The sequence below is a fragment of the Dasypus novemcinctus genome, chromosome 18 (genome assembly GCF_030445035.2).
Source record: "Dasypus novemcinctus isolate mDasNov1 chromosome 18, mDasNov1.1.hap2, whole genome shotgun sequence".
Taxonomy (NCBI): domain Eukaryota; kingdom Metazoa; phylum Chordata; class Mammalia; order Cingulata; family Dasypodidae; genus Dasypus; species Dasypus novemcinctus.
The window spans coordinates 81,639,073-81,711,161 of NC_080690.1; the positions used below are offsets into that span (position 1 = coordinate 81,639,073).

At 41.1% G+C, this 72,089-nt stretch overlaps 1 long non-coding RNA gene and 1 pseudogene across 2 annotated transcripts; one reads left to right on the top strand and one right to left on the bottom strand.

Moving 5' to 3' along the window:
* Positions 1 to 19,537: 19,537 nt before the first annotated feature.
* On the bottom strand, positions 19,538 to 22,537 carry LOC101429887 (mitogen-activated protein kinase 6 pseudogene; annotated as a pseudogene).
* A 25,063-nt stretch (positions 22,538 to 47,600) lies between these two features.
* Positions 47,601 to 52,303, top strand: LOC101429448 (uncharacterized). 2 transcript variants are annotated; one of them, XR_009181681.2, is made up of 3 exons: positions 47,601 to 47,685; positions 50,052 to 50,232; positions 51,939 to 52,303. It is a non-coding gene; the product is annotated as an uncharacterized lncRNA (long non-coding RNA). The 2 variants fall into 2 exon arrangements; XR_001119454.4 differs by lacking the exon at positions 47,601 to 47,685 and adding an exon at positions 49,090 to 49,185.
* Positions 52,304 to 72,089: the final 19,786 nt, after the last annotated feature.

A 72,089-nucleotide genomic window follows, 5' to 3' on the forward strand; every position in this document is an offset into this window, starting at 1 on the left:
ATTGGACTGGGGTCTGATAATCAGGTCAAAATAATCATGCTCAGGAGCCTCCATTTGGTCATATCCCTTCCAAAAGAAGGAGGCTGGGTTTAGGGTATGGGCTGGTGTCAATACCAAGTCATTTTTTTCCATTAGGATAGCTTCATACTTCAGAATTCGGCAGTCAGTCAACCACCTTCCTGCTTTCTGAAACAGAACAGTTCTGACCTGATGAGGGGTGCTAATGACTAAGGCTCCCCCAAAAGTCAGCTTCCTGCTCCCTTCTACTAGGAGAGCAGTTGCTGCCACAGCTTGAATGCAGCCCGGCCATCCCCTGGAGTCAGGATCCAAAATCTTGAAACAGATGGCTAAAGACCTCCTTTGACGTCTCCAGATCTGGGTCAGAATCCCCAAGGCTGTCCCTTTATCACTGTTAACAAACAGCTGAAAAGGCTTCTGAAGGGAAGAGAGGACCAGAACAGGAGTTTGCACCAATGCCTGTTTGTGCCCCTCTAAAGCCTCTCTCTCCCTGAGAGCTTACACCTTCAGTGTTAAAGGGTTGCTGAAGGACCAAGGTCATGGTCACTCTTTTGTAACTGCTCCCTGCTGGTTAGGGGCAGTAGGCCTTACCTGACAAGGTGTCAATCCCTCCTGCTATTCTATTGTGGTTGGAGGAAGATGATTATGGCAACCTGGGTGAAACTGGCTCACATTCCAGTATGGCTAACAAGATGGAGGAAATAAACTTTATTAGCATTTGGAGGACATAGGGTATCATTGAAAGGATGCTGGACCACAAAATTAGAAAAGGCCAGGTGCCTAAAGCCTGCAACCTCTCAAAGTTGCTGGGCTTTATTTTTCAGGTTTTCATCAGAAACTGGTTTCCCAGTCCTGGGTGAGGAAAGGTTACCCATAGCCTATCTTGAAAGGTTTAAGCTAAAGTGGATCCCAGCCACCTCATTTACTGCTTCCTTCCTGGTGGGAAAATGCTTAGCCCTGGCAGGATGACATGTGGGTTTGCCAGTCCTCCCCAGGATATGAGTGGGGCATGTTTTAGAATAAGGGCTAGGAGGGAGACTTGGATTAAACATGTTCATTAACTACTTAGGAAATGAAGTCTACCAGGACCGTTGACCATGTTCAATATCCCTATGCATATGATCTAGAAAATATATCACCATAATCATCAAGCATATATGTAGAATAGGAGAGATATAAGTACAGTACTTAACACCAATCAATGCACTAATGAATGCATAAGTTACTTTTTGAGTTGCAATTAATAGATCTAAGCTCTAGGTTTGCAACACCATACAAGTTGCCGCTACATGGGAGCAGGCCATGACACCAATTACATTTATGTTCTACTCACAGCACTGTGGTAATTACTGTTCCACTTTGTATGTCCTTCCCACAGCCAATATGCTGCACCACCTTTGACCCTGGAGAGTAGCTTCAAAGGTTGGCCCCAGTATTCCACTGGCCTGGTGCATAGCATAATTCAGAACCATGGAGATTTTTACATATACATCTTCACTATGATGACATTAAGTAACAAGTATTTTACTTCAGCAATATACAAGCCCAATGGAATCAAGATTATCTTCCTTTACCACCACATTAATATGCAGATTGAGGTGGCCTCTGACAGTTTTTCCTGTTATGAAGCTTCTTTTTGATATTAAAATCAATTCAGTGTCTGTTTAATAATAATGTACTGGAATTAGCCATTCAAATATTTTGGTTTAAACATTGCTTCTACAAACTTCTTATAACTATCCATAACCACATACTTGCTTCACCTTGACAAACTCTGCCTTCACAAAATGCATTCCCTTACTTAATGCTCCCTTCTACAATACCTTCTACAACTTGTCATATGCATTCAAGTTTTGTCCTACATATTCCATCCTGATTTTTTGAAAGCCAGCTATCTTATCTTAGGAAAAATCACATTCTTTTAAACAAAATTATGCCTTTCAATATCTACTTAGGTTTCATATTCCTCATTCTCTTCTGTGAAAAAAAGAATAAACCATTTATCCCAATTTAGATTTCCACTTTCTCCACCTCAATATTACAATTTCTTCAATTACTAGTCTCAATAGTTTTATAGTAGAATATCAGTATGTTTTTTAATGTTTTTAATATAACAGTCTTTATGATCTATTAACTTTAATTTAAAAAGTGTTAAAAATTAGATTTCCTTACTTTATTAATATAAGTTCCTTTTGTAAATTTTTAGCCATTTGAATAGAGCTCTTTTAAGAATTTTCATTGTCCATTTAATATTACCACCCAGAATTTTCATTGTCCATTTAATATTACCACCCAGAGAAATTAAAATATACACTGAATAAACAGAAAAGCACAAGAATAATTATGAAAGCAAGGTTGGCACAGAGCCAATCCTCATCTGCCCCAAATTTTGGCCAGATCATTCCCTATCCCTTAGTCTAATCATTATTTGTCCAAAGCTCCAACAGTTTTGAGATTAAAGTAATAATCCAGTGTCCAAATTTCAGCATGTAAAGAAAAATACCCTTAAAATCTATGAAAATCTTTTTCTAAATTATGATTAAAACCAAACAATTACAATACATTCTCCAGAGCCTGAGTCAGGATGCTTTTGAGGTTCAGAAATTGAACATATTATGAAAACAAAGAACTTTTAACCTATGGAGGAAAAGATAGAAGGAAATAGTTCTTACATCAGCTATCATTATTTTAATTTTATTCTACTTAGGGCACTGTTCCTAGTTTTATATGGATACTAATAAAATAAGGTAATATCAGTGTGTTAAATCTTTAAGATGATGAAAATTGTAAGTTTTTGGTTAAACTAGTACAAACTTTTAAAAACAATTGTTTTGTAGAGTGTGTGTAGGTCAGTGTTTCAGCACCTGCTTTGCATGTACAAGGTCCCAGTTTCAATCCCCAGTACCTCCTAAAAATTTAATTATTTTGCCAAAATTGAAATGACTAGTTCTTCACAGAACAGAATGATGGATATAAGGCAAGACTTAAAGTGGTATGATTCTTGTAACATTTATGTAACCTAAGTATCTTTTTTCAAATGTATGTATATTTTAAAAAGGGATAAGAAAGAAGAAGGTTTCTGAAAGCTTGTTTAAGAGAGTGTGTTTTGTCCCAAGATAAGATGGCTGGTTTTCATAAAATCAGTGTGGAAATATGTAGGACAAGCTTGAATGGATATGGAAGTTTGTAGAAGAGTTAGTGGAAGTAAATTTCATTTGCTGCTGACGTTAATTCAATAAGCTTATTTAATGGTGAAATTTACCTTGAGATGAATTAACTGTTCTACATGGTTAAGGATGGTTATGGGAAGTTTGTAAAAGGATTTTCCAAACTGAAAGATTTCAGTGTAAATGACTGATTCCAGGAAACCATTAAGTAGAAACCTAGGAGTTGATGTTAATATGATAAAGTAACTTACAGCAGAAAAAACTGTCAAGTGCCACCTCAATCTGTGATAATCTATACTAATGAAGATCTCTTTACCAAATGATGTACTTTCAGTTAAAGTAACACAATTTTTTAAATTGCTGTTCTGTTTGGAGTGGAAAGATATAAAATTCCTTTTGAGAGCATAGATGTATTTATAAAGAATGAAGAATCTGAGTCTTATCAAAGTGGCTTCATCAAATCCTTATTGTTTAAGAAAAAATACACAGCAACTGCTCCTTTGGAAGTTAAGTCTTTTCCTAACTATTTTACTAACTTACCTGTCACTGTGATAAATCAAGGCCTGTTTAAATATAATGTTCAGACCTGACAACATTTAATATTTTAATAAAATCTTTAAGTATATCTTAAACTGCAAACTGTTAGAAAACAATTTGTCCTTTCACCTTGGAAAAAGTCAGGTGCTAAAATATATACACTTGCTGTGTGTAAAAACTCAGATTACATTTATCACTTTCTTTTGCTGGCTATGTTCTATTTGTCCTTTTTCTTTAAACAGGGTAAAGTAACCAAAGATACAGATAATGTTCAGTAAAATAAAATAGATAAACAAATTTCTAAGAGATTGTCATGTCACATGCTACACTTAACCTAATTTTATTCATGCTTGCCTTAGAACAGGCATATATCATTCAGTAAAAACATACAGTAGAAACAAAATGTCTTATCATGTACAACTTTTAATCTACAATAATGATATACTTAAGTACTTACATGCACACAAACTGACATTATAATTTTTTAAAAAATAATCACAATTAAGACTTCTAGGAGCATTTTATAATAAATTACTTTCCAATTTTTGTTGGTAGATAGATCAAGCACCTCTGAAATACAAGTCCTTATACATAGTGAGCAATTTGCTTAAAATGAGCACTTAAGTAAATTAAGCATGTTGACAGCCTTAGAATAAACTGACATTATATATTCAGCTAGGTAGGCAACGTACCATAGTGCCAAATGGAAAAAGTGTGTTTGCAAATAAATTTCCAAAACTAAGTTAACTTTCTATAATTAAACCCAGAAAATATACTGATTTGCTAAAATAAATAAGATGTGATGTATTAACACTTCACTATAAAGAATGCATACCAGAACATTTATAAATAGTGACTGAATCTTAAGAATAGTTTACTATAATAAATGCTGGCTAAATAGAAGTGCATATTGTGGAGCACTATTGGTGGTATATGTTTTGCCACACACTTTTGTTACCTTGAGGTAGAAAACATATGTGCACCAAATTCAGCTTTCATTTTCAGTTGCTGCTGGTACTGTTACCAGATTCTCTCTAGGTTTTTGGCTATGCTGCAGAAATGAATTTCAAGAGCATGCCGGATGAGTTAGGCCAGTAATTTATTCAGATAGGGAGGGAAGAGAAACGGGAGAATATAACAGAATATAACAAAGCAGGGGACCCAGGTAGTGTGGAAGGAGATGAAAAGGGATGAAGAGGGCTAATTTACAAGCTATAATTCCCCATTATAGGTTATAAGTTCCCAGGCTTACTTGTGTGGCCACATGGCAGAGGAAAAATGGTGACAGAAGCATACAGAGGGCAGGACAGGTCCACAGGCAAAAGAAGAAGGCAAGAGACAAACTAAAGCCTCATGGTTTGCTTTAAAATTGCTAATTATTGACCCGACCCACTGATCAGTTGAACCAAGACCTGAGGGAGGGAGTGGGAATGAAAAGGGACAAAAGACACAAAGAATGGAGACAAGACAGGATTCTGATCAAGTCTCATTTATTGAGGGTCAATCAGGGGTATTTATAGACAGTGATGAATGAGGTTTCGCATCACAGATCTGATTGGTCCACGTCACGAAGTCTTTTCGCGGACATTTCAAAACAACTGTCTGAGTAGCATGAGGATAGAAACTTAATTACTACAACGAGGGTGGGGAAACAGAAACTTAACCGGGTTAGTATCTAAAAATTAGCACTTAGCAACAAGATTGCCAATACAACACCAGTGCCAGAGGCAGCTTCCCACAGGTCCCCTTTTTCTTTAATATTTTTAGCAGAAAAGGAAGACTGACAAGACAGCCCATTCTGGGGGGACTGTGCCTGTCTTAGGTCAGGGCTGGCAAACAGACAATCGCATTAGACCTTACCCATCATTGAGAATTGTGGCAGTGAAAGGCCACGTCTCTGTCTTAGGTGGTTGTTATCGTGAGAATGCCTTGCCCAGTTGCCCATCATTGACTAACCAGTCCAGCACCTCAGAAGATACTGATGAGATATTCATGTTCTGGGATCCATTTGCAAGTAGTGATCAGACCCCTCGTCATAGTCGGCCATGTCCAGTCTGTGATAATGGCCCTGGATGGGCTGCATTTTTATGGCATCCAGTTGTTGCTTTAAAAAGGCCATAATCTTGTTAAAGAGAATAGGTCCTAGTGATAGAAGTATTAGTAAGCCAAGCAGAGGTCCCAAGAAAGGGAGTAGATAGGGCAATAGTCCATTCATCCCACTCCACAGGGGGTTGTCAGCCAGCTCCTTTCTTCTCTTTTCCAGATCTTCTTGAAGCTTCTTAACCTTATCTCAAACAATGCTAGATTTATTAGCGTAAAAACAACACCTTTCCTGTAAGGCCAAGCATATCCCACTGTGCTCTGCCATAAGGAGGTTTAGCCCTCTCCTTTTCTGCAATACTACTTCAGCTAAAGAATCCAATTGATCTTGGATATCTTGTATAGTGCTAGATAAGGCTTGGACATCATCAATCAATTGCTTAGATAGCTTTGTGTTTTGATTAATGGATATCCCCAAACCTGCTGTTCCAGTGGCTAAAGCTCCAGAGATGCCTAATGTCACTAAAAGTGGAACAAATTGAATGGCCCTCTTAGAGCGACCAGCAATAAAGTCCATCCTCAGAATAGGCACAGGTTCAGTTCCCCCCACAATGTCTACATCTGGGAAAAGAATGGCAAGGGTACATGTCCCTGTCCAATTAGAGGGCAAGAAGGTGAATGCGAGGTTATTGCCACAAATGAATACTGTGCCATTACTGGCACAAAGAGCATCAGAGATATTGAGAGTCATGTTGCATTGGGCAAAGGCAATATGTCCTAAATGAAGTTCATGACTATTATTGATCGATGGAGAATGGAGGCAGAAAACAGCATATGCATCAGTGAAAATGGGTTGTACCCTAATGGGTGGGATGATAGCGCAGGTTTGATTACTAAGGTAAGATCTATTACCTGCAGGTAGCACTAAGGGTACTGAGTTTCCTGTATGTAAACACAGCCAGCAGTCTTGTGCAGTGTCGGGTTGGGACTCATTGAGCAATTTATAGGCAGCCATAAGGATTTCAAAAGTCTGAGCATCTATATTTACACTCTCAGTCTTTGGTAAGGCTAAAGGGTGATATTCAAGTTGAGGGAATGAATTCCTAATAATTTCCTCTATTCTTTCTTGGATAATCACCTGCCGGGCCTGATCTTGTGGACCTCCTCTGTCTGAAACATGAACCAGAGGAATTTTATTCCAGCAAACAGTGTTTCCCATGGCACCGAGACAGCCAGCTTCTACTAAATGATTACTCTGTAAAGGGTTAGGATTCATGCCCCAGTCTCCTCCAGCATTGCCAGATTTGGTACGAGCTAATTTGGCAGTATAATAGGTCTTATTGTTTTTGGTGCACGATTGTACCTCAATATAACAGCTGCTGTGCATGGATGGGTATATACATTCACAGTGGCAGGGTTCAGGGTGACCACCTATGGAGGGAATTACTCTAGATAGGTTTTGGTAGACCCACTCCTGTTCCCCATAACCTCCGGCATGACTAGTCGGGGCCTGCAAATAAGCCATCTTATTATTACTGCACTGCACAGACTGTGTATACATATTGGGTACCGTGATAACCTGACCTCCTTTACACTCACAAGGTTTACCATATAAGCTTTCCAATAGCACTTGTCTACTGGGGCATGGTCCAAACCCCCCTTGGACAGTACTCAGGAGGCAGCTTAGTATCCAGATTTTCAGGCATATGGTGGATGGGTTATACACAGCAGGCAATAGCGAGAAGAAGGCAAATATACATTACGAAGAAAGTAAGTAGAAGGGATCTGTCCAGCATGGTCCAGTCACTCAGAGTGCCGGCATATAACAGAAGGGCTCTGATGATGGTGATGAAGCTGCATAGAAGGATTCCAGGGGGGCTGCACAGCTGCATTGGTTTTAGTGTTGGTTACTTTCCTGCAAGAAAACAGTATTCATCTCAGGGAGAGTCCTCTACCCTGGATAGATTGTTATTATCCATTTGTTTAACCAATTGTTCCGGCAGCCACCTGGCTGCATCTAGTTCTTTTGAATAGATGCAAACTGATCCTCTGCCCCATATTAGGATGGGATCGGGTCCATGCCAGGTATTATCCATTGGGTCTTTCCACAGAACTGTGGCATGGTTAGTGCCGGGGTTAGAGTGCCAGAAGCACTCAGCTGCAGGGTGTCCCTTTTGGTCTAAGCTTAAAAAATTTAATGAAAAGAGAGTGGGATAATAGATTTTGGGGGGATCCTCTGACAGGATACCACTCCCCCTTTTTTATTTTTTCGATGGTAATTTTTAGAGACAGATGCTCTCTTTCAACTATACCTTGCCCTTGGGGGTTATATGGCATGCCTGTGATGTGTTTTATGCCTAAATGCTGGCAAAATGTGGTGAATACATGGCCAGTATATCTGGGGCCATTATTTGTCTTTATCTGTTGTGGGGTTCCTAATACTGACATGGCAGTTAACACATGTGCGATAACGTTTTTCCCTGCTTCCCCTGTTTGTGGGGTGGTGAAGATAAAGCTGCTAAAGGTATCAACTGTAATGTGCACATATTTCAGATTACCAAATTCAGGAATATGAGTTACGTCCATTTGCCAGAGGGCATTAGGTATCAGACTGCAGGGGTTTACTCCTAAATGAGGTGTAGGTAAAAGGGTTACACAGGAAGGGCATCCTTTAACAATTTGGCGAGCTTCTTCTCAGGTAATTCTGAACATAAGCCTTAAAGTATATGCATTAATATGATGTAACTGGTGGGCTTTAACAGCTTTGTTAAGGTTATTCGAGTTGTCATGCATGCCCTGGTTAACATAGCACAGTAGAGTGGCCTGATCAGCTAAATGGTTTCCTTGGGTGAGAGGACCCAGAAGATTGGAATGAGCTCTGAGGTGACCAATAAAAAAGGGGTGATTCCTTTTATGAATAAGAGAATAAGAGGGGTGAACAAAATAGCCGCCTCCGAGACGTTTTTTATTTGAGCGGCTGTTTCAAGTAAAGGGACTGACTGAGCTATATAAGCTCTATCTGTGAAGAGGTTAAAAGAGGCACTTCAGAATGCAGAGAACACAGCTATGACAGCTTGTACTTCTGTAAGCTGTGCGGATTTTGAATGAGTTTGAAACTGGACATTTTTGTCATTAAAGACGTAAGCAGCCATTCCCGAGGAGGACCCGTCAGTAAATACTAACATGGCATTAGTAATGGGTTGCATAGATGTTCTTGTAGGGAATACAAAATCATGGGTACTTAAAAAATGAAGAAGCTTGTCAGTGGGGTAATGGTTGTCTATTTGCCCTGAATATGACGAACAGGCGATGGGCCAACAGTCAGTGGTTTGGAAAAGCCAATCGACCTGGTGCTTAGTATACGGCTGGATAATAGTATCAGGTTCTTTGCCAAAGTAGCATTTACTTTGATCCCTACTTAGCATAATAATGTCTGCAATCGCCTGATAATAGGGGTAGATTATTTTGGCAGGCGATGCGTGTAGGTGAACCCACATTATGGGAGCAGCTTGCCAGAACACTGCAGTGGGTGTTAAAAAGTTTGACATATGACTAGAAGCAGGGGCTGATCATAGTTTATGGCAGTGACGAATTGCAATTGAATAGCCTGTTCCACTATTTTGAGGGCTTGATATCCATCTGGGGTAATATTTCTTGGGGAGTTAGGGTTGGGATCTCCCTGTAGGATGTTAAATAACGGTTTTAGATCTCCCATAGTTAATTTTAAATATGGGCGGAGCCACTTTATGTCTCCCAGGAGCTTTTGAAAATCATTAAGGGTTTTAAATTTATCTAGTCTAAGCTCTACCTTTTTTTTAATTAAAATTATTTATTTTTAAAAATTACATTAAAAAAATATGAGGTCCCAATCAACCCCACCACCCCCACCCCCTACTCCCCCCACAGCAACACTCTCTCCCATCATCGTGACACATCCATTGCACCCGGTAAGTACATCTCTGAACATCACTGCACCCCGTAGTCAATGGTCCACATCATAGCCCACACTCTCCCACGTTCCATCCAGTGGGCCCTGGGGGGATCTACAAAGTCCCGTAATTGTCCGTGAAGCACAACCCAGGACAACTCTACGTCCCGAAAATGCCTCCACATCTCATCTCTTCCTCCCATTCCCCAAACCCAGCAGCCACCATGGCTACCATTCCCACACCCATTCCACATTTTCTCTGTGGACATTGGATTGATTGTGTCCATTGCACATCTATGTCAAGTGGGGGCTTAGATTCCACATGGATACTGGATGCACTCCTCCTGCTTTCAGTTGTAGACACTCTAGGCTCCATGGTGTGGTGGTTGACCTTCTTCAACTCCATGTTAGCTGAGTGGGGTAAGTCCAATAAATCAAAGTGTAGGAGCTGAAGTCTGTTGAGGCTCTGGGCCTGGGTGTCATATTATCAGTCCAGAGATTCAAATCCCCTAAATATATCTTAAACCCCACCACCAACTACAATTCCAATAAAGTAGCATGCAAATCTTGTGAGACGAGATCCCCTCTGAGTCCAATTCCATCATGCAGAAACACCAGCTCCAAAGAAGGGCGATCTGCCATGGCAGTGAGCCCCATCTGCCATGACCATAGAACCCGTGGGTCTCTTTATCCCTCAAAAGAACCAATACCTGGGGTTGTATCTACTTTATCTGTTTCTTAGACTCTGCTCAGTTGTGCATAAGGGCATTCCTTCTGACAACCTCCAGACTCTTTTTTAGAGACTCATAGCCTTATAATCTCATTTCTCCTTTCCATTTCCCCCTTACATTAGGACAAACAGCATTTTGAAGTCATGTTATTATATGTAGACAGGGATATTCTGCTGATCCGCATTGAACCTTTAATTCAAGGTCATTTTCTAGTTGCATCTTCAGCTGGTATGTGGTAGTGATCTCTCGGTGCCAGGGAGGCTCATCCTTGGGTGTCATGTCCCACGCTGGGGGAATGCACTGCATCTACATGCTGAGTTTGGCTGTGAGAGTGGCCACATTTGAGTAACATGAAGGCTGTCAGGAGGAAACTCCCAGGCACAGTGCTACTCTAGGCCTTGTTCTTATTGCAGGTGTATAGGCTCAAAAGCATAGCCATTAGTATCAGGAGCCCACTGTTGGGCTCTCCTTCCTTCCTGGTTCTTGCCATTGCACCTGGGGGACTGCCGCTGCTCCCCCAGGGTCCACAACAGTGACCCCCCGGCCAGGGGCCCAGTACCCCCCCAGCTGTTATTTTTAATTGTTTCCACTATGAGTATATCTAGACATTACTATATACCCTGGGCATATGCCCTGTATAACTCCCTGTCAACCATATATATCCTGTCAACAACATCCTATATCAGTATTCCTCCACTGCCATTGTTGAACCCGTCTGTGATCCAAAACTTCCTGTAAAGTGAATCCCAACATAATGTCAGCTTCACAAGAGTCTTAGATCACCGAAATTCATATATACAATATATAGTACTTCCCCAGATCCACCTTAAAACCTTTTCCCTTCCACAGCGATAATCTTTTAGCTTATTCATATCATATTTCCTGAAACTGATGTACAGATTCCAAGACAATTGTTTTCAAACAAGGTGACATCTGTGCTTACTATGTGGTCCATACTTTAGGTTGTACAGTTTTCTAAATTTTTTAGTTATCCTATGTTTTGCCTTATGGTTTACATTATTAGTCTGTCATCCCCTATATGTTTTTGGTGTAATATTAGATGTTTTATATTCATCCTCGTGTACTCTCACAGAACTCCTCTCTTGCCCCCATATTTACCTTGATTCCATCCATTCCACATCCATTTTCCCCTCCCCTTGGGGCCCACAACGCCAGCCAATCTCCATTTCCCGAGAAGCCATGTCCAGAGATACTTGCAGCAGTATTCAGGACCTGACTTTCTCAACTGCCCTAATGCCCTGGGAGCCATCCTTTCTCATGAGAGATACAGTTCTCTCTATTTGACGGCATTAGTCCTCCCCAGGATGTGGGTCCACCCCAACTCTCACTTCTTGGGTCTCTTCCCAATGGTACAACCCACCTTGGCAAAATGAGCCTTCAGCTATTCCCCCGGAGTCCGGCCCGCATCAGACCATACCCCCTGAGCATCCTAAACAGGTAACTCTCCTACTTATACTTTGATACGATTTTCTCAACATTTTGTTCTCAACGAACACCTGACACTCTCCCATGTTCGTATGTTGCCCCTCCCTCCCCCCAACTTTTGGACAATATTACCCCTCTGCCCATCCCCAGCCCCCCTCAAACCCACAAAGCCCCACCCAAAGGCAACCCCTTGCCCCCATTTTGTCCCTTCTTTGTGCTCATACTTACCATCAGCTCATCACAGATTCCACCCCTGCAGACGTTAACTCACATCCTTCCTCCACCCCCCGATTTCCTGTAAGCCTGTTTTCCAGACTCTAACTCTCTGAGGCAGTTTGCTTATTTCATATCATTGAGATCATGTAGTATTTATCCTTCAATGCCTGGGTTGCTTCACTCAACATAAGATTCTCAAGGTTCATCCATGTTATCACGTGTGATTGTAGTGTATTTGTTCTTACAGCCGAGTAGTATTCCATTGTGTGTATATACCACATTTTATTGATCCACTCATCTGTTGATGGGCATTTGGATTGATTCCAACTTTTGGCAATAGTGAACAATGCTGCTATGAACATTGGTGTACATATATCGGTTTGTGTCCTTGTTTTCAGTTCTGTTGGGTATATACCCAGCAGTGGTATTGCTGGGTCATATGGCAAATCTATGGTTAGTTTTTTGAGAAACTGCCAAACTGTCCTCCAGAATGTTTGGATCCTTCTGCATTCCCACCAGCAGTGGATGAGTGTTCCTCTTTCTTCACATCCTCTCCAGCATTTGTATTCTTCTGTTTTTTTCATAGCTGCCAATCTTATGGGAGTAAGATGGTATCTCATTGTAGTTTTGATTTGGATTTCCCTGATAGCTAGAGATTTGGAGCATTTTTTCATGTGCTCTTTAGCCATTTGTATTTCTTCTTTGGAGAAGTGCCTGTTTAAATCTTTTCCCCATTTTTTAAATGGGTTGTTTATCTTTTTGTTTTCAAGATATATGAGTTCTTTATATATGCAAGTTATAAGTCTCTTATCAGATATATGGTTGCCAAATATTTTCTCCCATTGTGTGGGTTCCCTTTTCACTTTCTTGACAAACTCCTTTGAGGTGCAGAAGGCTTTAATTCTGAGGAAGTCCCATTTATCTATTAGTTATTTTGCTGCTCGTGCTTTTGGTGTGATATTCATGAAGCCATTTCCTATTACAAGGTCCTGTAGATGTTTCCCTACACTGCTTTTGAAGATCTTTATGGTCTTGGCTCTTATATTTAGGTCTTTGATCCATTTTGAGTTGATCTTTGTATAAGGTGTGAGATGGTAATCCTCTTTCATTCTTCTACATATGGCTATCCAGTTCTCCAGGCACCATTTGTTGAATAGGCCATTCTCTCCCAGTTGAGAGGGTTTGGTGGCTTTATCGAATATTATATGGCTATATACATGAGGTTCTATATCTGAAATTTCAATTCAATTCCATTGGTCTGTGTGTCTCTCCTTATGCCAATACCATGCTGTTTTCACTACTGTAGCTTTGTAGTATGTTTTGAAGTCAGGAAGTGTGATTCCTCTTATTTCGTTTTTCTTTTTCAATATGTCTTTGGCTATTCGGGGCCTCTTTCCTTTCCAAATAAATTTCATAGTTAGTTTTTCTAGTTCCTTAAAGAAGGCTGTGTTGATTTTTGTTGGGATTGCATTGAATGTGTAGAACAGTTTTGGTAGGATAGACATCTTAATAATATTCAGTCTTCCTATCCATGAACAAGGAATATTCTTCCATTTATTTAGGTCTTCTTTGATTTCCTTGAACAGTCTTGTATAGTTCTCGGTGTATAAGTTTTTTACCTCTTTAGTTAAATTTATTCCTAAGTATTTGATTTTTTTAATTTACTATTGTGAATGGTATTTGTTTCTTGATTTCCTCCTGATCTTGCTCATTATTGGTGTACAGAAATGCTACTGATTTTTGCGCATTGATCTTATAACCTGCGACTTTTAAGCTCTACCTTTTGATTCGTATTTCTGTTCCCCAATATTTGGAATCCCAAGTAAGTATAGGGATCTGTCAGCTGTACCTTATCAGGGGCAATTTGAAGCCCGTGTGCTTTCAAAGTTACCTCCATATCATGGTAGCACTTCAGGACGTCCTGCCCGTCTCTGCCAGCCATCAGAATGTCATCCATATAATGTATGATATAAAGATGTTTCCATTTAATCCTAACATTTTGTATGGCTATGTCTACAAATTTTTTGGCATAAGGTGGGGCTATTGGCCATGCCCTGAGGTAAAACTCTCCACTGGAATCTTTTCATAGGTTCCTTAAAATTGATAGAGGGAAGGCTAAATGCGAAACGTTTCTGATCACTTGGGTGTAATGGGATGGTAAAGAAGCAATTCTTCAGATCTATAATGATTTTATAATAGCCAAAAGGAATAGCAACAGGAGATGGAAGACCAGGTTGCAGAGTTCCCATATGTACCATGGTTTTGTTCACTGCCCGTAAGTCCTGCAATAAATGCCATTTTCCAGATTTTTTCTTAATGACAAAGATAGGTGTGTTCCAGGGTGAATTACTCTCTAAAATATGTCCTGCTGCCAGCTGTTCCTGTACTAACTGCTGTGCGGCTTGTAATTTTTCAAAAGATAAAGGCCATTGATCGACCCATACAGGTTCATCTGAAAGCCAGGTGATTTGGTCTGCATGGGGTACAGGAAGATCAACAACCCCTAGGCTAAATTTCCCAGGCCCCTTTTGCTATTTTGTTCCTTTATAGATAGGGGTTGAGCAATGCCTGATTCGGATTTTCCTAAACCTTTTCCCGGTTTAAACCCTTGCGAGAGCATTTGAGCTGTGACTATATTGTTGGGACTGCACATGAGAAGCCCTATTTGAGAAAGCAAATCCCTTCCCCAAAGATTAATGGGGAGTCCAGATATCACATAGGGTTGTATAGTTCCCTGATTTCCTTCTTTATCCTTCCAGGTTAGTAACTTTGAGCTTTTTTTTGGGATTTTTGACTCTGGCCTATGCCCCTTAAATTAGTTAATGTGGGAGAGAGAGGCCATTTAAGTGGCCAGTCCTCTCTTTTTAAGATGGTAACATCTGCTCCAGTGTCTACAAGCCCATTAAATTCCTTACCGTCCAACCATAAGGTCATCATAGGTTTACTGGTAGAAATAGCTTGTGCCCAATATGCATCAGAGGAACCAAATCCTCCTGAACCACACTTAAAACCTTTCACTCTATTATCTGTGCCTATTAATGGGAGTAGTAATAGTTGAGCAATTCTTTGTCCCATGGGAATAGTGGAAATGTTCTGTGGGGAGGATGCCATTACCTTTATTTCTCCAGTATAATCATTATCGATAATGCCAGGAGAAATTTGAAGCCCATTAATTGTGGAGCTACTTTGTCCAATTAGTAGACCAGAAGTATTATGCAGCAGGGGACCATACACACCCGTTGGTAAGGCTTGTACCCCCATCTGAGGTGTTAATACTGTGTGGGTGGTGGTACAGAGGTCCAATCCTGCACTTACTGGGGTGGCTTGACAGAGTTTTGAAATGGGTTGTTGCTGGCTGGAACAAAGTTGATTGCCCCATAAACTTGTTTGGGTCTGGGGGCCTGGGGCTGGCCCCGATTCCCGTTTCCCTGGAGGGAAGGCAAAGGCTAACCTTGAGCGTCCGTTTTTGACCTACATTCGTTAGCCCAGTGCTTTCCCCATCGGCATCTAGGACATAACCTAGGGGTAGTGCCCTTCCCTTTTGTAACCAGTTGGCCCTTGCAGTTCCTGGTGAAGTGGCCTTCTTCCCCGCAGGTGAAGCATTTCCCCTTATTCTGTTGGGCTAGGTATTGTTTAACTGTAAACCCTTGTAGGGCTGCTGCCATTGCTAAACCTTGTTGATATGCGGCTCCTATGTCTGAACATAATCTAATGTAGCCAGACAAATCCATCTTTTTTCTGTATGGATGGACTGCAGCTTGGCAAGCAGTATTTGCATTTTCATAAGCTAATTGTTTTACAAATTCAGTGCCCACTTCTGCATTCCTAAATATCCTCCCCGTGGTGGTTATAAGCTGATGTACGAAATCGGCAAAAGGTTCTTCTGGTCCTTGTTTTATGCTAGTAAGAGAGGAACTAAGGTCCCCTTTGACAGGCAATTTTCTCCAGGCTCTAGTGCCTGCAGTTTGAATTTGAGCAAAAAGTCCTGCATCATACTGCATTTGATCTTCATTAGTGGTATACTTCCCTTCATCTATAAGCATGTCAAGGTTCCACCCATTGCCTGCCTGCACATTGCGCCTGGCTGTGTCTTTGCAAAGCTCAACATACTCTGGTTTCCATAACAAATAATCTCCTCTGGACAAAGTAGCACAGGCGATAGTATGCCAATGGGTAGGAGTGAGCCAATTTTCTGCTATAGCCTTGAGGATGGCCATGGTATAAGGAGCAGTAGCTCCATATTACGCAACAGCGGTTTTCATTTCTTTGATAACCTTAAAGTCAAAACCATGGTGGTGCCTCCAAGTTTGATTCTGATTGTCTTTGGTTTCTGTTACAGGAAACGCTTATGGCTCTCCTACATCAACCAGAGTGTTAGAAGCTGGAGCACTTTTTAAAATCGCTCCTTGTCTAAGTGGTCTAACAGAGGGTTCAGGAGTTTTATTAGCATTACCAGTTTTTCTGGTCTTTAACCTTTCTAGCTGAGATATAAGCTCCTGATGTTGTTCTTCTAATTGGATTTGTTCTTTTAGTTTCTCTATTTTTTCAACAACTCCTTCCTTGGGTCAACTACCGGCATAACTATAGGTGGGGCTGTGGGATAGGGAACGTATGGCGGAGGTTGAGACTTTACCGTCTCCTCCTCAGATTCACCTGATTCTATATTAGAAGATTCATTAGCAGTTTCCACTTTTAATTTTCTGAGGTCAGGGTACGGGTTCCTACTAGATGTGGTTTTAGTTTTTCCTTTATTTTTATCCTCCTTACAGGATCTTTTGTTTGCATGGGTTAATGGCTGCTTTGACCTGGTGGTAGGCTTCCTGTCCTCCTCACTATCTAGCAAGATCAAGTCCTCCTCCAGACCAGACGCTCCAGATGCACCAGGCGGGTTGGACTTTGGGCAGTCTGCTGATTTCTTAGGGTTGGTGGCTAGAGCCTCCAGCCCCTGCCCTTCTTGTAAAATTTCCTCACCCTTCTTAATAACATTTGCCACCACCGTGTCCCTATGGCGAATACGTAAAATATCATTAATGAGATTCCAATATGAGAATGCAGTTACTGGGAATCTTTCAGGTTCAAAAGTTTTGTAAAAGTCCTGTAAAGCATCCCCCACTCTTTTCCATCTTCTCTCATCAATAGTTCCTTCTTTAGGAAACCACGGACATACTTCCTTCGAAAACTCAAAAAACCTTAATAACTGTTTTACTTTCACCTTTACTCCTCGTGTTTTTAATGCCTCTTGGAAACCCTCTACAAATGTCTCATGCTGGCTCATTTCTTGCCCCATGATCACCAATCACTTACCGAGGCTTCAACCGAGAGGCAGGTTCCCTCGCGGAGTCCTCCGATTCTCGTGTCCTGGCCGGCTCCTCGATCGGCATTCCTCACTTGATCCCTCATACTCTGGTGCCTGTTCAGGCGCCACTTGACCAGACCCACGGATCAGTCAAACCAAGACCTGAGGGAGGGAGTGGGAATGAAAAGGGACAAGAGACACAAAGAATGGAGACAAGACAGGATTCTGATCAAGTCTTGTTTATTGAGGGTCAATCAGGGGTATTTATAGACAGTGATGAATGAGGTTTCACATCACAGATCTGATTGGTCCATGTCACGAAGTTTTTTTGTGGATGTTTCAAAACAACCTCTGAGTGGCATGAGGATAGAAACTTAATTACTACAACAAGGGTGGGGAAACAAACTTAACCGGGTTAGTATCTAAAAATAATGCTTAGCAACAAGATTGCCAATACAACACCAGTGCCAGAGGCAGCTTCCCACAAATTATTTCACCCCTTTGCTAATGGAAGGGGAGAGGGGTTTCAGCTGTTCCCAGTTTGGATTGATTATCCCACCCATCAATTTCTTAGTGAGGACCCAATGATAAAGTTTCTAGAGAACATCCGGGCATTTCTTTGTTCTAGGAAGTGGAATTCCAGGGCTGGGGTTCCTCCAGCAGCCATCTTGGGGGTTCCAGATGTGCACATGGGCTCCTTGTCAGGTTTCAGATCCATCTATTAATTCCCTATCTTATTAGCGTGCTCTAGTATCATATGGGTTTTAAGAAATGTGTACAGTATGTAAAACTTAAAAATATTTATGAATTAAAAATGTTTTAGGAAAAAAAGATATTTTCATGCAATTATGCACAGTCTCCCTGTGTAAATTTCAAGGTGAGATTTGTTTCCTGCAAAACAGATCATTGTTCTTTGAGAATGTTTTCACTTCTCTTAATGCATTTCTTTTGTCTCCTCTGACATTGCATTATTTCACTCTATTTTTAAAATTTTTATGTGCAAATCACATGTCAGTTAAAATGAAAACTCTCACATGCAGAAAATAAGTCTGGATTTTAAAAACCAAGAACTAAAGAAATCCTTCCTAAAAATGACAGCATCTGATTCAAGTAAAAAATGACTTAAACACTAGTAATAAAAAAAAAAACTCATTTCATGAAGAATGCAGAGAAATGTCTGCTGAGTGTTTTAGGTCAGATGTTTTGGAATGCTGCAGTATGTTTTATGAGGAATTTGAGGGGAAGATTTCATAGCAGAAGGTGTGAATGTGGCCTGTATTGACCTAAGTGGTGACCTAATGGGACAGTGAAGCTATGGGATGCCCATGGATTCAAGCTGCTTGTCAAAGAGAAACTCCCCATTGCAGTTCAGAAATCCTTCCTCATTTCCTCTCTCCCAAGCTTCCCATTCTCTCCTTGATCAGTTTCTAGCATTTCACATCTTATTTCCTGCTAAAGAACCTGTTCAAGTAACTGGTGTAAGTGTTTTCCTTCTCAATTTGTTCATCCTTCCTTACCTCACAACAAAACTGACTTATCAGGAAACAGTCTTCCTCTCCATTCACAAACTTCCTGTCCCAAGAAGACAGGTACAAGACTTCTAACTGAGCCAAATTTGCCACTCCTTTTTCCTCTTATTCTTGGCTTACTGAATTTGATATCAAGCTTTTCAATTCTAGTTGGGACACTGAGCTAGTCAATTGGTTTAATTTATCAAAAACATCAGTAGGCTTACATTGTGAATAAAGTTGAATAGTTCCTGCAATAAAGGAATCAAAGTCAAATCCCTGATTCTTTTCCCTTTCTTTTTCAGCCAGTTGCTGTGAATGCTTCCTCTAGAGCTATCTGGGCTTTAACCCCCAGTCCTTTCACATTTTGGCTTGCCTTTCTTATCAGATTTTTATTTGCTCTGTTCTTTACAATTGGAAAGATCTATAATAAGCTTGGGTTCATAGGAATGATTAACTTCACTCTCTTTCTAAACTAAGCTATCTAAATATGACGATGACCTCATTTTGTCATTACAAGTATGGCTACACTCCAGATCAAGTATTTGTTTTTGTGATGATCTTGGTGCTGCCAACAAGGCTCAGTAGAGTAAATTCTAATCAAAAGCAGGATCCTCTAGATACTTTTCACAATCTCCATCCAAATTTTTTCAAGGATCAACTTGTACTTCTTCATCAGTGACATCAGACAGAACTTTTGGGTCAAGCTGAACTTCTTGAATATCAAAATTGTTATGCATAGGCCAATCATGCTCTGAAAACTGACAATCATGGTATCTTTCCCCATTATAAATGTGACCATGAATTTCATCCATAAGCAAAATATCATCAACTTCATCTTCAATATGAAAAAGATGACGTGAAATTGGCTCACCTGTTGGAAAAGAATATATGCTCATGTAAGGATAGGAAAGTGCTTTCTCTGCTGTCAACAGATGCATTGGACTAAATGTCAGGATCTGTTCCAGGAAATCCAGTGCTCTCTAATTCCTGTGTTAAAGGTTTGTGTGGCTCAGTCATGTCATTTCTAACGTAAACTGGAATTATACTGAGAAGATCCAGATGATCTTCATGTATAATGGGAATAGACTCTAAAATCACCTGCATCTGTTTAAGTTTATGTGTTCCTGCAAAAAGAGTTTTACCAGTCAGCATTTCAGCAAAGATGCAGCCTTCAGCCCACATGTCAATGGCTTTAGTACCATTATTAGGAGAAAGTAAAAGGTGTGGAAACCTGTACCATTTAGTAACTAGTCCTTCAGAAAGATGACCCTTATGGGAATAATGGGGATCCATGATCCATGCAAGACCAAAGTCACCTATCATCAGCACCATGTCTCTGGTATTGATGAAAAGATTAGCTGGTTTGAGATCTCTGTGCAGTATGTTTGCAGAGTGAATATACTTGAGCCCATGTAGTAGTTGATAGGTGAAAAGTCTGGCATGCTCCTCCAGTAAAGGGCCCTGAGCCAGCACATTAGCCAACTCTGTCTCCATGTACTCCCAAAAGATATAAACACTGTTCAGTTCAGTAAGAGAGCCCACATCATCTGTTAACTGGCTTCCATTGGGGCCAAGAAGTTCAAATACTTTCACAGTGTCATCATGGTCAAGTCTTCTAGTAATTTTGATTTCACATAGAGCATGTTTACCACTCTGGGGATCAGTAAAGACAATTTTCTTTTCTTTTTTTAAAGTTTTATTTTATTTCTTTCTCTCCCCTTCCCCCCATTGTCTGCTCTCTGTGTCCATTTGCTGTGTGTTCTTCGGTATCTGCTTTGCATTATATGGTGGCAATGGGAAAATGCATCTTTTTTGTTGCATCATATTGCTGCATAAGCTCTCCATGTATGCAGTGCCACTCCTGGGTGGGCTGTGCTTTTTTCACGTGGGGTGGCTCTCCTTGTGGGGTGCACTCCTTGCATGTAGGGCACCCTTAGTGGGGGCACACCTGTGTGGCATGACACTCCTTGAGCACAGCAGCACTGCACATGTGCCAGCTCACCACACAGGTCAGGAGGCAGTGGGGATCAAACCCTGGACCCTCCATATGGTAGAGGAATGTTCTATCAGTTGAAAAATATCTGCTTCCCAAGGGCAATTTTCTTGATGGCTACTCTTTTGTCACAGTCATTGTCTACAACAGAAAAAGCCAAGTCATTGCCTCCACACCAAATGGTTTTAAGTCCATATATTGATCAATGTGAGGTTTTAATGCATCACCCACATTTCTAATAGAAATATATTCATAAGGTGGTGGTATCTAGAAGATAATCTTGATTCCATTGGGAATCTTAATTTTCACAAATTTACTAGAAAAATAGTTCTCTTCAAGCACTGCTAGTTTCTTTGTGGTAAATGGTATCTTTTTTTTTTTTAGATTTATTTTATTATTTATTTCTCTCCCCTTTCCCCCTGTTGTTTGCTCTCTGTGTCCAATTGCTGTGTGTGTGTGTGTCCACTTGCATTCTTGTCATGTGGACCAGGAAACTGTGTCATGTTTTTTGTTGAGTCATCTTGCTGCATCAGCTCTCTGTGTGTGCAGTGCCACTCCTGGATGGGCTGTGCTTTTTTCAACTGGGGACACTCTTCTTGTCAGGCACACTCCGTGCATGTGGGGCTCCTCTATGCAGGGGACACCCTTGGGTGTCATGGCACTCCTTGCACACATCAGCACTGCATGTGGATCAGCTCTCCACATGGGTAAGGTGGCCCTGGATATCAAACACTGGACCCTCCCTATGGTAGGCAGACACTGTATCAGTTAAGCCACAACCACTTCCCAACAGCATGTTTCTAAAAGAAGAAAATGAAGAAATTAAATGTGTAATTTTCTTATATATTTGGGAATTTTATAAAAATATTTCTTATAAGACTTTTAAAATAATCACTGTCGATTCTGTCCTCATACTTATATGCATGATAAAATTGTTGGTTAGTTTTTTCTAAACATTTTAAAATTTATTCATTTCTACTCCTACCCCTCATTGTTTCTGTGCTTGCTATATGCTCTCTGTGTCCATTCACTGTATGTTCTTCTGTGCCTCCTTGTCTTCTCTTTAGGCAGCACCAGGAACTGATCCTTGGACCTTCTGAAGTGGGAGAGAGGTGCTTGATCTCTTGCACCACCTCAGCTCCCTGGTCTGCAGCATTTCTTATTGTCTCTCCTCTGTGTCTCTTTTTGTTGCATCATCTTGCTGTGTGATCTCTCTGCATGGGCCAGCACTCCAGTGTGTGTCAGCTTGTCTTCACCAGAAGGCCCCAGAAATTGAACCCTGGACCTCCCATATGGTAGAAGGAGCCCAATCACTTGAGCCACATCCAGTTCCCCATTTTAGCCATTTTTAATGGAAGTTGCACATGAGGTTCTTTTATTCCTGCATCATCTAAATTGTTTCTCCCTCATATATGCCCTCTTTCTTTCCTGCTTAGTGAGATTTGGCTTTACGTTCAAAGGTCTTTTTGTGGTCTTTCTCCAGTTTTAGACTAGTGATGACCGCCTTGCTGGGTTGAATGCCCGTGTGGACAGTGGTGCCATTAGCCTTCTCCTGCTGCACTCGTCGATGTTGATGACATAGTTCTTCCTGTAAACCTGGACTACTTTGCCAATTTGTTGACCTTTGTATGTCCTTGCACAACCTGAACTTCATCAACTTTTCAGATAGGCATGGATTGAACATTATATTTCTGTCTCCGTTCCTGGGAAAGAAGGAAAGACACAATTTTCCTCTAAATGTAGAAAAGTGCAATGAAATGCTGTATTTGTCAGCCAAATAGGTGCTGATGCAAAATACCAAACCTCTGTTTGGCTTTTATAAAGGGTATTTATTTGGGGTAGAAGCTTACAGTTACTAGGGCATAAAGCACAAGTTACTTCCCTCACCAAAGTCTGCTGCCAAGTGTTGGAGCAAGATGGCTGCTGACATCTGCCAGGGTTCAGGCTTCATGGGTTCCTCTCTTCCCAGGGCTCGCTTCTCTTCCCTCACAACCAGCCTCCTGTGTTTTCTTACTTCCTGGGGCTCCAACTCAAGACTCTGACCTCCCTTCTCTGTGGTGCAGTTTCTCTGTGCATATCTACCCCTGCAAGGGGGCAGGATTCAGTGTCCTAATGACATGGCCCAACCAAAGCCCTAATCATATTTAACCAAGTAAAAGCAAAACCTCTGAATCCAATACAATCTAATATGCTGTATTATTCAGGGTTCTTAAGGGAAACAGAATCAACAAGAGATATCTGTCAATAGTATGTGATTCTATAAGAGTCTCTCATGCAGCCATGAAGATGCACAAGTTGAGGTTCTGCAGGCAGGCCACAACCAGGGACTTCAATGAAAGTCCAATGAAGGTTTTTGATGAGTTCTGGGAGTTGTTGGCTGTACAAAGATGAGCTGAGAAATTCTCACTCAGTGCAGGAATCACTTCCCCTTTTAAGGCATTCAACTGACTGGGTTAAGCATCACTCTTGCTGATGGCAGTCTCCCTGATTGATACAATTATTACCAGCTATCTATGATTTACCACTGCAGTAAAGTCAATGGTGACTAAAGTCTATAAATGCCCTTGGATTAAAGTTAGCCCAGTGCTTGCTTGATAAAACAACTGTGCACAGTTGCCTGGCCATGTTGACACAATAGACTAACATCACATATCCCAAGAGGAAAAGAGGACTATACAAAGATAATACAAATGTTTCTTTTTGGAATTCATTAATGATATGAAACTGCTACAAATGCCTTTTGTGGTTCTTGCTCTGGACACAAAGGAATTGAATTTCATTTTTGGCCACTGCTGCTTCAATGATGGCCACAAAATAGAAAAGCTACATTTTTAATTATTTAGAAAAATGTGATGCTATACAAACAACCAAAATCTCTTATCAGTTACACTGTTTTGCTCAGATGCTTCTCCTAAAGAACAGTCACCCTATTGTAAACAAGAAGGGACTTTAAAGGAAAAGCAAAGCAAAAGTTTATTATATTATGCCTATTGATTAAAATAATTGTGGTAAGAAATAAAAGTAAAATGAAACAAACCTTCTACTGTACATTATAGTTACTAATCTCTAGAAATAGCTTCATGTAAGGAAATTAGGGCCTAGACTCTAAAGCTCTTGCAGCAGTCATTTATTCCTGCGCACTGATCTCTAAATTTTATTTCTAAGTACTAAGATATTGTATGCTTTGTGGGTAACCTAATAGCTCCCTAGAAAATTTAAGTACTGGACCCACTTCTTAGCCCTAAAAGTGAGGAAGAAGCAGCTCTATGGCTACACAGAATGACTGGCCTGGAAGAACTGGCACAGGGTTGTTACACACAATTGTCATTAAAGCCCACTCCTCTGGAGGGTCCCCATGTGTGGTGCTGTAAGAAGGTGCCCTCCAAGCAAGTGTCCTTGGCCTGTGGAGGAAGCTCCACTGTCACAGCACTCACCTGAGGAAGCCTGCCCCTCTCCCTCCAGCACCTGCTGAGCACCTGTGCTTGCACCCTTAGGCTTCTCTTCCAGACTCACAGGCCTCTTCTAACTTCTTCCTTGACTGGATGCCACTGTGGCAACAGCCACGCTCAGTCAGGCTGTTAGAGGTGCAGACTTGTGCAGGCACCATCACCTCTTGTCTCCCCTGAAATGTCCTTCCCTCATCTTTCAGATAAGAGCTGCCCTCTGGGTTGCAGCTCCAGTGCCCATGAGCTCCTGTAATTGCTCGTCTGGTTTGTACTGTAGCTGTGACCTCTATCACAGCACTGCCATGTGTAATTCATGATGGAGGAGGGCTCAGACCTGGGCTTTCAGCCCCTGGGTAGGTCTCAGGTACCAAGAATCGTTATCATGTGCAACCTCAGGGCCACCCTGGAAGCCTCACAGCCCTGACTAACAATACCCGGTGACCTGGAGGTGACCTGCGGGCAGAGGAGGGAGGCATCTGTGCTGTTACCTGCTCATCCTGCTGCACCTGGGTCAACATCCCTGGACAAGGTGAGACCCACAGGGAACTTTCCTAAAAAGCAAAACTGAGGGCAGAAGGCTCAGGAGGCCCCTGGGCTCTTGGCTAGGGCACCTAGAAGAGTTTCAGAGCACACCAGTTTGGTTAGGCCAGTGAAGGGTTTATTGAGAAACTAGAGGAAAGTGCTCACCCAGATGCTGATGCAGGCTGCTCCAGGAAGAGGGGCACTTGGGGTCAGGAGCTGCCCTTAGTAAAGCCCTTCCCCATTCCTCCCCTGCCCTGCTGTGGGGAGGGGTCCCAGTTGCCTGCTGGCCCCCTTGCTTGCCCCACATGTTAGCCCTTAGGGGACCAGTGGGGAGGCCTTTTGCTCAGGTTTCCAGGGCTTCCCCTTGGCCCCAGGAGAGGTCCACATGGGGCCTCATGGGCAGGGGCTCCTCAGGGTCTTTCCACATGGGGCATTGTGGGCAGGAGCTCCATGGGGTCTTTCCTGCTTGATTCTTAGTAGCTGCCTCTCTGCAGGGGCTTCCAGGTGGAGTCCCAGCTGTGACTGGTCATTGCTCTTTTCCCTGTACTGACCCTCCTCAAAACTAGAAAGAAATACGTTGCTGGCTTTTGTCTAGATCCCTGGCTAAACTGCAGGAAAGGAATTTCAAAGCAGGCCTCGCTGATTAGGTGAGTGATTTACTCAGGTAGAGAGGGAAGAGAAATGGGAGGAAATAACAGATGATGGTCCTAGGTGTGAAGGAAGGGGCTGAAGAGAGATAAAGAGGCTGATTTACAGACCGCAGTTCCCCTTACAGATTATAAATGCCTGGGGCTGCTTGTGGATTGATCCAGGCTGGGGTGAAGAAGCCAGAGTAGGGCACAGGGACAGGGTGACAGCAGGAGAGCAGGAGGCCCTGGTGCTTGCTCTTTAATCCACTAATTACTCTGCGCCTTTCCTAATGGCATGGGAGGAGACTCAGCTATTTGCTGCTTTGATTGATTCCCCCATCTGCCAACCCCCCATGGGGCCCAATGATGAGGCCCCTGGAGAGGATCCAGGGCTTCTCTAGGTTCCAGAGGAAGACTTAGTGTTTATGGTAGAATCTCACAAGGGTCTTCCAGCAGTCATCATGGGGGTATAGATTCCACGTGGACTTTTTGCCAGGTTCGAGTTCCATTTATTGACTCCCTATCTAATATTCTCCAAATAGACCAAAATGTTAATAGTGGAACATCTAGGAAATCTTGAAAGAAGCCAAATGGCTTCACAGCCTGAACCAGGAAGCAAGGGACGTGTGGAATCAAGGATGGGGGTCCTGCCTAATGCCCCTTGGTGTAGTCCCTCATCTCGCTTCTCATGATGCTGGTTCTCGTCCTTCTCCTTGACCAGTTTTCATCATCACCAGCTTCACCGCACGGTGCCTCAAGGCCAGCAGATTTTTCTCCTGTTGCCTGTAGCTTTATTTATTTATTTATTTATTTATTTATTTATTTATTTATTTATTTCTCTTCCCTTCCCTCCCCCGCCCTGGTTATCTGTTCTCTGTGTCTACTTGCTGTGTGTTCTTTGTCAGCTTTGGCTGTTGTCAGTGGCATGGGAATCTGCATTTCTTTTTGTTGCATCATCTTGTTGTGACAGCTCCCGTGTGTGTGGCACCGTTCCTGGGCAGGCTGCACTTTCTTTCATGCTGGGGAGCTCTCCTTATGGGGCACACTCCTTGCGTGTGGGGCTTCCCTACATGGGGGACACCTCTGTGTGGCAGGGCACTCCTTGCGCACATCAGCACTGCACGTGGGCCAGCTCCGCATAGGCCAAGGAGGCCTGGGGTTTGAACTGTGGACCTCCCATGTGGTAGGCAGGAGCCCTAAATACTGGGCCAAGTCTGCTTCCCTGTCTCCTGTAGCTTTAGATCAGGTATTCTTAACCCAAGATCCATGAGCTTGAACTGAAATTCAAAAAACTGTTCTTGTGGGCGTATGTTGGTGTGGGTATGATATGTTTATTACATAGTACACAGCGCAGTGTGGACTTAGTAAGGGATCTGAGTTTTTCACCTGACTGGCAAAGTGGTCCATGGAATGAAAAAGTTTAAGAACCCTTGCTCTAGAGAATCAGTCCACAGAAAGCCCCAAACTAGTGTTACCTGGTCTTCAGGGACTCAAAGGACTCCCTCAACCAAAAGGAGGGAATGTGAATTTGGAATGATTGGTGGTTTTACTCACCATCTTGATTTGCAGATTTTCCATTTTATCCAGGAAATTATGAAGAAGAAACAAAGGTGAACTGAAGCAGCTGACAAATCAATGATCCTTTATGATGCTGATAAAATCCACTGCCCCAGCCTGGGAGAAAGAACTGTAACAAGGAGACCAATGAGAAGTGGATGTGACTAAAGCAGTTGGGTGCCCACCTACCACATGGGAGGTGCTGGGTTGTTCCCAGTGCCTTCTAAAGAAGATGCACAAGACAGTAAGTTGGTGTAACAAGATGACACAATGAAGAGACACCAGAAGGAAAACACAATGAGAGACCCAACAAGCAGGAAGTGTGGTGGCTCAAGTGATTAGGTGCCTCCCTCCCACATGTAGGTTCCCAGATTTGGTTGCTGGTGACTATGTAAAGAAAGAAGATGAGCATATAATGACAAACAGTGAGCACATAGGGTGGGGGAAATGGGTTGACAGAAACAAAGAAAGAAATTGAATTTTTAAAAGAAAAGAGTTCAAGCAGACATCAACAAAGTCTGCTAGTCTTCACCAAATGGCCACAATCTTACATCAACTTCTGGCTTGCTAATAAATGATCAAGGACACCCTGCTCAAACAGTGCCTATGGCCCCAAAGGAAACATAAACATGGCCTCCTTTCTCCCTCGCCATTCCCGTTGTTTCAAGGAGCCATATAAGCTACTCCCCAGTTCACCCCTTTGAGCAGAAAACTCAGTGCTGCTTATGTATGAATGCAACTTCAGCTCAATATACTTGTTCTGCACCCCCCCATTTTGTTGTTTTATTTATTTTCAACAAACTCATGCTTCCTCTGAAACTATTTCATTAGTTAATGATTACTCAAGCTGTCAGTAGAGAGTTATTTCCTGACATCCTTGATATTTCCATGGACTTGGTCCAGTAAGGCAACTTCAGCAAGCTGCAGATTGGTCTGTGCCAATCTCCCTCTCTCTCAAAAGTTCAGCTCTGTTAGTCCCTGGAAAAGGGCAGCAGCTGATTCCACAACTGTTGACACCTGAGCTGCTAAAAGGCTAGGCAGGAAGCATTCTGGGTAGATGGGCTTCCTTTTCCTATACTCACTGTTGAAAACCTGGCGCTTCTGTGGGATGAGTTTGTGGTGAAGGATGAAGATGTCATTACACTTTCTTACCCAAAGTCAGGCAAGGAAGCAGGATCCTAAACTGAGGAAGGCTGGGGGCTGATGTCACCAGTGCCTTCTCTCTGCTCCCCATTTTCTTTTGGTGATCAGAGCAGCATTCTGTTGATGCCAAGGGCAAAGAGAGGCCCCCATAATCCAAAGGACCTGACATCATATGGGGCCTTGCTGGAGAGAATTCTAAAGCTGATGCTTGTGATCATGAGGGCATGTTTGGTGGGGGAGAGTGAGTGAAGTATTTCTTTCCTGAGATTTCAAGAAGGAATGTGTGATTGTTAGGTGAAGGAGGGGAAGGGGTGTGCAGAAAAGCCTAGAGTAAAAAGATGCATATTCAAGGAATTGTAAACCTAGGGACCAATGTCCCAGGGAGGATGGGAAGAAGAGCAACAGGGCAAGGCTGGATGTTTTTTCAGGGATAACTGCAGCCCTAGCCACCTAAAGGATCAGCAGTTTTCAAAAGGCCCCTGGTGCCATATTTACTTTCTTCTAAAACAACCCCAACAAGGAACTTTGAGCCTTGGAGTTCACCTGCCCAACATCTGTTTAGCAGTGATAAAGTAAAACCAGCACCTCTAAGGCTGAGAGCTTCCTGCCAGCTGCTCCCCACAGGGCTGTCTCCAGCACAGCAGCAGGCCCCTTCTTTTATGCTCTCCCCAAGGAGGGTGGGAGTTTCCCCTGGCTCGCATCCTCTCTGCAGTGGGGCTGGCCTCTGGGAGCTTCTGGCTGCAGGAGCTTGCCCCTTGCTTTTGTGTTATGTCCCTCTAGTGGTCAATTGTTTTTCTTGGTCAACTCTGAAATCCTCAGGTTCAAACTCACTCCAGCTCTGGATATAGAATAAGATAAACTGGTTAGGGGTGAGTGTTGTGTGTCTGATGAGGAGGGAGCAAAGAAGAGGGAGCAGCGTGAGCAGGGGATGCCCAGCAAGGTGTTTCAATAGTGGAGAACTGACCAAATGCTGCTGAGGAAGGAAAATGAGGAGCATCAATGCATTTGGATTTATGGGTGTGGGCATCATCAGTGGAAGAAAAAAGTGCCTTTGAATGTGGTGGTGGGGCCAAATGTCAGGTTGCTGTAGATGCCACTTTTTTCTTTCTCTGTCTAGGAACCAACTGGTTGTTGGAGATCATCAGCCTGATTCATTCCAGAGGAGGCTCCTGCTGGGTTCAGTCTGTGGTCACCTGGGATCGCTCACCATGGCTAGAAAATGTGGATGGATATGAAGAAATAAGGAAGCGTAGACCTGAAAAAGGCCCACGCTTCTACACCTCCACCTCCCCATTCAGTTCTTCCCCAGGTCATTCTTCAGTTCCAAAGCCAAGGTGAGCAAACAAGAGCAATGGCCCTCTGACCTTCTAGGGTATCATGAATGCCCATGTTTTAGGGACCGAGTTAATATGTGGTTTGTTAATGTGAGCATATTAGACAACCTTGTTCCAAGATATAGTATCTGACACTAAGTAATCTCTGTAGTGTGACCCCAAAAATACTACTTTCATTAGTAAGTTGATCACTGTCTCACCCCAACATTGAGTTGCCCATTTATAGGCTATAGATCAGAACCTATATTTCAGAGGAAATATGCCTTGCTGCTCACATCTGGAGCCCAGCTGTTTTTCTCTAATCATGGTATCATCTATGCATAGCATGGCTTTCCCAATCAAAACACACATGGGGAGCAGATGTTGCTCAGTTGTTGAACACCTACCTCCCATGTATGGGGTCCTGGGTTCAATCCCTGGTTCTCCCCACCCCTCAAAAAAGCTCCACAAGCCTCATTCATAATTCCAGGAGTTCTGAAGTATAACTCTAACACTGAGTGACCCTGGGGTAATACATGTGAATGTGCATTCTTAGATTATTATTGAAATCATGTGACACCAAAGATGTTGAGTAACTTGCAAGAAACTCCCTTGTTAAGCCATCTTATATGATGTGGTAGAAGAAATATTATCAAAAGATTCTAAAACCACAGTGTGCTATACTTTGCTAACGTTGTGCTATATTTCTCTCTGTCTGGTTGTTTATTGTCAGGTTCATTTATTTCACTGCTTTCACCAGGGTCATGGAGTTCATGTTTATTTTGTTACTATTTTTTCTTTACCATTTTACACTAATCTAGCATAATGTTTGGCATAAAATAGAGACTTGAGAAAATATTGCATGAAGAAATGAATGAAAGAAAACAAAACAAAACAAAATGACCTAAGACCAATTTCTGGAAAACTATTGGGGTTTGGGTCAGAAAATTTTGCTTTGTATCTTGGCTTTCCAGCTTTTGTTTATTAGCAATAGTGTAATGCCTTTGCAGGTCAAATTGGCAGTATTCATTCCTGAATTCATTAATTCTTTCGTGCATGCATTCCTGCATTTTTTCCTTCATATATTTAAATAATATATACCTAGTATGTTTTAGGCTCCATAAAAGAATAAAGTGTGCTGAGTGAGGTCAACTCAAGTCAGCTCCTAAAGGATTAAGTGGAAAAAGATGATGGGTAGACCTATAATTAGCTACTTTCTTAGCAATAATACTGCTTAGTGATTGCCTGCCATTGTATCTGACCTCAGGGCATGCTCAAGAAATAAGACCAATTCTTAAAAACATCATAAATATATTAAGAGGTTGAAGCAGGGAGAGAAATATAAGGAAGGTATTGGGCCTCCCAGGAGGGCAGGGATTTGCAGGTGGAGTAAGGATGGAGGCTTTGGTCCTCCATTTATGGTCTGGCAAGGGAAAACTGGGGTGTTGAACTGGTGTAACTGAGGCTTGGGATCTACTGAAATGGGGACAACCTGGAGACAGAATGAGGTGGAGTGTAGCAACTGTGCAATCATTGGGGATGCAGAGAGATTCTGTGATTGCATATGGAAAGCCAGGACTCAGGAATAATTTTGGGAATGAAAATTTATTAATGAATGGCCAGGCTTGGGAACTTTTCTGTTAAAAAACCTGAGCCAAGAATAGGATCTTTGAGTTTCTTTTACAGAGAGGATATAGGAGTTGGGAGTCAAATGGTGCTTTGTTTGAGTAGTAGATAAACTTGAATTAATACATATGCACCACATTCCCAGTAAGCTTGAATTAACATATTGACTTTGCATTTTCCCTGAATATCTAAAGTCTACAGAGCCTGTATCACTTAATTGGTTCTCCAGAACTGTTTTGGTTGGCATGGTTATGAAAGGTGGGGCTGCAGTTCTTACTGTTTGACACACATGGCCCAGGTTATTCATGAAAAAACACTCAGGACCCCGCACAGAGCCCATATCACCATGCACACCTGAGATGGCAGATGCTAAAGACTGCTTTACTGTGCTGTTAATTTGCTGCAAACAGTTGTCTGCCTTTTAAGTGAATTACAGAAGGAAAAATACTATCTTTTATATTTACTCACTTAGTTACTGTTTCTGAGGCTCTTTATTCTTTCCTATAGATGCATTACCATTTTCCCTCATCCTGAGAGACTTGTTTTAGCATTTTTTAAAATATGTTTTATTTACTTTTAAAAGATACATAGATCACACAAAATGTTACCTTAAAAAAATATAGGCGGTTCCCAGGTGCCCCACTCCCCAAGCATGTTTTAGGGTAGGGTAGAGCTGCTGGTAATAAATTCTCAGCTTTCATGGATAAAGGATTCAGGGCTAATGGTTGTGTGTTCATTCATGTAAGTGTTTTCCTTCCAGCACTTTAATGTCAGCTTTGGACTTTCTTTGGGTCTATATATTTTCTGATGAGAAGCCAGGAGGAATTCTCACCTTTTTCACACTGCAAAATGTTAGTGTCTTTCTCTGGCTACCTGGGTGCCTCCCTGGATGCAGGGATGTTGATGAGCTAAGGGCAGCTGCCATCTTGGTGAGTATCCAGTGACCTTGTGCTGTGCCTGGAGCCCAGCTGTGTGCCTCAGTTTATGGGTGTACTGGCAGACATTCCAGGCTCCATCTCTCTAGGCCAGCCTCCATTCTGGGGTCCTGTTCTGTCCACTTCAGTACCCCAGCAGCCCCAAGTGATGACCTCTGCCCCCGTGCCTCAGCATGACTGAGCTCACACTGCAGCTCCCTTCACTGCATTTGAGGAATTGTCCCCAACAGAGAATGGGGAGACCATGGCTCTCAATTCCTTAGTTCCCTGCTCCTGTGAATCCAAGTCTTGCTCAGCCTCTCAGAACCTGCCTAAAGACTGTTGTCTGAAATAATGTAATTATTTTATAGTTTTCCATGGCAGGAGGATTAGTTTAGTACCTGCTCCTCCACCATGTCAGAATAAGTAACTTATTTCATTGTTATTTCAAGAAGGGGAAGAAGAGAGAGAATTGAGGTAGGAGATTACTGAGAGGTAAACTGATTATTTGCATAGATTGCAATAAAGTTGAATAAGAAGAAATACTTAGGAAAGAATATTCCTTGAGGTAATTTTAATGCTAGAATCTTAAATGCAAATGACTCTCCTTTTTTCTTTCACAAAAATATGCAAAATGTCTCCTCCCCACAATTATGACAAAAATCCCACTGAACCTTGAGCCTCCCCTACTCTGCTTTCCATCAGCCACTCTGCTTGGTCACTTTTTTCAGCTGCTCAAGGTCAAAAACCTACTTGTAGCCCAGGTCCTCTGCATGTCAATGTGGTTCAATCCTGAAAACATCAGAGGAAGAGGGAGAGAAAACTTCAACAGAGAAGAGATCTGAAAGACTCCCCTCCTTCCTTCTTTCACCTCTTCTGCAATAACCACTCAGGGCTGCTGGCTCTCTGGATGCAATGCCCTCTGCAAGTCCCTGGGGAGTAGTTACATTTCTTGGCCACAGTTACTCAAATTTAGAAAGGCTGCAGTGATTTTAACAATATACAGTTATGTTCATGAAAATAGCTAATAAATGCTTTGTAACGTGGGTATGAATATTTATATTGTATAAATGTATGATTATATGTACTATGTAAATATGTACTTATTGAACCTATATCTTATGTATTATCTGTAATACATAAAATAGTTATGTGTATATATAAATATATCAACCACATGTAAAATTTTATGGGCTATATAAAAATTTTATATGAACATGTATATGTTTATTGCATATGTGTAAATATGTATATTACAAATAAATGGAATTTCATATATTTTATATACATAAAATATATAGACATATAGTAACATATGTACTGCAATTATTGGTTTAACCTGGTATGCATATATACGTACACATCTAATGTGTACTTTAGTTCAAATTGAACATATACTATACTATATATTATATAGCTATATATTATATATAATTATATAACTATTGACACATGCATATATTTTGGATGTAGAATAATATGAGTACTAAAATACTATTATACTGCAGATAAAGTGCTCCAATGGTTGGTTCTGACATAGTTTACATTCTCAGCTAGTGTTATTAGTTATCATAACTAATTATATTATCCTGATTATGCCTATTACCACATTGTTATCACCATACTACAAAAGAGGAAACTGAGGCTCAGAGAAGGATCTCACCTGGACAAGTCACATAACTAAAGACTCAGGAGTCTGGGCATGTCCAGGTACAGCCATGGGGTAGGCAGGTGATCAGAACTGGGTCCAGCACATCCTAGACTGTTTTCAGGTTTATTGATACCATTTTTCTCTGACATTTGCCAATCTAAAGCAGCATAACAAAGTTGTTCATGCCACCATTTTGAATTTTATAATAAATAGAACATTTATACACTGCTAGCCATTAACATCTGTCTGATTCGTGACTGGGAAATGCTGATTTAGTGAACACTTAAAGGTAAAGAAGGTGGACCTGCAGCATGAAATGTCTGGAAGAGCACTGATTAGGGAGGAAGTCAGGGACAGAGTCCCAGCAAAACTCAGGTTTGCTCATTCACACCCCAGGTCAGCTTACACAGTGGTAACAATATTGCATATCATCTTTTTTCCTTCAAAGTACTGGGGGACTTTTCCTTGGCTTGTGTTGAAATGTCCTTGAGGCCAGAAACAATCCATGTTTTGTTCACTGTTCCATCTAGAGTATATACCTAATTTCTGGCACACAGTTGGTCCTCAACAAACTTTGCTGAATAAATGAATGGGATACGACTGACAAGTAACCATATGTTTTATTGGGGAATAGCTGTTTTGCCATTTTCTAAGATCAAGGAGCGAGGGAATCAGATCCATTTATTTCCCACTTTTTTTTTTCTTTTCTACTTAGGCTATTTACATCATCAGAAATCCCAGAGATATTATTACTTCTTTTTTTTTTTTTTTTGGAAAGGGGTGAAGATTGTAAAATCTACAGAGTCATTTGAACAATTCTTTCAATGGTTTCTTCAGGGAAATGGCCAGTCTCTTGACTCTATGCAACGGAATTCCTGTACCTCAAATGCAAGTAACACTGTCAGAGTAAATACCCACATTGCCCTCCAACCTTGATGTTGATTAGCCTTTAGTACCACCCATCTTTGTCTACACACTCTGCCCTCACAAGGTTTCCAGTTATTCTTTTCAGGCACATGGTCCTCCCATATGGTAGGCAGGAACCCTATCACTTGAGCCACATCTGCTTCCCTCTCTAGTCTTTCTTATAACTACATGGGAACCTATCTATCTCAAAATAAAAGGCTTAAATTCTTTTTAATCTAAACTATGATGATATAAACATGAAACAAAAGCACCATGATTTGTGTAACTGTCACTACTTCTGTTGCCTCAGTTCCTGCAGTAAAATCAATTGATAGCATTCTCTGGCCATACTCTCAACTCTTCAAGCATTTCAGATAATAATGTATAGCTTTTTAAAGGAAAGTGTAAAAGATAATTGTGATGGTTAGACTCTTGTGTGAACTCGGCCAGGTAATTGTGCCAAACTGGGCAAGCAAGCCCTAGGCTAACTGTAATACAAGGGCATTTATGGACTTTAGTCATGATTGAGTTTACTGCAGTGGTAAATCATAACTGATTACAATTAGATCAGTCAGGGAGAATACAATCAGCAATGAATATCACTTAGTCAGTGGAATGCCTTAAAAGGGGAAGTGGTACCAGCATTGACAGAGAATTTCCCAGCTCATCTTTGGTCAGCCAACCTCTCCCAGGACTCACATGAAACTTCACTGGACTTTGATTGGAGCCCCTGGTTGCAGCCTGCCTGTGCAACCTGTATTTGTGCATCCCCGCGAATGCAAGAAAGACTCTTCTAAAATCAAGCACTATTGACAGATATCTCTTGTTGATTCTGTTTCCCTAGAGAACCTTGACTAATACAATAGTCAGTTGTAGAGACAATAGGTTAATGATCCTCTACTAAAGTACCCATGGCCCAGCTTCAATGCTTTTCAATTAATTATCATCTAGTTTTTTCTAATTGTCCTATTTATCCCCTGCCTTATTCCCTTGTACTATTTTCAAGCAAAATTAAGCTATCAACATTGAAACAGTAAGTGATAAACATATGCAAAGATACTATACCTCACTCAAAATAAGACAAGTATGAATTTAAATGTTATTGCCATTTCTCACCATTTGTTTTGGTTCCTATTGCTGCTCAGAAAGTAACCACAGACTTAGAGGTTTATAACAAAAGAATTTTTTATACGTTATACTTCTGGAGATCAGAAGTCTGAAATGAGACTTATGGGCAAAAATCAAGGTGTCTATCAGTAGAACTGCTTTCCTCTCTGGAGGCTCTAGGGGACAATCTGTTTCTTGACTTTTTCAGCTTCTACAGGGAGACAGTGTTTCTTGGCTTATGGCTACATCATTCCAAACTCTGCTTTCACCATCATATCTTCTTCTCTGACTCTCACACCTGCCTCCCTATTACAAGGATGCTTTTTTTTTTCTGAAATACTTCCTCTGTTTATTTTTCTTTACCTGGTACATTAAAAAAATATAAAAGGTCCCCATACACCCCCATGCCCCCTCACCCCACTCCTCCTACATCAGCAACCTCGTTCATCATCGTGGGACTTTCATTGCATTTAGTGAATACATTTTGGAGCATTGTTGTACCACATGGATAATGGTTATTATGTAGTTCACATTCTTCCCCAGTCCACCCAGTGGGCCATGGCAGGACATTCAATGTCCAGCATTATTCCTTCAGTACCACCCAGGACAACTCCAAGTCCTGAAAATGCCTCCATATCATTGTTCTTCTTCCATCTTCCTACCTTCAGTAGCTACCATGTACTTACTCTACATCAATGCTACAATTTCTTCCATTACTAATCATAATATTTCCATAGTAGAATATCAGTAAGTCCACTCTAGTCCATACCTTTTTCCTCCATCCTGTGGTCCCTGAGATGAATATGACCACTCCACCTCTGTATTGAGAGGGGGCTTAGATTCCATTGGATTTTGGATGCAATTCTCCTGCTTGCAGTTGTAGGCACTCTAGGCTCCCTGGTGTGGTGGTTGACCTTCTTCACAAGGATGCATTTGATTGCACTAGCCCCAGGTATAAGGAAGATCTTCTCAAGATCCTTAAGTTAATCAAAAGATAACAAAGTCATAGTTCCCTGGGATTTTAAGATGGATATCCTTCTGTCTATGACAGAAAATGTTCAAAACCTTTGAAATGCCTAGGTCGTGAGGCTATTGGTAGACAGGCATGGCCATTTGTTTCTCATGGGAACAGAAAATGGTCCAAGCCTAGGAAGGCTTATTTTGCAAAATCTAACAAAATTAGACATGCATTTTCCATTTATCGCAGGATTCTTACTTCTTTACATGAAAGAATACCTTAGGAAAAGTGCAAAAAGGAGGGCTATACTGGACTGTTCAAATCAGAATTATTTATAACTACAACAACAACAACAAAAAAATCCAAAAAACTAGGACCAAAATGTGTACCAACAATATAACAGAATCCTAATTAGCTCCTGCTATCCTACCACAGAGTGGACTCTAGAATCCATTAGTAAGTTAAAACAATTAAGATGTGAGGAAGAGTGTAAAGAGTATGCTACCAGTTACCTAATATTGGGGGACAGGCACCAAAAATTATACAAGGAGAGATTTCACACACCTGGAGCTGAGGATATTGAAAAGGGAATGGAGATTTGGCAAGATATGAAGCTAATAATATCTTTGAGATCAAGATCATGGGCCATGGATATGGTAGTAAAGAGCATGGACTTCAACTTGTATTCCTAATAAAAATAATTATTTCTGAAGGGTACCCTGGGTTTACGTAAATGGATTTCCATAAAAGATATATTTAAAGCATTATAATGACAAAAATATTATCAGATTATTCAACACGCTCACATTTTAGGAGAATCCCTTGCAGACCAACAGAGTAAACATATTCTCCATTACAAGTATTTTTCCTTTAGTAGCATGATATGCCCCATTTGGCCATGATCTTGCAAGTTTCTACATAACATGTTCTATTCTAGGAGTTTCTACTCTCTGTGTTTAAGTGTTGATTATTCATCCTAATACTAGGTGTTTCTCAAAGGACTAATGACATAAATTCTTTTTTATTTTTTTTAAATTTTTTATTCATTAAAAAAAATATTACATTCAAAAAATATGAAGTCCCATTCAAACCCACTACCCCAACTCCCCCCACTGCCCCCACAGCAACACTCTCTCCCATCATCATGACACATCCATTGCACCTGGTAAGTACATCTCTGGGCATCGCTGCACCTCATAGTCAACGGTCCACATCATAGCCCACACTCTCCCACGTTCCATCCAGTGGGCCCTGGGGGGATCTACAATGTCCCGTAATTGTCCGTGAAGCACCACCCAGGACAACTCCAAGTCCCAAAAACACTTCCCCATCTCATCTCTTCCTCCCATTCCCCACACCCAGCAGCCACCATGGCCACCCTTCCCACACCGTTGCCACATTTTCTCTGTAGACATTAGATTGGTTGTGTCCATTGCACATTTATGTCAAGTGGGGGCTTAGATTCCACATGGATACTGGATGCAATCCTCCTGCTTTCAGTTGTAGGCACTCTAGGCTCCATGGTGTGGTGGTTGACCTTCTTCAACTTCATGTTAGCTGAGTGGGGTAAGTCCAATAAATCAGAGTGTAGGAGCTGAAATCTGTTGAGGCTCAGGGCCTGGCTATCATATTGTCAGTCCAGAGATTCAAATCCCCTAAATATATCTTAAACCCCAACACCAACTACAATTCCAGTAAAGTAGCATGAAAGTCTTGCGAAAAGAGATCCCGTCTGAGTCCAGTTCCATCACACAGAAACAGCAGCTCCAAAGAAGAGCCATCTGACATGGCAGTGAACCCCATCTGCCATGACCATAGAACCCATGGGTCTCTTTATCCCTCAAAAGAACCAATACCTGGGGTTGTATCTACTTTATCTGTCTCTGAGACTCTGCTCAGGTGTGCATAAGGGCAATCCTTCTGACAACCTCCAGACTTTTTTATAGACTCATAGCCATATAAACTCATTTCTCCTTTCCATTTCCCCCTTATATTAGGTCAAACAGCATTTTAAAGTCATGTTATTATATGTAGACAGGGATATTCTGCTGATCCGCATTGAACCTTTAATTCAAGGTCATTTTCTAGTTGCATCTTCAGCTGGTATTTGGTAGTGATCCCTCAGTGCCAGGGAGGCTCATCCCCGGGTGTCATGTCCCACGCTGGGTGGAATTCACTGCATCTACATGCTGAGTTTGGCTTCGAGACTGGCCACATTTGAGTAACATGAAGGCTGTCAGGAGGAAACTCCCAGGCACAATGCTGCTCTAGGCCTTGTTCTTATTGCAGGTGTATAGGCTCACAAGCATAGTCATTAGTATCAGAAGCCCACTGTTGGACCCTCATTCCTTCCTGGTTCTTACTGTTGCACCTGGGGGACTGCCGCTGCTCCCCTAGGGACCATGACAGTGCGCCCCTGGCCAGGAACCCAGTACCCCCCCAGCTGTGGTTTTTAATTGTTTCCACTATGAGTATATCTAAACATTATCATGCACCCTGGACATATGCCCTGTATAACTCCCTGTCAACCATATATAGCCTGTCAATAACATCCCATACCAGTATTCCTCCACCACCATTGTTGAACCACTCTGTGATCCAAAACTTCCTGTAAAGTGAATCCCAATATAATGTCAGGTTCCCTTACAAGTAAAATGGAATATAGCGATGAGTTTAAAGATTAGATCTAGAGTACATATTGATTTGGAAAAATTTCTACATCCTATCTTTTTCTTTTCTTTTTTTCTAATTATTGTGCTTCTCTTCACAAGAGTCTTAGATCACAGTAATTCATATATACAATATACAGTACTCCCACACATCCACCATAAAACCTTTTCCCTTCCACAGTGATAATCTTTTAACTTATTCATATCATATTTACTGAAACTGATGTACAGACCCCAAAACAATAGCTTTCAAAGAAGGTGACATCTGTGCTTCAGTGTGGTCCATACTTTGGGATATACAGTTTTCTAAATTTTTTAGTTATCCTATGTTTTACATTATGGTTTACATTATTAGTCTGTCATCCCCTATATGTTATGTAATATTACATTTTATATGCATCCTCGTGTACTCTCGCGAAACTCCTCTCTTGCCCCCACATTTACCTTGGTTCCATCCATTCAACATCCGTTTTCCCCTCCCCTTGAGGCCCACAGCGACAGCCAATCTCCATTTCCTGAGGAGCCACGTCCAGAGATACTTGCAAGAGTGTTCAGGGGCTGACTTTGCTCAACTGCCCTAATGCCCTGGAAGCCACCCTTTCTCTCGAGGGATACAGTTCCCTCTATTTGATGGCATTAGTCCTCCCCAGGATGTGGGTCCACCCCAACTTTCACTTCTTGAGTCTCTTCCGAATGGTACAACCCACCGTGGCAAAATGAACATTCAGACATTCCCCAGGAGTCCGCCCCACATCAGACCATCCCCTCTGAGCATCCTAAGCAGGTAACACTCCTAATTATATTTTGAAATGATTTTCTCAACATTTTACTCTCAACCAACACCTGACACTCTCCTATGTTCGTATGTTGCCCTTCCCTCCCCCCAATTTTGTAGGCAATATTACCCATCCACCCATCCCCAGCCCCCCTCAAACCTGCAAAGCCCGATCCAAAGGCAACCCCTTGCCCCCATTTTATCTCTTCTTTGTGTGCATACTTACCACCAGCTCATCATAGATTCCAACCCTGCAGACGTCAGCTCACATCCTTCCTCCACCCCCCGATTTCCTCTAAGCCTATTTTCCAGTCTCTAGCTCTCTGAGGCACTTGCTTATTTCATAACATTGAGGTCATGTAGTATTTGTCCTTCAATGCCTGGGTTGCTTCAATCAACATAAGGTTCTTAATATTCATCCATGTTATCACGTGTGTTTGTAGTGTATTTGTTCTTACAGCCGAGTGATATTCCATTGTGTGTATATACCACATTTTATTTTATTTTATTTTATTTTTTATTTTTTATTTTTTAAAGATTTATTTTCATTTATTTAATTCCCCTCCCCTCCCCCGGTTGTCTGTGTCTTTTTGCTGCGTCTTGTTTCTTTGTCCGCTTCTGTTGTCGTCAGCGGCACGGGAAGTGTGGGCAGCGCCATTCCTGGGCAGGCTGCTCCCTCCTTCGCGCTGGGCGGCTCTTCTTATGGGTGCACTCCTTGCGCGTGGGGCTTCCCTACGCGGGGGACACCCCTGTGTAGCACGGCACTCCTTGCGCGCATCAGGACTGCGCATGGGCCAGCTCCACACGGGTCAAGGAGGCCCGGGGCTTGAACCGCGGACCTCCCATGTGGTAGACCGATGCTCTAACCACTGGGCCAAAGTCGGTTTCCCTATACCACATTTTATTGATCCACTCGTCTGTTGATGGGCATTTGGGTTGATTCCAACTTTTGGTGATAGTGAACAATGCTGCTATGAACATTGGTGTACACATATCGGTTTGTGTCCCTGTTTTCAGTTCTGCTGGGTAAACACCAAGCAGTGGTATTGCTGGGTCATATGGCAAATCTATGGTTAGTTTTTTGAGAAACTGCCAAACTGTCCTCCAGAATGTTTGGATCCTTCTGCATTCCCACCAGCAGTGGATGAGTGTTCCCCTTTCTTCATATCCTCTCCAGCATTTGTATTCTTCTGTTTTATTCATAGCTGCCAATCTTATGGGAGTAAGATAGTATCTCATTGTAGTTTTGATTTGCATTTCCCTGATAGCTAGAGATTTGGAGCATTTTTTCATGTGCTTTATAGCCATTTGTATTTCTTCTTTGGAGAAGTGTCTGTTTAAATCTTTTTCCCATTTTTTAAATGGGTTGTTTATCTTTTTATTTTCAAGATACAGGAGTTCTTTATATATGCAAGCTATAAGTCTATCAGATACATGGTTGCCAAATATTTTCTCCCATTGTGTGGGTTCCCTTTTTACTTTCTTGACAAACTCCTTTGAGGTGCAGAAGGCTTTAATTTTGAGGAAGTCCCATTTATCTATCAGTTCTTTTGCTGCTCATGCTTTTGGTGTGATATTCATGAAGCTACTTCCTATTACAAGGTCCTGGAGATGTTTCCCTACACTGCTTTCCAAAATCTTTATGGTCTTGGCTCTTCTATTTAGGTCTTTGATCCATCTTGAGTTGATCTTTGTATAAGATGTGAGATGGTAATCCTCTTTCATTCTTCTATATATGGATATCCAGTTCTCCAGGCACCATTTGTTGAATAGGCCATTCTCTCCCAGTTGAGAGGGTTTGGTGGCTTTATTGAATATTATATGGCTATATATATGAGGTTCTATATGAGAACTTTCAATTTGATTCCATTGGTCTGTGTGTCTCTCCTTATGCCAATAGCATGCTGTTTTCACTACTGTAGCTTTGTAGTATGTTTTGAAGTCAGGAAGTGTGATTCCTCCAATTTCGTTTTTCTTTTTCAATATGTCTTTGGCTATTTGGGGCCTCTTTCCTTTCCAAATAAATTTCATAGTTTTTCTAGGTCCTTAAAGAAGGCTGTGTTGATTTTTATTGGGATTGCATTGAATGTGTAGATCAGTTTTGGTAGGATAGACATCTTAATAATATTCAGTCTTCCTATCCATGAACAAGGAATATTCTTCCATTTATTTAGGTCTTCTTTGATTTCCTTGAACAGTTTTGTGTAGTTCTCAGTGTATAAGTTTTTTACATGTTTAGTTAAATTTATTCCTAAGTATTTGATTTTTTTATTTACTATTGTGAATGGTATTTGTTTCTTGATTTCCTCCTGATCTTGCTCATTATTAGTGTACAGAAATGCTACTGATTTTTGCGCATTGATCTTTTAACCTGCGACTTTACTAAACTCATTTATAGGTTCTAGAAGCCTTCTTGTAGATCTCTCAGTGTTTTCTATGTATAGGATCATGTCATCTGCAAATAATGAAATTTTGACTTCTTCCTTTCTAATTTGAATGCCTTTTATATCTGGTTCTTGCCTCAGTGCTCGAGCAAGTACTTCTAAGACAATGTTAAATAGGAGTGGAGACAATGGGCATCCTTGTCTTGTTCCTGAGTTTAGAGGGAAGGATTTTAGGATTTCTCCATTGTAAACTATGTTGGCTCTAGGTTTTTCATATATACTCTTTATTATGTTCAAATAATTTCCTTGTATTCTGATCTTTTGGAGTGTTTTTATCAAGAAAGGGTGCTGTATTTTGTCAAATGCATTTTCTGCATCTATAGATATAATCATGTGAATTTTTTCCTTCAATCTGTTTATATGGTGTATTACATTGATTGATTTTCTTATGTTGAACCATCCTTGCATACCTGGAATAAACCCCACTTGGCCATGGTGTATAATTCGTTTAATGTGTTGTTGAATATGATTAGCAAGTATTTTGTCAAGTATTTTAGCATCTAGGTTCATTTGAGAAATTGTTCTGTAATTTTCCTTTCTTGTGGTGTCTTTGTTTGGCTTTGGTACTAGGGTAATGTTGGCATCATAGAAGGATTTTGGCAATGTTCCTTCTGTTTCAATTTTTTGGAATAGTTTCAGGAGGATTGGTGTTAGTTCTTTCCGGAATGTTTTGTAGAATTCACCTGTGAAACCGTCTGGCCCTGGGCTCTTCTTAGTTGGGAGATTTTTAATGACTGATTCTATCTCTTTGCTTGTGATTGGTTTGTTAAGATCATCAATTTGGCTGCTTATGTGTTTCTAGGACTTTGTCCATTTCCTCTAAATTGTCATTTTTGTTGGAATATAGTTTTTCAAAGTATCCTCTTATGATAGTCTTTATTTCTGTGGGGTCAGTGGTGATATCACCTTTATCATTTCTTATTTTGTGTATTTGCATCTTCTCTCTTTTTTTCTTTGTTAGTCTCACTAAAGGTTTGTCAATTTTGTTGATCTTCTCAAAAAACCAGCTCTTGGTCTTGCTTATCTTTTCAAGTGATTTCTTATTTTCTATTTCATTTAGTTCTGCTTTTATCTTTGTTATTTCCTTCCTTCTTCTTCCTGTTGGGTTACTTTGTTGTTGTTTTTCTAATTCCTTCAAATGTGCAGTTAGTTCTTCCCTTTTTCCTCTTTCTTCTTTTTTGATATATGAATTTATGGCTATAAATTTCCCTCTCAGTACTGCTTTTGCTGCATCCCATAAATTTTGGTATGTTGTGTTATCATTATCATTTGTTTCAAGGTAGTCATTGATTTCTTTTGAGATTTCCTCTTTGACCCATTGTTTTTCTAAGAGTGTGCTCTTTATTTTCCAAATCATGGTGTGAAATCTGGGCCTCTGACCCTTGCAAATTTCCTGCTTCACTCCACTGTGGTCAGAGATATTGTTTTGTATGATATCGATCTTTCTGAATTCATTAAACCTTTCTTTGTGGCCTAGCATATGGTCTGTCTTGGTGAATGATCCATGCACACTTGAGAAAAATATATATTCTGCTGTGTTTGGGTGTAATGATCTATATATGTCTATTATATCCAGCTCCTCTAATATACTGTTCAAATGTTTTGTTTCTTTAGTGATTCTCTTTTGAGATGTTCTGTCCAAAGTTGATAGTCGTGTATTAAAATCACCCACTATAATTGTAGATGCATCTATTTTTTTCACTTAGTTTTTCCAGCGTTTGCCTCATGTATTTAGAGGCACCCTTTTTAGGAGCATAAATATTTATGATTGTTCGATCTTCTTGACAGATTGTCCCTTTCACTAAAATGTAGTATCCTTCTTTGTCTCTCACAATTGTTTTGCATTTAAAGTCTATTTTGTCTGATATTAATATAGCCACTCCTGCCTTTTTTTGATTATTGTTTGCTTGTATGATTGTTTTCCAGTCATTCACTTTCAACCTCCATGAGTCTCTGGGTCTAAGATGTGTCTCTTGTAGACAGCATATAGATGAGTCATATTTCCTTATCCATTTTCCCAGTCTGAATCTTTTGATAGGTCAGTTTAATCCATTGGCATTCAGTGTTATTACTTTCCAGGAATTATTTGTGTTAGCCATACTTTGATTGCATTTGTGTTTGTCATATTTTGTTTGTATTTTTTTCTTCTATTTTTGTCTTTTTTGTTGCTCTTACAGTCTCCTCCAACTCTGCCTGTCCTGTTTTTTCCTTTCTTCCTGCAGAACTGCCTTTAGAATTTCTTGAAGGGGAGGTTTCTTGTTGGTATACTCTTTCAATTTCTGTTTATCTGTGAATATTTTGAACTCTCCATCACTTTTGAATGCGAGTTTAGCTGGATAGAGTACTCTTGGTTGGAAATTTTTTTCCTTTAGTATCTTGACTATATCATACCACTGCCTTCTTGCCTCCATGGTTTCAGATGAGAAATCAGCACTTAATCTTATGGAGCTTTCCTTGTATGTGATGGTTTTCTTTTCTCTTGCTGCTCTTAGAATTTTCTCTTTGTCTAGTGCATTGGATAATTTGACAAGTATATGTCTTGGGGTGGGCCTGTTGGGGTTTATGACCAGTGGAGTGCGCTGTGCTTCTTGGATATGTAAATCTGTCTCTTTCAGTAGATTTGGGAAGTTTTCAGCCATTATTTCCTGCAACACTCCTTCTGACCTCTTTCCCTTCTCTTCTCCTTCTGGAATGCCTATAATATGTATATTTGAGCATTTTGAATTACCATTCAGGTCCCTAAGTCCTAGCTGGATTTTTTCTATCTTTTTATTGAGCACTTCTACTATCTGTTTGAATTCTGATGTACTGTCTTCCACATCACTAATTCTCTGCTCTGCCTCTTCTAGTCTGCTGATATTTGCTGCAAGTGTATTTTTGATTTCTTGAACTGTGGTGTTCATTTCCATCATATCTGTTACCTTTTTGTGTATGTCTGCAATTTCCACTCCAAGTGTTGTCTTCATGTTGTTAACCTCTTCCTTTACTTCATCAAATTTTTTGGTGATAAATGTTCTGAGATCTTTCATTGCTTTTGTGAAGTTCTGCTCCCCTTCCTGATTTTTAGTTTGTTGATTGGATTCAGCCATGTTTTCCTGATTACTGGTTTGGTTTGTAGATTTTTGTTGCTCTCTGCTAATCATTTTATCTTGATGGGTTTAATCAGTTCCTTAGCTTCTTTGTCTAGTCTTGGAGATTATTTAGCTGTTGTTTTTGCGTAAGTGTTATATCTTCTCTTTGTCACTTTGTTCTTCTTATTCTAATTTCTTATTGCTGGTTAAGTTCACTTTAAAGGAAATTAGTGCGGGGGAAAGGCAATTGTGTAAGCAAGGAAAAAGTGTAAAGTAGTATTGGTGATATATGTTAACAAAGCAAGAATATGAGATCTGGGAGGATGGAGGTTAGATTCATTTAACTTGTGTAGAGTTATAGCAGTAGGTAGAGTACCTATAATGAGGTAGATGACTGAATATGGGAGGAATATGGTATGAACTAAAAAGCTATTGTTTTCATGAGAGGGGGAAAGAGAAAAGAAAGGTTATAGTTTCAAGAGAATAACAGACAGAAAACAAAACAAAGGTATTAGAAATTAAGAGTTAGAGACTTTGTGGATCAAGGAAAGGGAGGTGGAATATAGGAGAGACAGTAGATGATGGAGGATATCAAGATGTAGGGGGAAGGGATAGTGTAGATAGCCAAAATCTATTCACACAGAAATGAGGCAGTGGAGGATGAGGAAACCCAGCAAATGTGGGGTGTTCCCTGCAGCTCCTATTGCATAGTTAAGATAAAATAGAATAAGAAGAAGATGAGGGACAAGAGAGAGAGAAAAAAAGAGAAGAAATGAAGAAAGGAAAAGGGGGTGGGTAAAGGGCAGGGAACAGATAGGGAAAAGAGAAAAAAGATATACACCAACCACCACAGCCACAATACCAATTAAAAAAAAAGAAACCTAAATAACTGAAAAAAAAAAAGACTTTGGGGAATACACTGGTAGAAAAGACTAGGGGATAATGCAATGCTAGCAATTAGAACATTAAAAAAAATAAAAAATAAAAATAGAATAAAATAAAAGCAAAACAAAACAAAACAAAAAAGGAAAAAACGCAAACGTTGAGGGCTAGGACATTCAAGGACCTCAGATGGACCTCAGGGCATGATGGATTCACGGATGGAAAATCTGAGATATTGAGGACTCAAGAGGTGTGAGTCTCTGGGGTGTGGGCCACCAGGGTTTAGGGGACTTAGACCTGGCAACCTCAAGTCCGGTTAACAGGAAGCCCTGGAGCACCACAGTGCATCACAGCCTTCAGGGATTCCCCACAGCTGGGTGCCAGTCTTATGGGTGAGGTCACATCCACAAGCTCTATCTTGTGTTCTGTACCCCACAATTCACTCACTCACTGGGGTCTATTCTGTGGATATATCACCAATTGACTTCAGGACCCCTCCCACCCTGTGATCCCCCAGAACGGCCACCTGGGGGCACCTCTAGGCTGCAGCCAATTTAATGATGCAGGTCAATAGCCAGGTCCAGGCGAGGGGCTCCAGCCGGAAATGCTAATAACAGAGTCCAAACCCAAAATTCCCATGCTTCGCAAAGTATTCCGCTAATCAGCTTCCAAAAGTCTCCCACCCTGCCAGACCCTGGTGGCATCTCTTTATTGCTATCACTTTAAATCTACTGTAGATCGGCAGCCAGGTTTGGGGGGGCATGGCTCTAGGTGGAAGCACTATTGTTTGTGTCTGCAATCAAAAATTCACCCTGCTTTGCCATAAAACTCTTGTTTGTCTCCCCAAATCGATCTGCAAGCGCCTCCTGTCCTATTAACCCGCCAATAATAGGCCGCTCAGGGCTTATGAATTCCTCAGTACTGCAGAGCCTCCAAAAAAAAAAAAAAAACTGCTGTGGCAGTGCCCCCTGCCATGGCAGTGCCCGATGCCACGGCTCTGCCCACCCAAGGAGGGAACTTTCCGCCCGCAGCCAGGACCTCCGTGTATATTTTATAGACGTATTTTCTCTGTTACCTTCCCACCAATTCCATGTCCAGATACCTCCTGACCTGCAAAAATCCTGAAACAGCCTGGTCCCAAAGAGCCTTCACTGCTGTCCAGCCACTTCTTTGCAGGAGATTTTATCAGGTAAGCTCACTCAGCCACCATCTTGCCCTGCCTCTGACATAAATTCTTTGAACACCAATTTGCTTCTTGGTTAAAAAGGACTTGGTGGGTGGGGAGTGGGTTATGTGGGAAACTCTTAAGTTTTTTGTTTTCTTTTTTTTTAATATAACATTCTTTGTGATCTATTAACTTTTATTAAAATAAATAAATAAATAAAAGATTAAAAAAAAAAAAAAGAAATGATCCAATATCTTCATTAGACCCAGTGAGCAGCATACCAGAAAAAAACAAACAAACAAAAAAGGATTTGGAGTGTATTAATTGAGAGAGTTCCTAGAACTTGTCAGTAGTAAAAAATTTTCGTGTATTTATTGCAAGGAAGGACATAGCTTTCATTTTGATTTTTGGAATACTGATTCCAAGGTCTTGCTTGGAGTTTATGATCTACACTATGTCCAGAAATTCATTTCATCATGTGAGCCCTGGTGCCATCATCTCAACAACCAAAGGTCCTTAATTCGACCGTCCTGTTACTTGCAAACAACACTAAACATCACAAGTTACTCAAGCAAAAAGGGAATTATGAAAATGCCATGCTTTATCAGTGACTCCAATATAGGAATTCACTCAGACCTCATTAAGGAATAGAAGGAACCCTGGAGTCAACCAGAATATACTTCATTTCTGCATGAGAATTTTGCTTGTTTTTGTTCGAGGATAGGTTTCTATTATTTTCTGTAAATATAACCTGAAAAAGAACTCACCATTCCTGGAATTGTGAACCTATAATTTATGGTCAAGACAGAAAGGGAAACAAATTTTTCTCTTGATATCCCAGGAAGAGGCAGTGGTCCACATGGATCACAAACCCCATCTGAACACCTCAGCTATATTCAGGTAATGGGATACCTTAGGGCATGACTTCTTATGTTACAGTCTTTTGAATAAAGTAAATGTGTAAGGAAAAATTTTCATAAAATGTGCTGTTTCAAAGGTATAGGTTGGGTGAAGAACAGGAAGATCAGTGTCTGATATACTTAAACAGATTTTCTTTTGTATTGGGGAAATAAATGATATTCATAATGGAAAGAACAAAAACATTGACTCTATAATACATTGAGTCCATAACACACTAACCCTTTAATTTGCTATCTCAATTTCCTTCAAATTCCAAAATTCATTTTTCTCATATGTGAACTTGGTCTTTAAATATTTTATCTTATACAGTAACTAGTGTTTTGCCATCAATGGGGTAAATGCAGAACACTATTTCTCATGAAAATTGGGAAATGGAAAAGAATATCCAATACTTCACTCATTTACTCCTCAAATACATATAGCATTTCTACGATTGGTCAGAATATTACATGCATTTGGCACATAAGGGTGATTCTACTGGCCCCTTTTCTCTCCACTTCTCTTGCAGTGACATATGGATCATGGTTTGACCAAATTCATGGCTGGCTGTCAATGAGGGGAAAAGATAATTTCCTGGTAGTGGCATATGAGGACTTGCATCAGGTGGCCATTCTTCCTAAAATTTCATTCCCTTTCCCATTCCATAGTGTCTAACTTACCTCCATTTTTAATGTTTCTATCCTATCCTTTCAGTTAGAGATTATCCCAGTGAGGAGATCAGTTTGAGGTATTGTCCTACATATGTATTTCTTTACTTTTCTTATTCGTTTCTTCTTAAAACATCTAAGACATGCAGTGAGGAATTACTTGATGGGATGTACACATGCTGAAATGTGTCATCAACTTTTCTGTGGCCAAAGATCTGATGCAATCTTGAAACAAGGAGCAATGTTAGGTTGGAAAGAAACATGGGATTTGGCAGGGTCAAGATTAGTACAAGAAATATTTAGATAATCCCAGATTAAGAGAATATAAATGTGATTCTAGCATGCACAAATATGTAAATATTCAAGTATATTGATAGGAAGAGGTGGCTTTTATCAAAAAGGGTGACTCAAGTGGAGCTTAACATCTTTGTTCAGTTGGTGCAATTCAGGAGACCTCTGAACACCAGGCACTACCAATGCCGAAGCAAAATTGGAGTTTTATAGAGTGGGAGGATTAGAGGGGCACACATGCTTGTGGCTTGGTGCAGAATTATAAATATTGATTTGGATGTCTTTTAACCTTTGTTATCTCCTTTCCACCTCTCCATCACCTCCAATTGTCTTTGGTGTTTTTTCTATTCCAACTTAGCCTTATCCCATATTGATCATTTTCTAGATTTGCAAAACCTAGTTATACTATTCCCCCTTCTCATTTTATCTCCTTCTGGTATTCCTTCCCCTGTGCCTCTGCTTCTATTTACAGTTTTTTTTTTCCCTCTTGAACTTTATTTCTAAATTCTGACTCTTTGTTTCCTAATCTAGGACAGAAGAGGCACTGTAGAGCTCATCAGCCAGTTCTTGGGCTGCAAGCTAACCCCAGAAGAACTGAGTTCAGTCCTAAAGAACATATCCTTCCAAGTCATGAAAGATAACAAAATGAGCAATTTCTCTCAATTACCAGATACCATAATGGATCACAGCAAAGCACAATTGATAAGAAAAGGTGAGAGGTTTTCCTTGATCTGAATTGGGAAATGAATGTGCAATGAATTCCCCTGCTTCTTAAAAGCCATTTTAGAGACCTATATTCATACTCCATACAATCGTTCTGAAGTGTAAAATTAAGGGTTCTTGGTGTCATCACAAAATTGTGCATTCATCACAGCAATCAGTTTTAGGACATTTTCATCATTCCAAAAATCAAACCACCCTATCCATTACTTCCCTTCTTTTATTGACACATTAGACATGGAAAAAGGGTAGTATTTGAATCCTGAAAGCTGTACAAGTCATCTGAAATCTTAGAATTTAAGGAGTGATCAGGTGTGTGGAAATGGGGGTTGGAACAACAGAATGTATGTCTCAATAGAGTTGAACTCTTGGCAATTGAATGCTAATGTGAATGAAGTGGAGTGTAGAAGCTGGATGTTACAGTGGTCTATAGGGCACGGAGATGAGTGAGCAGCAACAGGCCTTAGGAATCAAGTGGCCTTGAGCTGAGTGGCTTACAAGGAGAAGGACATGATCATTCAAAGACATAAGTTCAAAGAGCAGCAATCCAGACTGTAAGAAGGATCATTATATGGAAATTGAAATCAACAAGCTTTCTATGATACTTACAGGAATCCAGTATGCTTGAGCTAGAATCGTCATTGATTAAGGGGTTCCTGATGGTGGTAGAAAGCTAGGAAGGAGAGTCTTTGGGTAGTGTAGCTGGTTTCTATGAGATTCAAAAGTGAGAATGAGGGAAACAGATGTGGCTCAACCAACTGGGCTTCCATCTACCATATAGGAGGTCCAAGGTTTGATGCCCAGGGCCTTCTGGTGAGGGCAGGCTATCCCATGCATTGAGCTGGCCCATGTGGCAATTGTGACCTGCACAGGAGAGCTGCCCTCTGTGGGAATGCCACCTCACATGGGAAAAGGTGCCCCACAGGAGTGCTGGCTGACACAGAGAGGAGGCACAGCAAGATGACACAAGAAGAGAAACAGGTGAGAAAACAAAAAGACATAGCAGTAGAGGATCTGAGGTGGCACAGGAGAGTAATCTCCTGTATCCTGATCATAAAGGTCCCAGGATCAGTTCCCTGAGCCACCTAATGAGAATACAGACACAGAAGAACACTCAGTGAATGGACACCAAGAGCAGGCAATGGGGGGAACATGGCAGGAGGGTGAGAAAGAGATAAAAATCTTTAAAAAAATTGAGAGTGAATAAAAAAGACTGGAATCAGAAGTGAGTAGCAAGAACACCCTTTCTACCTGGATGGTCATGCCAAAGTGTGGTTTTGGAGGAAAAAAACAACCGTTGTTTTACAGACATGTGAATGCTGAAGAGGTGTACATGTAAAATCTTAAAACAGTGCCTGGCATATAAGATTTACTTAACATATGTCACATGTTTTTATTGTTGTTACCTTATCACTTTTCAATCCTCACAATATTACCATGAGGCAAGTATTAGGGAAAATCCTATTTAATATTTGGCAAGCTTCAGGCTCAAATAGATTATGCAACTAGATGTCTGAGGCTAGAAACAATGGCTGGCTGATTCCAGACAGGAATTTCTTAGCCACTCTGCTGTACTGCCTACAATTTCCAGGTCAGTGTTCAGGAGAGAAGGCAAGTGGGGACACAGACAGGCAGCAGAATGCAGTCTTGAGATCCTATTTATATATGAGATGTAGACTCATTCTTTTTATTTAACAGGAATTACTGGGGACTGGAAAAATCACTTCACAGTGGCACTGAGTGAAACTTTTGATAAAGTATATGAAGAGAAGATGGCAGGGCTTCCACAAGAGGCTTTCCCATGGGAATGAGGAGTCCATGTTTCTGAATCTGACATGACTACTGACCTCCTTCCTGTCCTGTGCACATGCAGGTTAGATGAAGCACAACCTCGATCAGTGCATTCAGGATGCTTTAATTATATAATGCAATTATGTATCCAAAAATTGAAAACAACCAAGTGCTTCATCAATTGCATGGAATATTCACTTCAAAAACTTATGTAGTAATTCAGACGTAGAGAAAAATATAGAAAATAATATTTTAAACATACATAAATTTTGCCCAGGTTGAAAAATAAAAGAAAATTCTTTGCAATATTTGAGACTTGTGTATTAGATTAAGAAAGGAAACAGTATATACACTACTACTGTGTTTTTTGTAAACATCACCAATTTCATTTCTTTCTGTCTTTTGCCCACTATTACAAATTACTCTGAATTCAACGTGTATATTTCTGTAGTTGATGCTTTGGTGGTGCCTTGTCCAGGTATCAAAACCAGGTCACCTATAGTCTAAAGTTCCTGGACAATTTCAAACTGACAGGAGGCCTCTTTCCAGAAAGGTGTTCCTTCCCCAAGGCACCCAGAAGCCAAAGAATGATTTACATAGAAGACCCAACATTGTGAGTTAATTTGTGGACTAAGCTCCCATGTAAGCCACTCAGTTGAAGCTACAAACCCTCAGCTCCTTTTTCCTAAGGTCCGTTACTCGTCAATCATCAGTGCCCCATAGCCCACTCTCAGATTCACCTTCTACACTCCATATCATTCACATTAACATTCAATTTTCCCCCAATAGTTTGACTCCATTGAGACACACAATCTGTTTTCTTACCCCCTTTTCCACACACCTATTCATTCCTCAAATTTTTAGATTTCAGATGAGTCATACCGATTTCAGGATTAAAAACTACCCTTTTACCATGTCCTAATGTGTCAATAAAAGTAGGGAGTAAGGGGCATGGTGGTTTTCTTTTTGAGTGGTGAAAATGTCCAGAATGGATTGTGGTGGTAAAGGCACAAGTTTGTGGTTATACTGAGAGCTCTTGACTGTAGTATTGGAGTATAAGTAGGCCTCCTGTCCCATGTTGTGAGCTAGCCTATGCACAGTGCTGTCACGTGCAAGGAGTGCCATGGCTCACAGGGGTGTCTCCCACATAGGGCTGCCCCACATACAAGGAGTGCACCCTGCATGTAGAGCCATCCCATGCAAGAAAATTGCAGCCCACCCAGGAGTGGCTCTGCATGCATGGAGAGCTGATGCAGGAAGATGACAACAACAAAAAGTGAGAGCTTCCTGGTGCCACATGACAAGAATGCAAGCAGACACAGAGCAACACACAGTGAATGGACACAGCAGACAATGGGGGGAAGGGGAGAGAAATACATTAAATAAATCTTTAAATATGAAACAAAAAAGTCACATAAAAATCATTCAACAGCCAGGGAACACTTAGGGAAGGATCAAGCTAGTGAATTTAGTGAGAGAATGATGTGACATTTTAATTTACCCACCTACCATCTCATACTTCCTGCCATAGTGGCAACTTGTGAAGACAATAGCCACTGTGGTAGTTTGATATTATTTATGAATTCCAAAAATAGATATTGGACAGTATTTGTAAACTGGTCTGATTCTCTGGGAGTATTAGATTGTTCTAGATTCAGAGGATTCATTTTTACTTGGTTAAATTAAGACTAGGGCTTTGATTCTACCACATCAGTAGGACTTTGAGTCCCTGACCCCTTGGTGGGCAGGCACTCACAAAAGTAAACACAAGGAAGAACACAGAGAAAGAGAGACAGATTATTGGACAGGGTTATGCAGCTTGCAGAGGAGAGATGAGCCTGAGAGTCTACAGTGTCCTTGTGAAGAGAACAGAGCAGCTGAGCCTGGGAAGAGATGAACCCTGGGTAGAGAGACAAGCTTTACAGGTTGTCAGCCTACAGCTGAGAACCAAAGGAGCTGGACCACAGAGCCTTAGGAGGAAAAGGAAGGCTGAAATCCTTCCAGGAGAGACTGGCATTCATCTTGCTCCTACATGTGGCAACAGACTTTGGTGAGGGAAGTAAAATATGCTTTATGACCTTGTTACTTTAAGCTTCTACCCATTATATTCAGTCAAAGGGGTACTGATCTTAAAAAACAGAAATTGGTTGGTTTTGTAAAAGGTATTTATTTAGTGTAGGAGTTTACAGATATCAGGCTATAAGCATAGGTTACTTCCCTCATCAACGTCTATTTTCACATGTTGGAGTAAAATGGCTGTCAACATCTGTGAGGGTTCAGGCTACCAGGCCTCCTCTCTTCAAAGGCCTTGCTTCTCTTGGGGTTCAGGGTTCCTCTCTTCCCAGGGCTTCCTTCTTCTTTGGCTCAGGGTTCCTCTCCCTGGGGCTTGTTTCTCATTCCTCTGTGAGCTTACTTCTCAGAGCTCCAGCTTAAGGCTTCGGCATCAAACTCCAACATCAAAACCCCTCAACTCTGTCCCTTGCCATGCCTTTTATCTGTGAGTCCCCACCCACCAAGTGGTGGGTATTCAGTGTCCTAATGTGGTCCAATAAAAGCCCAAATCATAGTTTAATCACACCCAGGTACAAACCAGATTAAGAAGTGGGGTGAAGGGGGCGGCAGTTATATGGGAACCTCATGTTTTTTGAATGTAACATTTAAAAGAAAATTAAAGAGAAAAAAATAAATGCAATCATGAAAAATATTTTTCATATCAATGCAAGGTATTCATGGTTGGGTAATGTATGAGAACACTGTATGATGTTATATATATTTGTTTGTAAGTTCACAACTATTCATATACACTTATTGTTCACGTATCTTATGTATGAGTAATATACTTCAGTGAATTTTTAAAAAGCCCAAAAATTTCACACAAGTTAAGTTCATTTCCACAATAATTCTGTAGCAGTTTGATATGGTTATAAATTCCAAAAATAGGTATTGAATTATGTTTGTAATTTGATCTGTATCTGGGCATGATTGAGTTATGATTAAGGTCGTGGCAAAGATAAAAGTCATGGTAAAGGACAGAGTTGAGTGTTTTTAATGTTGGAGTTTGATGCTGAAGCCTTAAGCTGGAACCCCAGGAAGAGAGGAACCCTGAACCCAGAGAGAAGCAAGAACCCGAAAAAGGAAGAACCCAGGAAACAGCCATTGGCAGCCATCTTGCTCCAACATGTGAAAATAGACTTTGCTGAGGAAAGTAACTTATGCTTTATGTCCTGGTATCTGTAAACTCCTATCCCAAATAAATACCCTTTATAAAAACCAAAAACAACAATAACAACAAAAACCATAATCCAATATCTAATTTTGGAATTCATAACCGTATCAAACTACTACACTCCACCCTCTGAATTCCAAAAAGACTTTACAATATTCAAAACAACTATAAGCAGTAAAAATGAAATTGTATCACAATCAATTTACAAAATACAGTTTCGACTTGGGACATCATCCTGTCTGATATAGACCTCTGAAACTTACAAAACAATTTGTTTCCAATACACAAATGGACAGACAAAGGATAAACATTTTCATTACAGTAAGGAGCATTTGGAAGGGAAACATGAGTCTTGGGTCCTCTACTTTTCACTAAACCTGCAGGGCATTCTCCATTTGATTTCTGTCTGAAAGTCATTCTTAAAATGATGGTTTCTTCTCCTTGGTGCCTTATGGGAACCCACCTTTTCCACATGCTTGTCCAATGGCCATTTTCTTGGTTCTACCCTCATCAAGCATCTGACTATAAACCACGCTCCAGCCCTCACCCTCTGAGAGTGTTGAGGTGATTAACACATCTTACCCAATCTTTGGGTAAGACTCTTAATCTCCCAAGTACAGTGACATGAAGACAACATTCCCCCTTACATTAGGCAAACAGGCTTAACCCACTCAGTGGAACAATTTGACCATCTGGCCTTCCCTAACTTTCAGCATGCAGGCTCAACCCTCTCAGAAAAATGAGTTGACCAGCTGGCCTTCCTTAATCTATGGGGGCAGCTCAACCACTCTCAGACCTGTGGGGTGTTGACCTTAATCGCTGTAAATGTTGGGGAATGTGATTCACCCTGTCTGTACCCTGGGGTGGCAAAACTCTCTGGGAACATTGGGCAGGAATATACACCCTCTTCAACTGCTGGGGTAATTTCAACTCTCTGTACACTTGGGTAGGGTTCTTCTCTTGGCCCAAGGTGATATCCTAATTCCAGATCTCAGCTTCCATGGTTTTCCTCTTAACATTCTTTCCCCTTCATTCTCTCCTTTCCACATCCCTTTTATTCCAGGCTGACAGTGCTTTTGTTCATATAGCTCTCTCAAAAAGTCTGTTGGTTTAGGATGCAGGAAGCAGGTGGCTAAGCCATCAGACAGTAAGACTTTCCACAAGTCTTTCTGGCATAACTGCATCTTCCATCCTGATTTACAAGTTTGGAGTTTAGTTAAATCCTCCAATGGTGCACTTTAATTAGGGTGCTTGTTTTCTAGAGGATTGGAATTTCTGGAATCAGATTCTGGTTTCTTTGTGCCCAACAGTTCAGTCCTAATGAATGGATACAGAGCAGACAATGGGGTAACGTCGTGGGGGGGGGGGGGGGGGGAGCAGGGAAGAAATCAATAAAATAAATCTTGAAAAAAAGAAGAACTGAGAGTCAGAATTGCTAAATAATCTTTCCCAGGTGGTGCAGCTGACATCTTGTCAAGCTAGGTTTCACAATGATGTCTCCTTGCTTACAAAGATCTTTAGAAAACAACTACATGGTACCACTTCCAGGTTCTCTAAAACAAGAATAGTGATGTGCACAGATTATCCAATCTCTCTTCAGCTCTGATGGATACAAAGGAGTGCAGGTGGCAATTGGTAACAAAATGAGAGGTTGTAAAAATAGAAAAGATAGAAAGGCTGCTATGGGGACTAATCAGTCCTCTGCTGGTAAATGTTTAACCAACAGATTTTGGGAGAAAAAAATCCTGGTGTGCAGTGTTTACCAATTTCTGTGGTATAAATACTCCCATTGGCTTGCCTCAAGCTACTGTGGTGCCACTGAACATGGAGTTGGAAAGAGCACATCATTATGAAGTATTTCTAGCATATAGGTACAATAGACAGAACAACTTCAAGAACACTGATTAGGGGTTGGCAAACGATGGCCCATGGGCTGAATCTCTCTCTCCACATGCTTTTGCACAACCCATGAGCTAAGAGTAGTTTGAAAAGATCACATTAAAAACCTTGAATAAAAGGAGGAAATGGTAAAGACAAATGAGTTTATATGGCTAAGAGACTTCAAAATGAGTCAGGAGCTCAACAGATGGATAGTACTTATGCATGTCTCAGCAGCACCCCAGAGATAGCCAAAATAGATAAAACCCCATGTAATGGTGATCCTGAGGGCTACAGAGACACACATGTTCTGGAGTTCAGGGTCTTGCTAGTGGGCCCTACTTTGGAATTTGTTCCCCTGACTGGGAAGGAGGTGAACTCAGATGTGACCTTTGTACACATGCCTCTTCTGTCACTTTTACTGAACCTATGTTTGGCACTGGGGTTGGTATAAACTCACAAAAGACTTGAATCTCTGGACTGTCCATGTGCCATCTGGGCTCTGAGCCTCAAAAGAGTTGCAGAACCTACTGTCCAGTTCGTTGGACTTACCCAGGTGAGCTAACAATGAGGTGAGGATGGTCAACATCCACAGCAAGGAACCGAGAGAGTCTACCACTGCAAGAAGGAGAATCCCATCCATCAGCCACATGGGATCTAAGCCCCCTTAGAATTTAGAGGTGGAATGGATATCACCATTCCAGGGTCCTCAGGATGGAGAAATAAAACATGGCTTAGAGTGGACATACTGGTATAGAATTCTCCTATAGAATTATTGTGACTCTAGCATTGGGAGAAATTGTATCATTTGTGTGGAGACAGTGGCCACAGGCATTGCTAAAGGCAGGGAGAGGGAAAAAGAAGTGTGATATTGGGGCATTTTCAGGACTGGGAGTTGTCCTGAATGATATTGCAGGGGCAGATGCTGGACATTATATATCCTGCCATAACCCACTGAATGGACTGGGGGAGAGTGTAAACTGTAATGTAAACTATAATCCATGATATGTAGCAGTTCTCCAAAATGTATTCATCAAATGTAATGAATGTACCACACTAACGAAAGAGGATGTTGATGTGGGAAGAGTGGGGGATGTGGGGAGTGGGGTATATGGGAACCTCTTATATTTTTTATATAAAAAAATAATAAATTTATTTATCAGTAAAAAAATGAGAAACAAGTTATTGAGGCAGGTCAGAATGGGGAGCTGGACAAGGAAAAAGGAAGAGCACTAAGCATTTCATCCCAGGGACAACAGAAAGCACTGTAAGCCGCCAGACCTGAGCTATTGTGGGCATCCAGACCTGAGCTATTGCATACAAAACTCAGAAAATAAGTGATAATATCATATTCTGCCCAAGCGGAGAAGACAGAACACACTGGCCCTCACCCCTTCCCTACCAACTGAAGCCACCAGGCAAGAAGACACTCCTATTTCATCCCTACTTAAACCTGGGCCCCACGGCACTGGGGTGCTTCTTTGCTAGTAAGAGCACCCACAGGCATGTCTCAAGTGTGCACTTTCATGTCTTTCACTTTGCAATAAACTCTTTTACCTTAAAAAAAAAAAAAGGAATAAGCCCAACATCAGATGATGGGAAAGTGAAAATGGAGAGGAAGAAATATTTGAAGAAATAACGGAGATAAATTTCATAGGATTAGAAATGAAAAATTCTCTTAAGACCTGAAAAAGTGAGAGGTTGGAAGTTGACTTGAGGACAGATCCCTGGCCCTGGAGATCTGAATGCCTTGTGATGAATTAAATTGAACAGTATCATTCATTAAGGTCTAAACTTGCCTCTCTCAACCATCTACCCAAAATTCAGCAGAAGATGGCAATTTGACAGAACATGTGGAAACATAAATCAGGGAGTGGATCCCTGGCTTGGCTAACACAACTTGCAACTTTTGTAAGGAATGTGTGCTGCTCCTTTGGAGGTGCTGGAAGGCTCCATGTCAGTGCCACCTCTATGCCCAATACTTATCGATCAGCTCAAGAAAGTCCAGACAGAGCAGCCAGAGTACCACAGGCTCTTGAAACCATACCAGTGACTGGAGGTAGTGGGTGCAATTAGCCTAAAGCAGTGGGTTTGTTTAAATGTGAATATTGAGTAAGGCAAGTTCAGTATAGAAGAAAAAGAAAACAGAGAGAATTTGGAGACATTTGCTTTATATACAAGTCTTGCCCCAGTATGAGAGTCAAAAGGGACTTGTCAGCACTGGGATAATATCAAAGAGAAAAAAAATAAGGGCCATGCATGACTCTCAGAGAAATCATTCATTCATCTACTCAGGAAAATTTCCAAAACAATAATTATGATGCAGAACCAGGTGCTAGAGACTCAGTGGTGCATCAAGCAGATTTGGTTAATCTGTTACCAACTTCCACATCCAGAGGGAGAGATTGTTATCATGAAATGGTATTTTGTGATTAAGTTAACATGGGACTGCCATGGGAGGGTTCTGAAGGGGGTGCTATGTGTTTAACACAAATGCTCACATTCAACTGACCATGAAGACAGGCGCTTCAGAGCTGAGGGGAAGAACAAACTTCAAGGCACATGGAGCAGAATATGCAAAAGGCCTGAGTCAGGAAGAGTTTGCCTTTGGAGATTCTGAAGGAGATAAACTCAAGGCAGCTAATATAACTTGCAGAGAGGAGTCAGACTACTTAGGGCTTATGGACTGTTAAGTGTTCAGGAGCTTGCTGAGTGTAATGAAGGATTTCAGCAGGAGAGTGGCAGACTCAATTTGCATGCTAATTATTTTAATGGTCAATCTACATGTGATGGATCAGAGCAGAGGCGACTAATGTTGATCATTTGCTTTTTTAAGTGGAACTCTCTCGATAGCTATGTTCCAGCAACTTGAACCTGAACCCTACAGACTGTGGAACCTGCAAAGCCTGGAACTGAATAAATTTGCCACTGTGAAAGATTCCTTGACAACAACCTGCTCATGGTCACTCCACTTCTCCTCTGTGTGGAACAGTCCATTCAGAGCATCCAGTGCTTTCTTGTGCAGTCAAGAAGTGACCACATTTCCTACTGAGTTATTGCCCAATCAAAGCCTTAATCATTATTTAATGAAGTAAAAGTGAAACCTCTGAATCCAAAATAATCTCATATGCCTGGAGGTATAGACCAGTTTACAAGCCTAATCCAGTATCTATTTTTGGAATTCTTTTTTTTTTTTTTTTAATTGACTTTGTAATAATATTACATTAAAAATATATATGTGAGGTCCCATTCAACCCCACCCCCCCACCCCTCCTCTCCCCCCCCAACAACACTCGTTCCCATCATCATGACACATCCATTGGATTTGGTAAGTACATCTTTGGGCACCTCTGCACCTCATAGACAATGGTCCACATCATGGCCCATACTCTCCTCCATTCCATCCAGTGGGCCCTGTGAGGATCCACGATGTCCGGTGATCACCCCCGAGGCGCCATCCAGGGCAGCTCCACGTCCCAAATACGCCCCCACCTCTCATCTCTTCCTGCCCTTCCCCATACCCATCGTCCACCATGTCCACTTTTCCCAATCCAATGCCACCTCTTCTATGTGGACATTGGATTGGTTGTGTCCATTGCACCTCTATGTCAAGAGGAGGCTCAGATTCCACATGGATGCTGGCTGCCATCCTCCCATTTTCCGTTGTAATCACTCTAGGCTCCATGGTGTGGTGATTGTCCTTCTTCAACTCCATCTTAGCTGAGTGTGGTAAGTCCAATAAATCAGATTGTAGGTGCTGGAGTCTGTTGAGGCTCAGGACCTGGCTATCACATTATCAGTCCAGAGATTCAAATCCCCTAACTATATCTTAAACCCCAACGTTAACTGTACCTCCAGCAGATTAGTATGAAAGTCTTATGAAGGGAGATCCCATCTGAGTCCAGATTCATCACACATAAACACCATTTCCAGAGAGGGGCCATCTGCCCTGGTAGTAAACCCCATCGGCCATGACCATAACTCTCATGGGTCTCTTTAGCCTTCATAGGAACCAATATCTGGGGGTTGTATCTGCTTTAACCATACCAAACTGCCCAGTCAGGTACAGCTGTAACCCCAGCCTTTTCTGCAGAGCAATGGGAGGGATGTGCTTTCTAAGTAGGTGCCAATAGAAGATGCACACAAAGCCTCCAACAGCATCAACCATGAGGGAGTCACTCAGGAAATGGTGTAAGGAAAGGCATCAGCCATAAGGTACATGGTGCCAGGTGCCTCTGAATGGAATATAGCAGGTGGTTAGAACAGGCTCAGGAGCCAATGTAAATCCAGCTCTAACTCTTAACAGCCTTGGAAGCTTGAACAAGCTACCACAACACTGTGATCCTCAAGTTCTTCATCCTAAATTGACTGATGGTGTCAAGGTGCAGATAAAAGTTAATTGAAGGTGAACTCTTTAGAACTGAGACTTCCAAAAAGAAATGCTAATGTAGAAGAACCTTTGATACATAAAACAATATTTAAGATAAATTGCAAAGTGAAAAAATTATACATTATAAAACAATATCTCTGATAGATTCTCTTTTTAGTAAACACTTTATAATATGATTTATGAACATAGAAGAGACTAGAAGGAAATAGTCCACAAATTATAGATTAACTTATCCCTGGCTGGTTGGAATGGTAAGTTTAGTCTTCTCTGAGCTTTTCTAGATGTGATCTAAGTGATCTAAATGATCACTTCTTGAGATCTATGTATCTATGTATCTATGTATCATCTCTCTTTCATCTACGTATCTAAAGCTCAGTCTCTGTATCTATCTATCTCTATGGAGAGGAGAGTGAGAGAAGAATATGTGCACTCTTCTATGTGCTTTACACATATAAACACATTTAGTCTCAATTCTTTGAGATGGAAAATACCATTATTCCAAGCCTATAGATGAAGAAACTGAGGTACAAAGTGATAAAGTAACTTGCTCAGGGCACATGGGTAGTAAGTGTCCAAAGCAAGTATAAATATATTTGTAAGAGAATGCACAAAAAAATGTGAGTAGAACTATGTGTTTTTATTGTTTGTTTGTTTTGTCATTTTTCTGAAATTCCCAAATTGTCTAGGACAAAGTCCTCAAATTGCTTCTTCAAAGGAACAGACAGAAGATGTTTTTGGTCTAAGGCCATGTGTCCTCTGGTACAACCACTCAACTCTGTCACTGTGGCGTTAGGCTACTACAGATCATACTGAAACTAGAGGGTACAACTGTGTTCTGACCAAGAAACTTAATTTGTGGATGCTGGAATCTGAATTTCATATAATTTTTATTCATCATAACATATCCTTCTCTTGATTCTACACCCCCATCAGCCCTGCCCAAGCTTTTTAAAATGTAGAGATCACTCAACTCGTGGTTGCTATAGAAAGAGGAGGTAGATTGGGTTTGGCTGGTGGGCCATAGCTCTCTGAATCTTGATCTAGGATGACAAGCATCGTGCTCAGTGTGGAACTGTTCTGGAATATTCCTTAAAGTCAACAAGCACAAGCCAGTGGGAAAGAAGCAGCATTAGGTTCACAGATGGCATGGGTTCAGCCTGGTCTCCTGCCAGCCCAGGAAGGCTGCAGGACATGTATGGGCAGCCAGCCCTGCCATGGACCTGGGAAGATGGTGGGAGACTAGAGTCCTCTTGTCATTGATGGAGAGCATCCTGCCCCAGCCCGGCCCTGCTATGCTGGGGCCAGAGCCTTTCCTGAAGATGTCCCTGCTGATTCTGCTTTTTGTGGGCCTGGCAGAGACCTGCATTCCCTGAGAAGGTAGACCTCCATCCCCTGCTCTCCCCTGCTTTTCTTGGGGAGGAACCTGTGGGTTGGCTTCAGATGGGACCTCCTGCAGTCTAAGGAGACCCCCTGGCTCCAGGTTCAGACGTTCCCAGTTCCCATTGACTTGGGGGCAAAGGTGGAGGAGTCCTGGGGTCCAAGGCCTCTGCCCTTGGAGACAGACTGGTGCCCCCACCTTGGTTTTGTTGCAGATGCTCTGTTTTGGGGGTTGACAATGCCTCTGTTAGCCTCGCTGCCCCGTCAGCACTGTGGGGATTGCAAGAATCCCAGTGTCGAAGGATTTGCCATGTTGTCAGTGAGGCTTCATCTCTGCCATGGCTGAGAGAGAGTACAGTTATAATTAGTGGGTTCTGGTGGGTTTTGGATGTTTACCATGGAAGAATACTGGAAAGTATATGTGAGCAGGTGTCCCATTCAGTTCACAGGCAATCCACAAGGTCTACTGAGTCCCTGGTTTGTCCCAGTGTTTCATGCTGGGAATCCAGGGTTGGAAAAGACAGGCATTGTCCCTTCTTCATGGAATTCTCATGTTCAACAAGCACACACATCCTAGCTTGGGGGTTCAGAGAAGGGTCCTCTGAATAAGTGACATTTAAGGAGAGCCTTCAGAGGTGAGTAGCAGTTAGCCAGGTAAAGAGTCAGGGTGGGGAACTGATCCAGGCAGGGGGGACCATTTGTGAAAAGGTCCTGGCGCTGAAAGTCACTGAGTCTCTGCAAGGATATGAGAGGAGCCAGCATGTCCAGACCGTGGTGGATGGGTGCTGGGGATGGGAGGTGGGGATTGTAGGAGTAAGAATGGAGAGGAGCAGGAGTGGAAGAGACCACCCCTTGTTGGTGCCATTAAGAATTCTGGATGTTATCATAGCATAAAAGGAAACTAGGAAACCATTAACGGTTTTCAGAAAGGGCATGACATTTTAGAGGTGTGGGAGTGTGTGGTCAAACACTTAGTCTTGCCTCCGGTGAAGAACGACTAGGTAAGAGACAGAGAGGAAACTCTTGCAGCCATTGAGGAGGTAGGTGACTGTGGGAGAAAGGGATACATGGGACGGTGTGAAACATTAGGACAAGAGTCGACAGGACTGAGAGATGGATGGGTGGTTAGGGAAGGACAGAAAGGAAGAAAAAAACCCATTTGTTTTAAATCTGAGCACCTGGCTGATTGCAACTGTCACCTTAACTGAAATGGGAAACTTAGTAGAGCAATTGATTTTCTTTTTTTTAGGAGGTACCAGGGATTGAACCCAGGACCTCATGTACAGGAATCAGACACTCAACTACTGAGCCACATCTGCTCCCCAATTGATTTTTTAAAACCTTTAAAAAATTACTTTTAGACTTACAGGAAAGTTGCAAACTTAGAGTTTCCAAATGGCTTTCACTTTTCCCTTACATCAACCTTTTACATATCCAGATAACTATCTGTCAAAACCAAGACAGTAACACCAGCATGAAACAATGAGTAAGCTACAGACTTATTTTGATTTCCCATTTTTACACTGATGGTATTTTCCATTCCAGAATCAAACCGAGGACCCCACATCTCACTGAGCTATCGCAGTCTTCTCCAATCTGTGATAGGTTCGTTCTTTCCTTACCTTCAAGAATTTGGCACAAAGAGCACTGGTCAATTATTTTGCAGAAGGTTCTCAATTTGGGTTTGTCCGATGTTCTCTCATGATGAGTGTGAGGTTATGCATTTTGTCAAGAATCCCACAGAAGTGGTGTCATGCCTTTCTCAGCCCATCGTATCAGGAATTATATAATACCGATATGTCTTATTTGTCACCATGACTGTCTTGATCACTCAGTTAAGGTGATATTCACCAGGTCTCTCCACTGTAAATTTAATATTTCCCTCTTTGTCATTAATAAACATCCTGGAGGAGATACTTTGAGACTATTCAAATATCCTGCTTCTTTCTAAAATATTTGCCCACTTATTTCTGCATCTATCTGTGGATCTTGACTGCAGAAAGTATTGTGGTAGTGTTGGCCCAGTGGAGATTTCCCATTTCCTTTATTCTTTCTACATGTATTAATTGGAACTCTTCTGTAAGGAAGAGCTGATCTTTCTCCCAATTTCTTTATTCAATTATTTATATCAATATGAAAGCATAGATCTTTGTTTTATTGCCAGATTATTTTTTCTAAAGAGAGTGATGACTGCATATTCTTTTTGGGGTATGTTTGAAGTGACTGCACCTCCAACACCAAGCACATGTCAGTGTCCAGTTTGTGGGCCAAGTGAATGTTGACTGGATGGATGGAAGGATGGATGGATGGATGGATGGATGGATGAATGGATGGGTGGATGACAGACAGATGGAAGGATGGATGGACTTGAGTGGCTTTATCAGTGGGTGGAGAAGCTGGTCTCTAGTGGTGTTTGGCTCTGGTCTTCTTGGTGATTTTGGTGACTTGAGTCTAAAGCTGATTCTCTCATTGTCCCCCCACTCCTGTTGGGACCTGGATGGCTGATGTCTCCAATTGCACTTGAAGAAAAAAGTAAGAGCTGCAGATACCTCAAGTCTGATTTCCTATAACTAGCTCCTCTCAGATCCATTTGGAGCTGGGAGTTCTGGGGAAGGGTGGGAGCCAGATGAGGGACACAAACTGTGGCCTGGGGACAAGGCATGACTAGGACCAGTAACCCACCACCATCCTTGCTGTATGTCTACACTCACAAACAAAAGGACTTCCCTCCTTTGTTGGGAGAGGGGCAGGGCTCTTGTGAGGAAGAAAGAACGGTGGCAAGACCTCCACCAGAGTGACACCCTGACTCACACATGCTCTGGCTCACAGTTCTCAAGCTTTATGTTTTCAGCGACCCTTCCCACTCTCAAAATTGAGGATCTCAATGAGTTGTATTTTTTTTCTTCAAGGAGTTACCAGGGATTAAACTTGGAACCTTGTACATGGGATACAGGTGCTCAACCACTGAGCTATACCCACTCTCTGTTTATTTTTATTTTTTCTAATGTGGATTATCCCTATTGATATTTACCTTCCTAGAATTAAAAAAATATATAAACTTAAATATATTTACTCATACAAATAGCCAATAAGTACATGAAAAGATGCTCAGCATCATTTACCATCAAATCAAAGTCATAATTAAATACCCAAGAGAAGCAAAAACTTATGTCCACACAAAAACTTTTATAGGAATGTTCATAGTACCATCATTCACACTAGCAAAAATGTGAAAATAACCCAAATGCCAATCAACTGATGAATGGATAAATAAAATGTAGCATGTCCATACAATGATATATTATGTGGCAATGAAAAAAAATGAAGTACTTTTTACACTACAGTAATGTGAACCTCGAAAACATGATACAGAGTGAAAGAAGCAAGTCACGAAACATAACAAATTATATGATTCCATTTGGATGAAATGTCAAAAGTCGGCAGATCCATGGAATATAGACTAGAGGTTGCCCAGGGCTTGTGGGTGGGTGGAGAATTGGGGGATGATGGTTAAGGGGTATGGGGTTTCTTCTGAAGGTGATGAAAATGTTCTAAAATTGATTGTGGTGACTATTGCATTACTCTGCAAATATATTAAAAACCATTGAACTGTACACTTTAAATTAGGGAAGTATGTGGCATGTGAATTACATCTCAATGAGGCTGTTATAAAATATTAATTTGTTTAAAAATGACAGCAAGAAACATGTTACACATTAACATAAACATAGTATTTCAAGAATGACTACACTTTCCAAACTAAAAAATTGTTTTATATTTTTGCAAATTTCTTAAATGTTTGGTTTAATGGAAGATGACTGGGTTCTCATTTCTGCTTCTGCATCAATCTGCTGTGATTGCTGTTTGGTTGATGGGCAGGATGAAATCCCAGTCTTACAGGGAATTGCACAAAGGAGGAGTACACAGACCCCTGAGAGGATCTCTGGGATCCCCAGGGGTCCAAACACTGGAACATTATTCCAGGTCACATGAGATGGTAAAGGGTCTCTCTTTCCCAGCTCTACTGAACCTGAAGAAACAAGAAGACAGGGATTGTATTTTATTCAGATGTTTTTTCCCAGAGCCCAAGAAAAACCTTTTGGTGTGCAGAGACCTAAAGAAAGCAGAAGGACTTTGTGAAATGTAAAGCACTTGCAAATATAGTTTAACATTATTATTTCAGATGGTAAAGAGAGGAAAGGAGCCAATATTAATGAAGCACCTACTGCATCTTGGGAACTGAAAAATACGTTCTGCCATTCAATTCTCAAAACAGGAACTCTACCATATGGGGTCTGGAGTTGCCAAAGCCCGGATCCTCACACTAGACCATCATCAGAATCACTTGAGGACTTTGTAAACATTTAGTCCCCACTCCAGACCTGGAAAGCCATGAGGTCCTCAGTAAGACTTTGGAATCTTTATGCCTGGAAAGCTAATCTGTGCTAGCTTCTTCCTATATTTGAATTGGAACATTCTAAAACTAAATAAAAGTTTAAATAAATTAGTAATTTAAATAAGTTTAAATTATTTAGGAGGCGGGGCAGGATGGCATCTGAGTGAGTGCACCTTATAATCTCTCCTGCAAAGAAGCAGCTGAGTAGGGTTGGAATCTTGTTGGACCAGGCTGTTTCAGGTGTTTTCAGGGCAGGAGGTGTCTGGACATTGAGTTAGTGGGATGGTGACAGAGAAGATTCTTGTAAAAGGTAGAATTTTGGGTCTCTTTCACGGAGATCAGGGCTGCATATGGGATGCTTCCCCCTGGGGCTGGTGGCCTAGCGGCGGTGATTCCTGGAGGCTTTGCTGCACTGGGGAGTTCTCAAGCCCCGAGTGGGCTATTCAGGGGCTTGCAGTGTGGGAGGTGTCTGGAAGTCGATTTGGTGAGACAGAGATGGAGGAGATTCTTGTGAGACATGGAATTTTGGGTTTCTGACATGGAGATCAGAGCTTCTGGCTAGAGCCCTTCCCCCTATGGCAGACAGCCAATCTGCAGTGGTCCTTGAACTCTTTGTAGTACAGCGGTGCTCCCAGCAGGCTGTTTCGGGGGCTTGCAGGGTGGGAGGCGTCTGGAAGCTGATTTGGTGAGCCAGTGATGGAGATTCCTGTGAGACGTGGAATTCTGGGTTTCTGACAAGGAGGTCAGAGCTTCTGACTGGAGCCTCTCCCCCTAGGGCTGGCAACCCATCTGCAGTGGTCCCAGAATTGATTGTAGTACAGTGGTACCCCCAGCAGGCTGTTTTGGGAGCATGCAGGGCAGGAGGTGTCCTGAAGTCGATTGGGTGAGACAGTGAAAGAAGAGACTCTTGTGAGAGGTGGAATTTTGGGTTTCTGACACAGAGGCCAGTGTTTGCAGGTGTGACCCCTCCCCCTAGGGCTGGCACCCAGCTGTGGGAATCCCTGAAGGCTGTGTTGTGCTGTGATGCTCCCAGGCTCCCTGTTAACCAGATGCGTGCTTCCCAGGTCTGTGTCCCCTAAACCTTGGTGGCCCACACCCCAGAGACTCACACCTCTTGAGTCTGCAATATCACAGACTTCCCATCCCTGAATCCACCATGCCCTGAGGTCCATCTGAGGTCCTTGATTGTCCTAGCCCTCGGCATTTGTGGTTTTGCCCCCCCTTTTTCTCTTTTTTCTTTTTTTAATTGTCTTGGTTGCTAATATTGCATTATCTCCTGGTCTTTTCTCCCATTATAGCCCCCAAGGTCCTTTTTCATTTATTTAGGTTGTTTTTTTCTCTTTCTTCTTTTCTTTTTCTTGCTTGTTTCCCTGCCTTTCCTTTGCCCACCCCCCCTTTTTCTTCTCCCTTTCTCTTTTCTCTCTTTTTCTTCTCATTATATTTTATTTAATTTATACAATAGGTGCTGCAGGGAGTGTCTCACATTTGCTATGTTTTCTCATCCTCCATTCCCTCATTTCTGTGTGAATTGATTTTGGTCACCTATACTATCCCCTTTCCCCCACATCTTGCTATCCTCCATCGTCTACTGTCTCTCTTACATTCCACCTCCCTTTATTTGGTCCCCAAATTGTCTAACTTTTAACTTCTAATACCTTTGTTCTGTTTGCTGTCTTTTATCCACTCTTGATATTATTGTCTTTCTTTTCTCTTTACCTCTCTCATGAAAACATTGACTTTTTAATTCATACTATATTCCTCCCCATATTCAGTAGACTGTCATTATAGGTACTCTACTTACTGCTATAACTCTACACAAATTACATGACTCTAATATCCATTCCCACAGATCTCACATTGTTGCTCTGTTAACATTTATTACCAATACTACTTTACACATTTTCTTTTCTTACACAATTTCCTTTCCCTGGTCCTAATATTTTCCTTGAAAGTGAACTCAGCCAGCAACAAGAAATTAGAATAAGAAGAACAAAGTGACAAAGAGAAGACATACCACTTACACAAGAACAACAATTAATTAATCCCCAAGACTAGACAAAGAAGCTAAGGAACTGACTAAACCTGTTAATATAAAATGATGACCAGACAGCAACAAAAAACTACAAACCAAACCAATAATCAGGAAGACATGGCAGAATCCAATGAACAAACTAAAAATCAGGAAGGGGAGCAGAACATTGGACAAGTAATTAAAGATCTCAGAACATATATTAGAGACCAACTTAATGAAGTAAAGGAAGAGTTTAACTGTATGAAGAAAACACTTGGAGAGGAAATTGCAGACATATGCAAAAAGATAACAGATATGATGGGAATGAACACCACAGGTCAAGAACTCAAAAACAGACTCGCAACAAATAGCAGCAGATAAGAAGAGGCAGAGGAGAGAAGTTGTGACGTGGAAGACAGTAAATCAGAAACCAAACAGATAGTAGAACTGATCAATAAAAAGATAGAAAAAAATCCAGCTAGGACTTAGGGACCTGAATGACAATGCAAAATGCACAAACATAGGTATTATAGACATCCCAGAAAGAGAAGAGAAGGGAAAGGGGACAGAAGGGGTGTTGGAGGAAATAATGGCTGAAAACTTCACAAATCTACTGCAAGAGACAGATGTACATGTCCAGGAAGGACAACATACCCCAAACATCATAAACTGCAACAGGCCTACCGAAGACATATACTTGTCAAATTATCCAATGCTCAAGACAAAGAGAAAATTCTAAAATCAGTAAGAGAAAAGAAAACCATCACATACGAGGGAGGCTCCATAAGATTAAGTGCTGATTTCTCATCTGAAACCATGGAGGCAAGAAGGCAGTGGTATGATATAGTCAAGGTACTAAAAGAAAAAATTTCCAACCAAGAATAGTCTACCCAGCTAAACTAGCATTCAAAAATGATGGAGAGTTCAAAATATTCACAGATAAACAGAAATTGAAAGAGTATGCCAACAAGAAACCTCCCCTTCAAGATATACTAAAGGGAGTTCTGCAGGAAGAAAGGAAAAAACAGGACAGGCAGAGTTGGAGGAGAGTGTAAGAGCAACAAAAAAGACAAAAAGAGAAGGAAAAAAACAAACAAAATATGACAACCACAAGTCCAATCAAAATATGGCTAACATAAATAATTCATTGAAAGTAATAACACAGTATCAATGGATTAAACTCACCTATCAAAAGATGCAGACTGGGACATTGGATAAGGAAATATGACCCATCTATATGCTGTCTACAAGAAACACATCTTAGACCCAGGGATTCATGGAGGCTGAAAGTGAATGGTTGGAAAACAATCTTACAGCAAACAATAACCAAAAAAAGGCAGGAGTAGCTATATTAATATCAGACAAAATGGACTTAAATATGAAACAACTGTGAGAGACAAAGAAGGATACTACATATTAGTGAAAGGGACAATCTCTCAAGAAGAATGAACAATCATAAATATTTATGCTCCTAACAAGGGTGCCTCCAAATACATGAGGCAAACACTGGAAAATCTAAGTGAAAGAATAGATGCCTCTACAATTATAAAGAGAGAGTTTCATACACTACTATCAACTTTGGACAGAACATCTCAATACAGAAACACTAAAGAAACAAAATATTTGAGCAGTATATTAGAGGAGCTGAATCTAATAGACATATACAGATCATTACACCCAAAGACAGCAGGATATACATTTTTCTCAAGTGCAGATGGATCATTCTCCAAGACAGACCATATGCTAGGCCACAAAGAAAGGCTCAATGAATTCAGAAAGATCAAAATCATACAAAATAATTTCTCTGACCACAGTGGAGTGAAATCTGCAAGGGCCAGAGGCCCAGATTTCACACCAAGATATGGAAATTAAACAGCATACTCTTAGAAAAACAGTGGGTCAAAGAGGAAATCTCAAAAGAAATTAATAAGTACCTTGAAAATAATGATAATGATAACACAACATACCAAAACTTATGGGATACAGCAAAAGGAGTACCGAGAAGGAAATTTATAGCCATAAATTCATACATTAAAGAAGAAGAAATAGCAAAAATTGAAGAACTAACTGCACATTTGAAGGAATTGGTAAAAAACAACAACAAAGTAACCCCACAGGAAGAAGAAAGAAAGAAATAACAAAGATAAGGGCAGAACTAAATGAAATAGAAAATAAGAAAGCACTTGAAAAGATAAACAAGACCAAGAGCTGGTTCTTTGAGTAGATCATTAAAATTGAAAAACCCTTAGCGAGACTAACAGAGAAAAAGAGAGAAGATGCAGATACACAAAATAAGAAATGAGAAAGGAGATATTACCACTGACCCCACAGAAATAAAGACTATCATAAGAGGATACTTTGAAAAACATTATTCCAACAAAAATGACAATTCAGAGGAAATGGACAAATTCCTAGAAACACATAAGCAGCCTATATGGATGAAAGAAAAAGTTGATGAGCTCAACAAACCAATCACAAGTAAAGAGATAGAATCAGTCATTAAAAACCTCCCAACTAAGAAGAGCCCAGGGCCAGATGGCTTCACAGGTGAATTCTACAAAACATTCTGGAAAGAACTAACACCAATCTTGCTAAAACTCTTCCAAAAAATCAAAACAGAAGGAACATTACCGAACAAATTCTATGATGCCAACATTACCCTAGTATCAAAGCCAAACAAAGACACAAGAAAATTTCAGACCAATTTCTCTAATGAACCTAGATGCAAATATACTCAACAAAATACTTGCTAACCGTATTCAACAACACATTAAATGAAT